A 72,089-nucleotide genomic window follows, 5' to 3' on the forward strand; every position below is an offset into this window, starting at 1 on the left:
AACTTACAAAGCAAAGTTGTTTGTAGTATTCCATTGTTCTTCTAATGGCTTCAGGACCTGTAGTAATACCTCCTGTTTTGTTCCTGATATTAGTAATTTGGGTCTCTTCTCTTTTTAGCCTTTGTTAGTCTTCCTAAAGGTTTATCAATTTTATTGATTTTTTTTTTTAAAAAAACACAGCTTTAAAAAAAAAAACAAAAACAAAAAAAAACACAGCTTTTTTTTGGTGGGGGGGGCGGTGTGCAGCATGTGGGATCTTAGTTCCCTGACCAGTAATGGAACCATCCCCCCCTGCAGTGGAAACATGGAGTCTTAACCTCTGGACTGCCAGGGAAGTCCCCTGATTTTCTCTATTGTTTTCCTGTTTCAATTCCACTGATGTTTGCTCTTATCTTTTTTAAAAAATTTCTTTTTATTGAGGTAACATAGGTTTATAACATTATATAAGCTTCATGTGTAAAACTTTATACTTCTACTTTTGTATACTCTGCAGTCTGCTCACCATTAAAATTTTAGTTTCCATACATCACCATACAGTTGACATCTTTTACCCATTTTGCATCCCCTCTGGCATCCCTATCCCTTCCCCTCTGGTAGCTACTACTCTGTTCCCTGTATTTACTTGTTTTTGTTTGTTTTGTTTTGTTTTTTAACTTCCTTTGAGACTTCTTTTTTGAACTATGGATTAGAGGTCCGTTGTTAAATTTCTTAATATTTGAAAGTTTTTTTGTTGTCTTTTTGTTACTGATTTCCATATGGTCAAAGAACATACTCTGTATGATTTTAACTCTCTTAAGTTTGTTGAGGATTATCTTATGGCTCAGGATTTGGTTTATCTTGGTGAATGTTCCTGTGTGCTTGAAAAACAAATTGTGTATTCTTCTGTTAGAGGCGGGATATTTTATATATACATATGAATTAGTACTGTTATTGATTGTGGTGTTCAATTCTTTTTTACCTTTGCTGAGTTTTCCTCTAGTAGATCTATCCATTACTGAGGGGGATATTGTAGTCTCCAAGTATAATGTAGATTTGTCTATTTCTCCTTTCAGGTCTATCAGTTTTTGTTTCATATGTCTTGAGACTCTATTTTTTGGATCATACACATTATATCTTCCTGGTGCATTGATCCTTCTATCATTATGTAATATTCCTTTTTTTTTCTAATGATTTTTTTCCCGTGAGGACTAATGTAACTGATATGAATATAACCACTCCTGCTTTTTTCTTAAATTTATTTTGCATGCTGTATTTATTTCAATCCTTTATTTTTAACCTGCTTATATAATTATATTTGAAGTGAGTTTCTTGTAGGCAGTATATTGCTGTATCATGGGTTATTTTTTAATCCACTCTGCAAGTCTCTGGATTATTTTTAATTCACATATTTAGACCATATACATATAAGATAATTATTGATATGTTAACACTTAAGTCTGCTATTTTGTTATTCATTTTCTGTTTACTTCCCTTATTGTGGGTAATTTGAGCATATTTTTAATATTCCTTCTCAATTTATTTATAATGTTTTTTTGAGTATATCACTTTGTATGATCTTCTCAGTTGCTGTTCTAGATGTTGCAATATAGGTATGTCCCAGTCTACTGGAATTGATGTCTTACCACTTTAAGTGAAGTGTGATACTTTATTTTCATTTAGGTTCTTTATTCTCCTCACTTTTTAAATTTAATTAAGTATTTTTTCTACATACATTGAGCACCACATCAGATGTTGTTAAAATTTTTGCTTCAACCATCAAATATGATTTAAGAAAATTACAAAAAGTTGGATAGACAAGGACTTAATTTCCAAAATGTACAAAAACCTCATACATCTCAGTAACAAAAAATCCAAACAACCCAATTAAAAAATGGGCAGAAGACCTAAATAGACATTTATCCAAAGAAGACATACAGATGGCCAAAGGCACATGAAAAGTTGCTCAACATTGCTAATTATTAGAAAAATGCAAATCAAAATTACAGTGAGGAACCACCTCACTGGTCAGAATGGCCATCATTAAAAAGTCTACAAGTAACAAATGCTGGAGAGGGTGTGGATAAAAGGGAACCCTCCTACACTGTAAATTAGTGCAGCCAGGAACAGTATGGAGGTTCCTCAAAAAACTAAATATAAAGTTGCCATATCATCCAGCAATCCCACTCCTGGGTATATATCTATATACAGAGAAAATTATAATTTAAAAAGATACATGCACCCCTATGTTCATAGCAGCACTATTTATAATAGCCAAGACATGGAAACAACCTAAATGTCCATCAACAGAGGAATGGGTAAAGAAGATGTGAGATATATATATATATATATATATATATATATATATATATATATATATATAATGGAATATTACTCAGCCTTAAAAAAGAATGAAATAATGCCATTTGCAGCTACATGGATGGACCTAGAGATTACCATACTAAGTGAAGTGAGTCAGACAAAGACAAATGCCATATGATATCACTTATATGTGGAATCTAAAATATGAAACAAATGAACTTATCTACAAAACAGAGACAGAGTTACAAGCATAGAGAACAGACTTATGGTTGCCAGTGGGGAGGGGGAGGGGGAGAGGGTTGGATTGAGAGTTTGGGATTAGCAGATATAAACTAGTATATATAGGATGGATAAACAACAAGGTCCTACTGTATAGCACAGGGAACTATATTCAATATCCTGTAATAAACCATAATGGAAAAGAAAAAAAGTTGGATTTTGTACTTATTTTTACTTATTCTCATGTTCTCCTTTTCTTTTTGAAGTTCTAGATCTTTTGTTATCATTCCTTTTTTGTTTAGAGAACTTCCTTTAGCCATCCCTTAAGGATAGTTGTTTAAAAAAACAAATTATGTCAGTTTTCCTTAACTTATTTCTCTTTCATTTCTGAAGAATATTTTTGCCACATACAGAATTTAGAGTTGGCAGTTCTTTTCCTTCAATACTTCAAGAATGTTGTGCCACTTCCTCTTTCTGGACTCCATGGTTTCAGATAATAAATCAGTGTTGTCCCATAAGTACTACATTGTTTCTCACTGGCTAATTTCATAATTTTCTTTGTCCTTAGTGTTCCTAAGTTTAATTATGATGTGTATTGGCATGGATTTTTTGTGTTTATCACATTTGGGGTTTGCTAGCTACTTGTATCTGTTGTTTTGTATCGTTCACCAAATTTGGAAAACTTTCAGCCATTACTTTGAATATTTTTCAGTCCCACTCCATTGCTTCCTTCTGGGATTACAATTATACAAATGTTAGCTTTTTTGCTATATTACCCCAGGTACCTGAAACTCTATTCATTTTCAGTGTATTTTCTGTTCTTCAGATTGGGTGAATTTATTTTTCTGTCCTCAAGTTCAATGATTCTATGCTGTGTCATCTCCATTCTACTGTTGAATAACCAGTGAGGTTTTTTTTTTTCTGTTTTTATATTTTTCTGTTCTATAATTTCCATTTGGTTCTTTTTTTATAAGTTCTATTTATTTACTCAGATTTTCTATTTTTTCATTTATTTAGAAAATTTCTAATTGCTTGTTGAAACATTTTTATTACAGCTGTTTTAAAAATCCTTAGATAATTCCAACATCTGAATAATCTTGGTGTTGGCGTCTGTTCTTAGAGCTTTTCTTGTCTGGAATTGTTGGAGGTTAAGTTGGGGGATACTGCAGCACCTTGTCCAGGATATATGGGAGGCAATATGCAAGACCAGGAAACTCATCACCATGTCACTCCTCAACTCTGAACTCAAGGTTCTTAGGCAACCTGTCTTCTTTCTTCCTTTCAGAGGCTCCCATTCCTGTTTGTTGTCTTGTCTCTAGGGCTTTTTATGTGAAAGAGTGAGGACATGGGAAGAATGGGGCTTCTCCATTTGGTGCAACTATAAGTCCTCAAGTTACTTTTTTGTAAATATAAACACTTCTTTCTAGTAAAAGAAAGAATCAGTGGTGGAAATGACTTCTAAAGTACTCATTTCGAGAAGGCTGATTAAAAACACAGGTACGCATTCAAAGTATAGTATTCTAAATCCAGGAAATAAAGTAGCATAGTGGAGGAAAACATGTGTTTTAAGATCAAATAGGGTGAGTTTGAATGTTGTATATGTTACACTTTCTATACACACATTGTAAAAGAGTACTCAACTTGACAGTGGCTGTGAGGATGAAGTGTGTGCCGGGAACTTGCTGAGAGCTCATCAAGTGTCATTTCCCATATTTTACCAATAAAATCTCCATAATGAATGTAGTTGTATAATACATAAAACTTGTAAGGTTGAATAGATTTTATTGATGTATTTATTTTCTTCTCAAAAAAAAAATAACAACAAGGAACCTGAAGTACGGAAGGTTTATAACATATCTGTGGCCATTCAGCTAACTAGTGCAAGAATCTAGACCAGTGGTGATTGAGTTGTGGTTCACAGAGAGCCAGCAGTTGCATCACCTGTGAACTTGTTAAATATACAAGCTCACAGGTCCCTCCCTGACCGCTGAAACAGAACCTCTCAGGGTGGTGCCCAGAGATTTGTTTTAACAAGAAGATATGGTACATATATACAATGGAATACTACTCAGCCATAAAAAAGAATGAAATAATCCCATTTTCAGCAACATGGATGGGCTTAGAGATTATCATACTAAGTGCAATATGTCAGAAAGAGAAAAACAAATACTGTATGATATCACTTATATGTGGAATCTAAAATATGATACAAATGAACCTATCTATGAAACAGGAACAGACTCACAGACATAGAGAACAGACTTGTGGTTGCCAAAAGGGAGGTTGGTGGTGGAGGGATGGATTGGGAGTTTCGAGTTAGCAGATGCAAACTGTTATATATAGAATGGATAAACAACAAGGTCCTACTTTATAACACAGGAAACTATATTCAATGTCCTGTCATAAACCATAATGGAAAAGAATATAAAACAGAATGAATATATATTTGTATAACCAAATCACTTTTGCAGTACAGCAGAAATTAATATAACATTTTAAATCAACTATACAACAATTAAAATTTTTAAATAAAAATTTAAAAACTTTTCAAAATGTAATTTTGTTAGCTGAATACATTGCCACCACTGCAAATTCTGGTTTGTGTTAGTAAGGAAGAAGAGAGAACTGTTATAGAATAGACAACTATCAGACCCTATCTGAGGGAAAGTGTATAACTCAGTGAGTTTTTATTCATTAACCTTTAAACTGTCTTTAATTTTATTATGAAAACATGTGATTAATCTTGTTTTTAACTTACCTAAAATTGATTCTATGCATATATGACTAGTGATTATAAAGTTTTGCATGAAAGCTACCAGTTTGAGAAGCACCTTTTTATAACCCAACACTTTGAGGCCATTCATGTTGTAAAATTTTAAAAAGTGCTGATGACTATAGAGGATGCCCAGGTACTCTTGAGCAGCAGCAGTCTGACAAGTAAGGGGCCAGAAATTCATGAAGGCATGACTCCTTCCTATCTACCAAAGTTCGTGCTAGAGAGGACACCTCCACGAGTAGTCTTAGGCTCAGGAAATATGAATCTGATCCATATGAAATGTTCTACAGAGACTCAGTTTCTCTTCTAACTCATTACATCTTATAAATTGGAAAACCAAACCTAATAATTACAGATTGTCATCAATTGCAAGTCTTTAGTAGTCTTACCTGGTTTTTCTGAAGTTTTAGGTTGAAAATAAAACCAGAAAGAACTCCTTTCACTGCTCTGCCAGATGCTACAGTTTCAAGAATATGGAACAGGAACAACATTTTGGGATATTCCCCAACTCGTAGACTGTTTCTGTTAGTACTTATTTGTTATTAAGACCCAGGGAAGGGAGCTGGGCCATGTCACCCCAAGAAGAAAGATGACAGACAGAGCTGCTCACAGATGATGGCAGGACAAAGCACAAGATCAGCCACTCTCCTTGCCAAAAGTGCAAGGATCAGCAGCTCTGGTGAACACGCAGACTGAATTTGAAGGGGCAGTAGAGATTCATGTTTGAAAAGGACCTAAACTTTAAACTCACTGAATTGTTACCCGATAGAGACTATTTAAAACTTTAAAATTCTGTTTGAACTGGAAAAGAGTAAGATATCATCACTTAGAAAGTTTATTTTTTCTTCTGCTTTTCAGTGAGAAGGGAACAGTTAAAGAAGATAGATCAGTTACAAAGAAATATACATAGTTTCTTTGCATATCTGAGTAGTAATGTGAGTAAATTTGCAACCTCACTACACGTCATTCTCAAAAGTTGGATGGTGAAATAGGACAGCTTAAGTAATAGCAAATTTATGTTCCGTTATTCATTCAGATAAAATTTTTTTGGTCTTATCATATTCTTTCATTGCATTAAAGTCTTGAAATAATTTCCTTTTTGTGTTTGTTGAAACATTTGGATGGAGTTTTGAATATGATCAATACTATATTAACAATTGCTTTTTTAAATTAAGGAAGAAAGTTGTGTTGGAAAAGAGTCAAACTCTTAGGCAAGCAAGCACTAGAACATCAAACCTAGGTGGTCCTAGCTCTTCAAAGTGATTAAATGAAAGACTGGGACTTGTTATTACACTTTTACCATGTGATGCTAGTTGAGTGTATGTTCAAGCTCACTTTAAATGACAGAGCAAGTTAGTCTTCTAATAAAATTTGAATATCTTCAACTTTAGAAATCATGATATTTTGTAATATCATGTAATAATAGGTTGAGGCTTTTAAAATACTGAGTTGTACTGATGACATACTCTACTTGTCAAAGCTACTTGAAATAATGAAAATGGATTTTGCTAGAATAGTATAGACTCTTGATGAAACGCTTATATTTTTTTAATTTGTGCTCCACTTCTACTTGTCAGCAGATTTTTCAATATGGAATAACAGTGCTTGTGTTACTACCCATGTCAGTGAACAATGGATTGACAGGTTGGACATTTGTGACTATCTTTTGATCATATTCATATTTTTCACTATTGCTTTTAACTTTGAATTAAGGCAATGATATATGTTATTGTTGTCCAATTTAACCTTTGGATAAAGCAATACTTGAGTTTGCATTCAGGTGCAACAGTTTTATTCACATAGTGATACACTTCCTTGTTATACATAGCTGCTGTTGCCTCAGTACTGATCAAAATACCATTTTACCATTTATATAGAGCTCACAAAAAATTTAAAAAACAGCATAGATTTTCAGTGAAAAACAGAATAAAGATTCCTCAACCCTGGCCCTCCCATATATACACACTGTACTTATCAAGAGTGGGTCATAACCATCTGATTATAATCTGCACATTAATGGTTTCATCCACTTGTAATAAGGAAGTACAGATCTTCCTTGAATGATGATGGGGCTATGTCCTGATAAACCCATCATAGGTTAAAAATAAGTCGAAAATGCATTTAGTACATTAACTTACTGAACATCATAGCTTAGCCTAGCCTACCTTAAACCTGCTGAGAAAACTTCCATTAGCATAGAGATGGGATAAAGCCAATTTTATAATAACGTGTTGAATATCTCATTTAATTCACTGAATACTGTACTGAAAGTGAAAAACAGAATGATTATTTGGGTACAGATGGTTGTAAGTGTATCAGTTGTTTACCATTGTGATTTTGTGGCTGACTTGCATAAAGTCAAAGAATTTAAGTCTAACCATTGTAAGTCGAGGCCCCTTTATATGGGAAAATTTTGTGATTGGATTTCTTGGAATGGACACAGAATGAGGATGATTATGTCTCATATGAAAGCTCATCATGGAGCACTCTATATATATCAGTCAGTCTTTCTCTCCAGTTACTGCAGTGATAATTTAATGGGCTCATGAACAAAGAACCATGGTGACAGGATGGATATTATTTTTGTGCCCAATAAAATGGGCTTCCTCTCACCAATGATTAGCTAACAATGACATTAGGTGGGTACCCAGTTTACCAATATCAGGCCAATGTTAAATCTCCAATAAGATATTATTCCCTAGGTAGACTACCTGGCCAGTGGTGGCCAATTGATTGCATCGGGTCCTGTCTATTGTAGAGTGTGCAGAAATTATTCCTCATTATAGAATAGACCTTAACTATAAATACAGACTTGACTTTTCTACAAACAGAATTTTTGCCAGCACCATCATCTGTGGACGTGATGATAGCCCTATCCATTAATATGGTGTTCCACTCAACATAGTTTCTGATCAAGGAATTTACTTTCATAGCAAAATCAATCAATCAATCAATCAGTGAGTTACTATCTATAGGACTGACCACTTTACCATGTATTCAAAACACAGAAGCAACTGGCTTAATAAAATTGGGAAAAATTTATTGAAGAGCTCTTTATTTCAAAAAAAATTGATAAAGCTTTAGCTAGATTTTTTAAAAAAGAGAATATTCAAATAAGTAAAATCAGAAATGAAAGAGGAAATCTTGTAAGACACCACAGAGATAAAGGATCCTAAGAGACTATTATGAACCACAAATTGGATAACCTAGAAGAAATAAATTCCTAGAAACATACAAACAACAAGACTGAATCATGAAGAAAAAATCTTTTGTTTTATAAATGAAGCAGAGTTGACTTAAAATATTGTGTTCGTTTCAGGTGTACAGCATAGTGATTCAGTATTTTTGCAGATAATATTCCATTATAGGTTATTACAAGACAATGGGTATAATTCCCATTGTTGCTTATCCTTGTTGCTTATCTATTCTATATATGGTAGTTTGTTAATCCGATACACCTAATTTATCCCCCCTCCATTCCCTTTTCCCTTTTGTAACCACAAGTTTGTTTTCTGTATCTGTGAGTCTGTTCTGTTTTGTATACACATTCATTTGTATCATTTTTTAGATTCCATATAAGAATGTAAGAATGATGTCATGTAGTGTTTGTCTTTCTCTGACTTACTTCACTGAATATAATATATTTCACTGAATATAATATTATCTAGGTCTATTCACATTGATGCAAATGGCAATATTTTATTCTTTTTTATGACTGAGTAATATTCCCTTTTCTCCACATCCTCCCAACATTTGTTATTTATAGACTTTTTGATCATAGCTAGCATGGACAGACCAATAATAAATAAGGAGAATGAATCAGGAAAAAAAACCCACAAAAACTTTCCAAGGAAAAAAAATGTCCAGCACCAGATGGTTTCATTGATGAATTATACCACACATTTAAAGAAAAATAATGCAATCCTTCTCAAACTATTCCAAAAAAATTGAAGAGGAGTGAGCACTCCTGAACTTGTTTTACAAAACCAGCATTACCATGATACTAAAGCCATATAAGGGCACTACAAGAAAAGAAAACTACAGATTAATATCCCTGATGAATATAAATGTAAAAATTGTCACCAATATATTAGCAAATTGAATTAAACAGAATATTAAAAGGATGACATACCATGATTAAATTGGATTTATCACTGGGATGCAAGGATGGTACAACATAAAAAAATCAATAAACTTGATACACCACATTAAGAGAATGGAAGACAAAAATCGTGATAATCTCAATACATGCAGAAAAAGCATTTGAAAGAATTCAATATCCATTTATGATAAAAAAATCCTCAAAAAAGTTAGTATAGAAGTTATGTACTTCAATATAATAAAAGTCATAGATGAGAAGGCCACAGTTAATATCATACTCAACAGTAAAAGGATGAAAGCTTCTCCTGTAAGATCAGAAACAAGACAGGAAGGTCCACTCTCACCACTCCTATTCAACATAGTACCCAAAGCAATCCTGTGAACAAAGAACAAAGCTGGAAGTATCACAGTCCTGATTTTAAACTATTTTACAAAGCTATAGCAATCAAAACAGTATGGTACAGGCATAAAAATATAGACATAGACCAATGTAACAGAATCAAAAGCCCAGAAATAAACCCTCACATATAGGGTCAACTAATATTTGACAAGGGAGCCAAGAATACTCTGTAGGGAAAAGATGGTCTCTTCAATAAATGGTGTTCAGGAAACTGGATAATCACTTGCAAAAGAATAAAATTGGACCCCTATAACCATACACAAAATTCAACTCAAAATGGATTGAAGACTTCAACGTAAGACCTAAAGCTGTAAAACTACTAAAAGAAAACATAGAATAAAGGCTATTTGACACTGGTGTTGGCAACAATTTTTTGAATATGACAACAAAAGCACAAGCAACAAAAGCAAAATAAACAAATGGGACTCTGTCAAACTAAAAATCTTCTGACCAGCAAAAGAAACAATCAGCAAAATGAAAAGGCAATGTATAGAATGGGAGAAAATATTTGCATACCATCTGTCTGATGAGGAGTAATATTGAAAATATATAACAAAGAAGAAAATATATAACAAACTCAATTCAACAGCAAGAAAAAAATCCAGTTAAAAATGGGCAGAGGACTTGGATAAACATTCTTCCATAGAAGATATACAAATGGCTAACAGGTACATGAAAAGATGCTTAATATTACTAATCATCAGGAAACTGCAAATCAAAACCATAATGAGGTATCACCGACAAGTGATAACAAGAGTTGGTAAAGATGTGGAGAAAAGGGAATCCTTGTGTACTGCTGATGGGAATGTAAATTGGTACAACCATTATGGAAAATAGTATGAGTTTCCTCATACTTACATGTGAGGAACTTACATATATGTAAGTTTAAGGTGTACAACATGATGATTTGATATATGAATATAATGTGAAATGAATACCACGAAAATGTAGGTTAACACCTATATCCCCTCATATAATTACCATTGTTTTGCATGTGGTGATAACATTTAAGATCTACTTTCTTAACAACTTTAAAGTATATAATACAGTACTATTAATTATAATCACCATGCTGTACGTTAGATACCCAGAACTTTTTCACCTTATAGCTAGAAGTTTGTACCATTTGATCAACATCTCCCCATTTCCCCCACTCTCAGCTCCTGGTAACCATCATTCTACTCTCTATTTCTTTTTTTTTTTTTTTTGCGGTACGCGGGCCTCTCACTGCTGTGGCCTCTCCCGTTGCGGAGCACAGGCTCCGGACGCACAGGCTCAGTGGCCATGGCTCACGGGCCCAGCCACTCCGCAGCATGTGGGATCTTCCCGGACCGGGGCACGAACCCGCGTCCTCTGCATCGGCAGGCAGACTCAACCACTGCGCCACCAGGGAAGCCCCATATTTTTGAAATGTATATGTGAGAATGGGGAATTGGTAGCAGGATAACAGCTTTCAGATGTGGAACATGAGCTGGGACAGCTGGCTGGCAGTGAGTGGACTGATATTTAACAACTGCAAAAAGAATTATTTGGAAAGTGGTAAACTTAAAGATAATTTTAAGAAGCTTTTTATGTAATTCACTGTAGAAGACCTTTACCTCTCTGAATTAGTCGGAATTCAATCACTAAAATGGAAACACACAGTTTTTTTTTTAATCACAGATAATCTAATATAAGAAATTGGTTACTCAATTGGAGGTTAACTTATTGGTGGTTAAGTATTGGTTAGTATTGGAGTACTGGCACTACAAAATGGAAACACAAAGCAACACAGAGATAGTAACTACAGGAAGCAGCTGCTAACCCCAGGTTTTCCTGTTCTACAAAGAGAGGTAGTTGGGATTATCAGAACATAAAAGTCTAAAGGAGGGGCCCCAGAAAGCCAACCAGAGCTGAAACCAGACCTCTGAGGGATGGATGCAGCTTGGGCTCACATCTTAGAATCAATGAGGTTGATTCCGAGAATGGCAGAAAAAGCTGAAGGCTGGAACAAACTGTTTATAAAATCAGGGAGAAGAGCCATTGGTGGGGTGACACTGATAGGAATAGCAAGCAAATAGGAAGAAGCAAATTCTTTCTTCCCTCTCCTATTTTTTTAGCTTCCCCCTAGTGCCCAACTATTGGCCAAACTTAACAAGGAGCCAGATGGCAAAAGAGAAATGTAATTTGCAGAGTATCAGCTCTAGCATCACAAAGCCAACCAGAGAAAATGGGCTGGAGCTGAGAGAAAATTGCTTAATCACTAACCCTCTCCCATTAAAGGACCTGGGATAATGATAAACATTTTTTTTCAAAGCTTTCTGGATTCAGATTTGTAGTTCCAAGTTGTGTTAATGATCATCAGCTCTCAAGATGGCTTAGCTATTAAAGTTTTAAGCACAGGTTAACGCCTCTATACCCTGTAACATTTTCCAGGCCAAGACATTTTTTAAAATCCCTGAATACAGTATATTTAATATTACTATATGAATAAATGCCATTATTCCCTTCAGTGGTGTTATATAGTTGCTTACCTAGAATACCATGAAATCAGACGCAATGCAGGTTTCTCCTTCTAACAGTACCCTTCTTCCTTCTCACAATGTTTGTGCTTCCCTGTAAACCAACTAGATAAAATGCAAGAGGACATGAATATGGGGGTTATAGTTGGTCCTCCTTCCCATAAATTGTCCTAGATTTCACATCAAAATGCTTAAGAAAGCTACACTTTGACCCAGAGAACTTTTTCTGTATCAGGGTTTGCCAGGGTGCCATTCAAGACATAACACTGGTTGATAGGAATATTTTAGTTAATGCCAAAATGACGCTTCAACCTCACTCATCAGATGCTGATTGGAGCCTCACAAACTCCCTGGCATGTTTTAGGGACCCTGGCTTACCTCCCTGCAGCCATTCCTTGGCCCTTTATCATCCCTCAACTCTCATTTTAGCAATGCCGCCTTAACTTCCTTTCTTTAATTCTCTCAGCTTCTCAACTTGGGCCTCAACTGCTTCTTTGTACTCCCCATTCACCCCTATTTTCCCAAACAACTACCCTGCCTAAATTTTAGTCCCTAGGTTCCCATTTTCTCAGCCCACCCCCTATTCCCATATCAATCCACACAGCTTCAAATTCCTCTCAGTTCAGAGTTCCTTCTTCAGTATTTGTGATAATATCAATAGTATCTGCGAAACTACTGATACTGTGGCTTCAGCATCTCTCTATTGATTTCAGATTCACTGTCCTCCAATTTCCCCTCTTCTTTTTCTTTTTCTTTTTCTTTATTCAGTTTTGCCTTCTCAACATCTTCCAGATGTTGATTGGGTAGCTGAGGTCCAGCCGCTTCTTTCCTTCCCCTTGCTCTTACCATCCTCCTCTTTTCTTGTGTACTAGGTCTTGGAACCTGGACAGCCAGCCCCAGACCACTTCTCTGGGTTCTATTTTGACATCTCAAGCCTTAGTTCAGTTCTATCATCTGGAGCTGTGGTCCTTCCTGCTTTCAAACCTACATTTTGATTTTTAACTAAATTTATTTAAGAATAAAAGTGATCCTCCTTAAAGAATATTGTTAAATAAACTAGAAGTGATGGTGTATACAAGGGTTTATGTTTGGGAAATATTCTCCTGAAGGTCTTCACATGATTAAAAGGATGAGTGCATGGGCTTCTTGCTCCCCTAATGAGAAACAAGCTGTTTTCAGGGTTCTAAGTAAGGTTCCATTTGAGAAAGTAATCTGCCATGGAAAACATTATCTACAATGCAATTTGTCTGAACTTATTTCCTTGGGCAAAAGGGAGCCTGAAGTGCTAAGCCAGAGCTAGAGCCTAGAGGGTTATGTAGCAGACATTGTGAGGAGACAAAAGAGTTTAGTGACGAGTTATTGCAGAGACTGCACATACCTAGGCCATCATAGTGGAGGCAAGGATTCAAAATAGCAAAGAGAAACACATTCACAAGGCAAAAATGCTTGAACACCCAAGAATACAGATCATACCAGGAAGGCTAAGGACCATGAGAAGGGGTGTTACCTGGAGAGATGCTGTGCAGCACTGAAGGGTAATCATTACAGGTACTTCTTTAGGTTGCTGCAGTTCCAACCTTCCTGCAGTTGGAAGAATTGTTAGGAGTGTGGAGATCATACATTTGATGGTACCCAAAATAGCAATTTTAGTAATTGTCAAAAGAAACAAAGCATTTAGGAAAACCCCACTGACTATACATAGCCCTTGTCACTCATTAATGATTTACTGAATGAAAAAGCTCTTTACTGTGTTAAAGTTCCAAGGTGCTTAGCAGAAGTGGAGAAAAATGGTGAGGTAGATGGTATAATGGTAATTTACAGTATTGTGATTCATGAGATATTGGGCATGAAGTGATTCTTCAGTAACCTACTAAAAAATGACTGAAATGCCCAGTCATTGAATAATATTATAAAGGAAGTGCTATGGAATTCAACAGCTCTCAACTGAGCTCTTGTAAGATTTCACTTCCTTCTTCCTTTTCCTCTTTCACCTCATCCTCACCCAAAATGAGAACTCTGGAATATTTTGACTTCTTCCCTCACTCTAAGTTCACCCCCGCATCAAGATTTTATTTCAGAGAATTTAATGCTTTCACCTTTAGGTTATTATCAAAAAATTCCTTTTCAGTATGGAGCTACCAACCCATGTTAACAATTCCCAGACCTTTAGAGTAATTATATATTTATAACTAAGTTTATCGACCACCATCTTTCTTCTCATCTTTTTCTGTTATGAAGTTTTCATTCTGGTGTTTTATTGTTTATTTGTTTTGGTTAGTGAACTTTCATCCTTATTTTCTCCGGAAAGCATACCTAACAATATATTTGGATCTCTGAATTTTTACACGTATCTTTCTTTCACTATCACAGGTAATATTTTGGTTGGGTTCAGTAATTTCTCTTAGTACTAGGAGATGTTATTCCACTATCTTCTAGCTTCCAATGTTGCAGAAGAGAAGCCTGATGCTTTTCATTTACAGATTACTTGTTATTTGCAGGATTTTTCTCTATTTCTTGGATTTCGAAATTATTTCCAGGATATGTATGTGTTTTTATTTTTCATATAATATGCCTAAAACACTGTAAGTAATCCCTTTTTCCCTTGTCCTTTTACGATAATCTTCCTTTTGAAGTTCCAAATCATTAATTTGGCAATCAACAGCGATCATTCTTTCCTTAAATTTACCCAATTTACATTGGGAAATTAATAATTAATAAAAAATTACATTTTTTAGTTAGACTTGACTTTACCTAAGTGCTTTATTATTTGTTCTATTCTTATGGGCACCAATTTCTTTCTAGAAATTATTTCACTCTACGTGGACTCTAGGTATGCTGACTGACATTTTTGCTCTGGCTACTGGGCCTCCTCAGAAGGGTTGTTATTCTTTGTTGGGCTCGTGTCTGATTGCTAGAATATCCTTAGTGTCAGCCATTCCACAGTGCAGAAGTTGTCACATTGTCTCCCCTTGTTTCCTGGGGATTTAAAGCCAGATGACCCCTAAGCAACTAGAGCAAGCCTCCCAATACTTACCTTCACTGGTACCTTGTTCTCTTTTTAAGCTTTTGGAGGCCAAGGAGACCAGGCATGCAGCCAGTGTCTGGTTTCCTCAGGGGTCACAAATTGTCACCAGCTATATTCTTTCCAGAATATGCTGCTTTATAATACTTGGCCATTGTATTAATTACCTATTGCTGCATTACAATGTCACCACAAACTTAGCATCTTAAAACAACACACATTTATTATCTCACAGTTTCTGTTGGGCAGGAATCCAGGCATGGTCCAGGTGGGTTCGTTGCAAGATTATAATCAAGGTTTCCACTAGTGCTGAGTTTTCATGTGGGATCAACTGGGAAAGGGTCTGCTTTTAAGCCCACTTGTTTGTTGGCAGTACGCAGTTCCTCGTAGGCTGCCAGACCACGGGCCTCAGTTCCTTGCTGGCTTTTGTCTTCAAGTCTCCCTCATCTTCTTGCTGTGTGGCCCTCTCTATATGGCAACTCACAACATGGCAGAGCAGGTTGCTTCACCAAAACTAGTGAGTAAGGGAGCCTCCTCTCAAGACAAGGATCACAATCTTATATAATGTGTTCAGGTATACATAATCAGGTACGTCCTGCCATCTTTGCTATATTCTATATGGCTAGAAGCAAGTTACAGGTCTTGCCCACACTCAGGGGAAGGGAATCACACAAGAGCATGAACACCATGTGATCATGGGAGCCACCCTAGAGTTTGTCCTCCACAGACATCATATCCTGAGAAGGGGAAAAGCCACTCATTTTCCTCTGTTTGGACTACCTCGGGTTATAAGACATTTTGGGCCCTGTGTCTCATAGTGCCTACCACCATTTAAGGTAGGAGAGTTATAAAAACACAGGCATGGCTGCAAAGAGCAAGAGAGCAGCATTCAGGCAGCCATCTTCCCAGAGTTCTAGTCCTGTCATCTTTCTCCATGAAACAACTATCCTCCATCCCTGCTGCTTCCACTTTATTTTTTTATTAGGAAAAAAAGAAAAAAAAAGCCATCTTTTATTGTACTAATAACACTCTAAAACTTTAAAATCAGGACACGTTTTGAAAACCTGAATAAGTTTTTTTCATTTCTAATACTCTTTTTTTTAAATTGAAGTAAAACTGATTTACAATGTTGTGTTAGTTTCGGATGTATAAGAAAGTGATTCAGCTATATATACACGTGTACATATATACATATCTATATATACGTGTACTTATATATATTCTTTTTCAGATTCTTTTCCCTTATAGTTTATTACAAAATATTGAGTATAGTTCCCTGTGCTATATAGTAGGTCCTTGTAGATTATCTATTTTATGTATAGTAGTGTGTATATGTTAATCTCAAACTCCTAGTTTATCCCTCTCCCCACCTTTCCCCTTTGGTAACCATAGGTTTGTTTTCTATGTCTGTCGATCTATTTCTGTTTTGTATATAAGTTCATTTGTATCCTGTTTTTAGATTCCGCATATAAGCGATATCATATGGTATTTGTCTTTCTCCGTCTGGCTTCCTTCACTTAGTGTGATACTCTCTAGGTCCATACGTGTTGCTGCAAATGCTGCCTCCACGTTAGATCAGTCCACAATCAGATTTGGACTGGGTTACTAAAGCAACCTCCAAACTGACCTCCCTGCCTCTGGGCTCAAATTATTCCAGTAAATTCCCAACATTGCTCGAGCGATTTTTCTTAAATCTTTAATTTTTAAAAATTAATTTTGTCTCTTTCTCATTTAAATTCCTTAGATGGCTCCTCAGTACTTTTAAACCAATGTCCAAATTCCTTAACACTGCTCACAAAGCCATGCATGATTTTATCTTTTCAAAGTAGTCTTTCTATGCTTTCCCAATCTATAGGGTCCAGTCACAGTAAGTGTCCTTCCTTCATTTCCCTGACTTTATCAATATATCACATCATCACCTTCAGACCATTATATATGCTACTCTCTCTGCCTTAGATACTTTCCTTTTGCCGAGAAACTTTCATTGATCTTTCATGTCACATTAAGCACTAATGCTTTGAGGAAATCTTCCTGACCTAGCAAGTCCAATGTGGATTCATTCTTATGTACGTCTTTGGCCTCCCATACTTCCCTTATTGTCATATGGTTAACTCTGCATGTGATAGTATTTTCTATGAAGAATTAACATTTTTATTAATATTTTTATTGATATAGTAGCCTCTCCTACTAGACTATAAGTTCTATGAGAGAAGGATTCAGTTTTATTTCTCTATCAACTATTAGCTTGTATGCAAGCAACAAATACACTCAGGCTAACTTAACCAAAAAAAAAAAAAAAAAATTATCAAAAGGGCATGGATTAGCCCACAACATCAAAAGAAAAACTGAGGAACCATTTTTAAAAAAAGGTAGGTAACATGGTAGTTACAGTGAGCTAGAAAGCAGGATGAACAAATGAGTGAGACCATACTATAAAGAAAAATCACTGCTATTTTCTATCCTTGTAAAACTCTGCTTAAGATTCAAATTTTCATGATAGAGTCCTATTAAGCTGGTTTGGGCGCATCTAAGGCTTATGGTGGGGAATGTGTAGTTTCCCAAACAAAATAGGAATGCTGCTATCAGTAAAAAGAATGGGTGCAGAATAAACAAAAACAAGAGGTCTACTAAAAGTATTCACCCACAGCAATAAATATTTGTAGAATGAATGAACATCTGAAGTAGACTAAACTTAGTGGAGTTTGCTACTATACCAGTTATAATAGAATACTTGGAATTGTTCAAGTTGCATTATTGAGGTATGACTGAAATGTAAAAAGTTGTACATATTTATTGTATACAACTCAATGAGTTTTGAATAAGTATACACCTGTGAAACCATCACCACCATCAAGACCATGGATATATCCATCACCTCCCAGAATTTCTTCTTACCTCCTTTTTTATTAGTAGTGGTAGTAGTACTACTAGTAGTAGCAGAAGTAGTGCGTGTATGTGTGTTTAGAACACTTAACGTAAGATTTGCCCTCTTAGAAAATTTTAAGTATATAATACTGAATTGGTAACTATAGACACTATGCTAAGTAGAAGATCTCCAGAACTTATTTATCTTGTATAACTGAAACTTTGTACCTTTTGACCATCACCTCCCCATTTCCCCCCATCCCTAGTGCATGGCAATCACCATTCTACTCTCTGCTTCTATGAGTTTGACTATTTTAGATTCACATATTAATGAGATCATACAGTATTTATCTTTCTGTATCTGGCTTACTTCACTCAGTATAATGTCTTCCAGGTCCATTCATGTTGTCACAAATGGCAACATTTCCTTCTTTTTTAAGGCTTAATAATATTCCATACCACATTTTCTAATTCATCCATCCATTAATGGACAGTTAGGTTGTTTCCATATGTTGGTTATTGTGAATAATGCTGCAATGAACATGGGACTGAAGCTACCTTTTTGAGATCTTGATTTCAGTTTGTTTGGGTAAATACCCAGAAGTGGGATTGCTAGTTCTATTTTGAATTTTTTGGAGAACGTTGATGTTTTCCATGATGGTTTTGTCAATTTACATTCCTACCAGCAATGTACCAGTGTTCCCTTTACTCCATATTCTCACCAACATTTGTTATCTTCTTTTTTTAAAAAATAATAGCCATCCTAGTAGGTGTGAGGTAATATCTCATTGTGGTTTTAATTTGCATTTCCCTGATGATTACTGATGTTGAGCACCTTTTCAAGTACCCATTGGCCATTTTTGTCTTCTTTGAGAAATGCCTATTCAGGTACTTTGCTCATTTTTTAAATTAGGTTATTTGTTTCTTGCTATTGAGTTGAAGGAGTTCCTTATAAATTTTGGATATTAACTCCTTATCAGATAGGTGGTGTGCAAATATTTTTTTCCCATTCTATAGGCTGCCTTTTCATTTTGTTGATTGTTTCTTTGGCTGTGTAGGAACATTTTACTATGATGGAGTCCCATTTGTTTATTTTTTTATTTTGTTGCCTGTGCTTTTGATGGCAGATCCAAAAAACAATTGCCAAGACCAGTGCCAAGGGTGTTTTCCTCTATGTTTTCTTCTAGAAGTTTTATAGTTCCAGATTTTACATTTAACTTTTTAATCGATTTTTAGTTGAATTTTCTGTATGGTGTGGTATAGGGATCCAAATTTATTCTTTTGCATGTGGATATCCAATTTTCCCAACACCGTGGAGACTATCCATCCTTTCCCCATTTTGTATTCTTGGTGCCCTCGTTGAAAATTAGTTGACAGTATATGCATGAGTTTATTTCTTTGCTCTTGATTCTGTTCCATTGATCTGTGTATCTGTTTTTAATGCCAGTACCATACTCTTTTGATTACTGCTGCTTTGTAATATGTTTTGCAGTCAGGAAATGTGATGCCTCCTGGTTTTTTGTTCTTGCTCAGGGTTGGCTAATAGATCTGGAAATTGAAAACAGGCTATCTTTATATAATTTATAAATTCTTAAATATGAGTCAAATTATTGTCCAAAAGGTCCATGTTTGTGAGAGGCAATATATTATAATGGTTAAGGAGTTGAACTGGAGCTAGGCTTTGAGGTTTCAAATCTTGACTTTAGCACTTCATGCCTATGTGACCTTGGGAAGTTAATGTCTTTAACTTTCAAAAGGAGATAATGATGGTACCTTCCTTCTAAGGCTGTTGTAAAGATTAAATGAGTTATTACATATGAGTGGCCTAGAACAGTCCTTGGCATATAGTAAGGACTATATGAGTCTTATCTTCATACATCTTCATACTTACTTTTACCCGTTCATACATCAGTATACCTCTTATCTAAGGTAAAGAACCCCAGAGTTATTCAAATATACACACCTGAACAGTAACTGACTTGACTATTTGACTTAAGATTCTTTACCCAAAGACAACAAATCCAGGTAAGCAGCTCTGCTGAAAGAATTCTGCCTCAATGAAATTTATTTCTGTTTATGCTACATATTGCAATATCAAAAATTATAAACAGATTATATAGAAATAGTCAATTCCAATAAATAACCTCGGTACAGGAAAAACTGTACTTTTAAATGAACTACTGTAATAGTAGGCTTATCACTTAAAAGAAAAATATTGACACCCACTACAGACAATTTTAAAAAGGCTTTTACTTCTTTGTCTAAATGCTCAGCAGACAATAATTACCTTTATGTGATAAGCTAAGGTTAAGATGCAGTAAAAACTACTACAAAAAATAATCATTATGGAATTCTCATTCTCTTGGCAATAATATGCAAAAGCTAAACAGCATTCTACTGAGAACTTTGCAAGCATAAGAAATTGTTGTTGACTATTTCTTGATTACTTGATTTTAAGTTAATCTTAAAATTAACTTAAAACACCATGAACCCTCTAACCAGCCTTTCCAACATCCTCCCAATTCTTCATGATGGGACTCCAGGGAACTACAGGTGCTCTTCCCAATCCTGTGTCTGACTCAGCTTGGAGAAACATTTCTCCAGATGAGGATGAATCTCTTCCAGTCCAAACTGACAATGGAGACATACTTTCAGTGCTCAACCCCACTCTATTGAGCAGCGCCTGTGTCAGAGTAGTAAACCAGTTCAAATAGTGGAGTTCTTAGTGAACCTCAAGAGGTTCCTGTCTCTGAACATATTCCCTTTTGTTTAAGCCATTTGAGAGATACACACTCTTTTCTACTTAGTTCCTCCACCTCTACCTATTTATAGACCAAGACTTCTTAGAGAAGTATAATGTTAGAATTTCTTTCTCCCAAAAGGGGTTAATAATTCTAGTATTTGGCAGTAGTTGTCAAAGTAACCAACCAGGTGAATTAAATAGTATCTTTGACACCTTTTATTTGTCCCATCTCTGATGGTACTAGAGAAAATTCTGGAAACACCAATCATTTGTCCCAATTTGAATCAGCTACCACCTTCCTGATGGGCAAAATCTTCAACTGGTATCAGCAAAATTCACGGTGGACCACCCATCAAGATCCACATAATTTCCTCAAAATCTCTTCCCAGGATGAATGAATACCCTGGAGGTAAAGCAGCCCTTCAAGGCATAAAGCCCATAGGAGAAGATTACAAGGCTCAGGTTTCATTATCTTTTGTACCAGACCCTGTAGCATTCCCGTTTTATCAGTAAGAAAACCTAAGGGCTCAGTGGGGAGGTTTGTCCAGGACCTCCAAGCAATAAACAACATTGTTATCCCTCGACACTCTGTTGTTCTTAACTCTCATGTGGCACTAATATCCATTCCCACTGAAAGGAAATTCTTTACTGTATATTGATTTATGCAGTGCATTCTTTAGTATTCCAGTTGATGAAGGTAGCCAATACATTTTTGCCTTCACTTGGGAAGAAAAACAATTCACCTGGACAGTAATGCCTCAGAGAATCCTTCTTATTTCTCACAAATCCTGGAGGTTGATTTGAATGGTATAAAGTTCCCTAGGGGTTCTGCTTTGTTGTAATATGTGGATGATTTGCTTCTCTGTTCTCCTTCTCAAGCCTCCTTCCTGAAGTTTTTAGCCTTAAGGGAATATAAGGTCACCAAAGAAAAATTGCAGTTTGCCCAGACCCAGGTGTGATATTTATGGCATCTGACATGAGAATAAGGACTACACCTAGATCAGATAGACTTCATGGTGTCCTAAGTTTCCCAAAATCCAAAACTAAGCACCAATTGTGAGGTTTTCTCGGACAAGTTGGTTATTGCCAGAATCGGATCCAAATTTCTCTCTCAGGGCCAAACCTCTGTATGTTTTACTAAACAAAAACAAACGTGACCCAATTTTATGGGAAGAACGGGACAACGTAGCTTTCAAAGTCTTAAAGGAGAGTTTGATGACCCCTCCTTCCCTTGGGCATCCCAATTATCAGATTCCCGTTTTCCTTTTTGTATATGAAAAGGAAGAGAATGCCCTTGGGGTACACACCCCAAAACATAGGGACCAACAACAGCCCATAAGGTAATAGAGCCAGCAACTGGACCCTGTGGCACAGGGATACCTCTTGTCTTAGAGCCATTGTGTCCACTGTCCTTTGGTTAAGACCACCAAGAAAATCATTGTGGGAATCCCCTTTAGCTATTTTTGTACCTCATGTAGTAGAAACTTTCTTGAATTCTCATCACACGCACCATTCCTCAGCCAGCCGCCTCACTTCCTATGAAGTCCTTTTGTTAAATGCTTCTCACATAACTCTTTTATGTTATAATTATATTAACCCAGATACTCTTTTCCCTTCCATCAGCGGTGAAGTCCTTCAGGACGGCTTATGCTGATGGATCACCTCTTCACTCCTTGGGATGATCTACAGGAAGATCCTCTAGGTAACGTTGACTTCTCACGGTTCACTGGTCGTTCTTATTTAAATGGTGATGATGGCAAATGTTTTGCTGGGTGTGCTATTGCAACTCCTTTAGATTTTGGTGGAGAATCATCTTTACCTATGGTTACTTCAGCTCAACAGGAAGAATTATGTTCTCTTCCACTGATTTGTACTTTAGCCAAGGACAAAACATCCAGTATTTACACTGATAGTAGATATGCTTTCAGAGGAGTAGCTCATGATTTTGGAAAGTTGTGGAAGCAACATGCCTTCCTTACTTCCAGAGGAATAAAAAAATGTAAATGGGGCTTCCTGGTGGCGCAGTGGTTGAGAATCTGCCTGCCAATGCAGGGGACACAGGTTCGAGCCCTGGTCTGGGAAGATCCCACATGCTGCGGAGCAACTGGGCCCGTGAGCCACAACTACTGAGCCTGTGCGTCTGGAGCCTGTGCTCCGCAACAAGAGAGGCCGCAACAGTGAGAGGCCCGTGCACCGTGGTGAAGAGTAGCCCCCACTCGCCGCAACCAGAGAAAGCCCTCACACAGCAATGAAGACCCAACACAACCAAAAATAAATAAATAAATAAATAAATAAAGCCCTGAATCTAATCCCCTCTTTACTAGCCTCTGCTCCAACAGCCTTTCTAGGACAAAAAAAAAAAAAAGTAAATGTCCCCGTGTTTAGGAGTTATTGGATGCAATACTTTTACCTGCCACTTTAGCTATTATTAAAATTCTGAGGCTTTTTAAACTTGACTCTCTGAAAGCTAAGGGAAATCACCTTGCTGATATTTCCACAAGAAATGCTGCCTTTACAGGGACCAAGAGCAGCCAAATCTCTGTCATGGTCCCAAGGGATATTTTCCCACATGATACTTAGAAAAACTGGCTAGAGAAGCCCAACAGTTGGCCTCCGAAAAGGAAAAACAAGACAACAACAGTTGTTTGTTTGATAAAAAGAGAAAGCTCTGGTTTGGCCCAAATAACAACCCAGTCCTAACAGAGACTCTAAAATGCCCACTCCTCACCACTGTGCATGCATTAAACCATTGGTCTACTGACAATAGGATAGCATTCATGAATCAGTATTGGTGGGGAAATATTAACAAGGCCACAAAAATCGTCTACGTCACTTGTTCCACTTGTCTGAAGTACACCCCAAGGAAGCCTGTTCATACTGCTCTCCAACATTTTAAACTGCCTAATGGACCATCTGAGATCTGGCAAGTGGATTTCATACAATTTCCTCCATCTCATGGATATAAATATAGTTTAGTCATAGTCTGTATATTTTTACACTGTACTGAAGCCTTTACCTGCAAACAGACTACTATCTCTTCTGTGGCTAAAGTTCATTTGGAAAAAATTATACCTACCTGAGAACTGTTATCAAACTCATGGCTATCAAGGAACCCATTGTACTGTCTAGGTACTTAAACAAGTTAGTAGTGTTTGGCTGGTTTTACAAAATTTTCACTGTGCTTACCGCTCTTAATCCTCTCGTTTAGTCGAATGCTCTATTAAGACTCAAGTGTCATTATTATTTTTCTTTTTTAAGATTTTTTTAACATCTTAATTGGAGTATGATTGCTTTACAATGGTGTGTTAGTTTCTGCTGTATCACAAAGTGAATCAGCTATACATAAACATATATCCCCATATCTCCTCCCTCTTGCCTCTCCCTCCCACCCTCCCTATCCCACCCCTCCAGGCGGTCACAAAGCACCAAGCTGATCTCCCTGTGCTATGTGGCTGCTTCCCACTAGCTATCTATTTTACATTTGGTAGTGTATATATGTCCATGCCACTCTCTCACTTCATCCCAGCTTCCCCTTCCCCTTCTCCATGTCCTCGAGTGCATTCTCTATGTTTGCATCCTAATTCCTGTACTGCCCCTAGGTTCTTCAGTACCATTTTTTTTTTTTTAGATTCCATATATATGTGTTAGCATATGGTATTTGTTTTTCTCTTTCTGACTTACTTCACTCTGTAGGACAGTCTCTAGGTCCATCCACCTCACTACAAGTAACTCAATTTCGTTTCTTTTTATGGCTGAGTAATATTCCATTGTATATATGTGCCACATCTTCTTTATCAAGTGTCATTATCAATGTTCAGTTGACAAAATTTGTAGAGGCCTTCCAACCGAATACCTTGGCCAAGATACTGGCATTGGTCCTTCTAAATCTTAGATCTATGCCTTTTGGAACTCATAAATTCTCACCATTTGAGATAGTCACAGGATGCCCAATGTACTTGGCTCCTCCTTCTTTTGACCCACACTGATACAATGAGAGATACTCTGATATTGCAAAGGCCTTAATGCTTTTATTAAAAATAACCATGTTTTGGTGGAGCAATCTGTATACAGTGTTCTCTTGAGAGACAAAGACCATAAGCATCACACATTGCAACCTGAGATTTCATTTGTGGGAAAAGACACCTCCAGAAGAATGCTCTTCAACCTCACTGGAAAGACCCCTGTCAGGTACTGTTAACCAAAGTTTACTGCCAAATTCCAAGGAAAAGACACTTGGATTCGTGTGACACTCCTAGAAAAGGTACTGTACCCTGACTGGAATTGCACATCATTTGGTGACCTGAAAGTAAAGATTTCCCAGAATTGAAGCAGATGATGTCTGATGAGACAGCTCTCCCAAGACTTTTGGACCAGACCTATTGGCAGTTTGTGTCAAAAATTTGATGGTGACAGGATGCTTCAGATGACCTCTGATGCCTATGATATTGATAACACATGGACATTACATAAAAGTGCCTGAGAGTTTCCCCTTCTTGTTAGTTGTATGTAACCTCAATAGATTAGCCAACATTTTTTCCTCCAGCGTGAGACACTACACTCAGGAAAGGTCCTTCCTAGCATTGAGAGCCAGAAAGCCACTGAAACTAGAAAACTTGACTCTTGATCAGCAGTGCTTTCAGAGAAAGATCTTGATCAAAAGGGGGAAATATAAAATATTGATAAACAGAAACCTCAATTAAATAGAGCTGGGAGATGGGAAGGGGGAGCTGGCACACCCAGCAATAATAGCAGGAAGAAGAAAGACTCCTCTTCTTTCCTATCAAGGACTCAGCCAATGAAAAGCCATGGAATCTTTGTTTACTATAGCCCTCCCAACTGCCTTTTCCCCTATATAAAAACATTTTCCTTCCCTTGCCATGAGGGGAGTTGCACATGGCTCACCATGGTTGCAGAGCCCAGACTGAAATTCTCTTCTGACCCTAAACAAACTCAGCTTTGCTGGAGAAATATCTGGCAGTCTATTTGTTTTAGATCAACAATACCTAGGATATCCTCCCATATTTAAGATCAGTTAAACATTAAGCTATATTTTCCTCCAGGTTATTAAAATTACTGTTTATCTATTACATTGAATTCTTTGTAATTCTGTTACATCCCATTTCCATTGACTTGCGAAGCTACCTTTATCATTTTAAGTTCCCATATATATTTATCCCATTTCTTTTAGTATTTCATCTAATTTTTCATAGCTTCTTTTTTTTTATTGTAAAGTAACAAGGTGTTTGTGGACATTTTGAAAAAATTACAGAAAAGCGTAAAAAAGGAAAGTAAAATTTCTTATACGTATTAAAATTTTGGAGAAGTTTCTTCCAGTCATATGTATATTTTTACAAAAGATGCTATCATTTTCATGAAGGAATAGCCCAAAAGATAAACTGAAGTAAGCAAAGATGGTTGCTGAGCTGGCTTGTAAGAGGGCTAAGTGCTCCGTAGGACAAAGCTCAGATGTAAATTTAGGTGCACGAATCTAGAGCTAGAAGCTGGTGACGTATATAAGAGCAGAGAAGGAAACTTGTAAATCTGTGGGTATGAGAGGACAGGAAAACCAAACCAAAAACTCCCATGGCAGTGTGCTCTAAAAGTGCTAGGAAAACATCTAGTAAAATGTTTTAAAACTGTTTGCTGAGCTATGTCTCCTATAAGATCTTCAGTAGAATTTACATTACTCACTAGGGTTTTTGTTTAACAGGATTCTTTAGGGAGTGGTCTTCAAATTATTGGTTCATGTACTCTAAAATAAATTTTGAAAGAACTTGAGAACATTTGTAGTTTCACATCAGACATTTTTCATCATGTGTAAATAGTCTCAAAACATACTTCTGACTAATATCAAGTATTGACATTTTAAAATAGAAATACTACCTCATTCGCTTACAGCAGCTAATAGAATCTAAGTATAAAAGCGGTTTGATACAATCATCCACTAAAAAAAAATCATGAAGATATTCTGAAGGCAATGGTAGGAAAAGGATCCAAAATATATCTCAGCACATTTTCAGACAGACCTACATTATGAGAGAATACACATTCAGGGCAGTGAAGGTTTGGATGTGAGTTCACTTAAGAATATCTATGTCCTGTTGGAGCAAGAGGCAAAGAAGAGAGCTAACACCTGAAATATAGGTATAAAGTCTGCATTTCTTCCTTCTTTCTGTTCTTTCCTTGTTTTTCCTGCAAAAATGAGGACACACTGTATATACAGTTTTGAATCTTAGAATTTCCACACGGCATCTTTTTAGGTTAAGTAATCTTCAAAGATATTTTAATTGTCTTGCATTATTCTGTCATGATTGTACACTGTTATTTATTTATCAGTTTTGAAATATTAATCTAGGAGTCATGCAGGAATTTGGGCAGAGTTTATATTCAGATTTGGAAGTATATAATTTCCAGGTCTTGTACGGCTCTGAACTAATCTACCGCTTCAAGCTGTTAAGGTTGTGGTTTCTCACCATCTGACCTGGGGTAACTGTGGAGCTTCCCCAGACCAGAAAGCCACAAAGTTGGAGTTCTTGCCCATTGTAATGGTACTCTTTCTAGAATAAATATTTCTCAAGTTTCTGCCCACTGTTGGATGTTTTCTGGTGCCTTCAAATGATTGTTTTTTAGTATTTTTTGCTCATGTTTTTAAATGTTTATTTATCTGTGGAGGAATCTTCTTGACTTTTTCCTGACACTATTACAAGAAATCCTGCCCAAGTCAGTATTATTAGATTACTAAAAATCTTTGCTAATTTGATAAAGCAAAACTTACTACTTTTTAAATATTATAGTTCAGATTTTTAGTGTCATTGAGCATTTTATGTGTATTTATTGGTTACTTATATTTTACCATTTGTAAGTTACCTGCTTATTTCCTTTGCCTATTTTAAAGTTATGGAGTCTTATTTTTTTTCTTATTGATTAAAAAGAGTTCTTACTATTCAAATATTATCACTCTGCCAAAATTTTTAAAAATATACTTCCCTGTTAGTAATTTACCTTTACGTTTTGTTTATGATATGATTAACACATAAATTGGTTTTTAAAGGAGTAACATCTCCGCAAATTTGAATCTTCTTATCTAGAGGCCCAGCTTATCTTTCCATTATATGAATTGGTATATATCTATCCTGGTAATAGAGTGAATTTTAATATTGGTCTCATTTATTACATCTTTAAATATTTTCCTTTATTGATATTGCTAGGTATTTTCATTATATCATTTTTTATTGCAACTTCTGATTATTGTCATTTTACAGAAAATCTATACCCACCTCACCAATTTTTAATCATTTTACTAAAGTTATATTATTACCTCACTTAATTCTCAAAACAATACTATTTGTAAGTATTATTATTATCCCCATTTTTAGATGAAGTATTTCAGCTATATGTGGGTTTTAAAATGTATGGATTATAATATAATGAATAACCATGTACTTACCATCTACTTAAGAAATAGAACATTAAAACTGTGAATCTGCTTCCTGATACCATTTGCCTCACTGCCCACGGTTAACTACTCATTTAAATTTAGTATATAGTATTCTCATGCAAGTTTATGTAGATTTATGACATGGGCCATAAAGATATACAATATTGCTTTTACATCTTTAAATACATATATAAATAGTCCATGCCATGTATATCCATCAGTCTTTTAAATTTAATATTGTGTTTGCACATTTTTCCATGGTGAAACTTGTATCTCTATTTTATTCATTTGAGCTTCTTTATAATATTCCTTTGTATAAATATATTGCATTTTACTTATAGCCTCATGTTTATGAGCTTTTTGGTTACTATAAATCTATACTATTGCAAATATTTACGTACATTTTTGTGTCTCTGTGCATAAGTGCTTGGATTTTTCTACAACTTTACGAAAATTACTATCCAATAGTGACTAATTTACACTCCCACTAACAGTGTGTTATAGTTTCCATTTCTCTACATGTTTGCCAATCCTTGGTACTCTCAGAATTTAACTTTTGCCAACCTGATGAGTGTGAATGGATATCACACCTTTAAAATTTGTATCTTCCTGATTCTAGTGATATTGTACTTCTTTCCCAATGTATATTATATATTTTTTCATCTTTTAAAAAATCTATTAATTGTCATTGTACAGACATATATTGAGTATTAACTGTGCTGCAAACATTTCTCACATCAGTGTTGAAAAAAATCCTTGTCCCAGGATAAAAAATATAATAACAAAGTGAATTAACAAGTTAGATGAGTTCTGTTCCAGTGTGGCTGATTAAGTTTCTAACCAACAGGCCTTCCCAAAGAAAACAACTATAAACTCTGGACAATAATTGAATTAAATTACCTAAAGGCTCTGAAGAGAGAAGAAAAGCATGTAGATTCTGAAGAAGACTCAAAACATAAAATATGGACTGACACAGGATGAGTTTCCTGTTTTTATATCCTTTATCTTGAGGGCAAACAGACAGGCTGCCAGTGACTCCACATGAGGTAGGAAAAACACTGATAGAAAATTTAGGTCATTCTAGCTTGATGAACTACGAGACAGAGTTTGGGGCATCCACAGTTGCTATAAAGTAGAGGGGAGAATACTGGAAGGGAAAGAGCTAGAGAGAGAATGCTCAAATTTGTGGACAACTCTGCCCAAATCTCTGATCTCGGAATCATATAAGGGTAGGGCAGATTGCAAGCAGCCCAGGAAAAGGGAGAAAATTACTGAATCAAGACTTGCTGAATTAGCAAGAGTTGCTGATTCTGTGTTCGCATTTAACTAAGGATATTGCCTACTAAAACAGAAATATAAACAGAGGAATGTTCAGAGGAATATGACAAAATATAGAGCCTCCACAAAATATCATTCACAAATTACACGCTATAGTTTAAAGTCACTCAATATATGAAGAACGTATTTTCTCAAAAGAAAATACAGCCAGTGGTGTTCAGCTCAGAAATTTTCCAGATGTTTGAATTAGTAGGCAATAACTTTAAAGCAACTACTGTAACTATGTTTAATAAGGTAAAGAAAAATAAGTTTGTAGAGAAAAACTAAGAAATTTTAATAGAGAAAAAATTTTAATCTATAGAAAAAGTCTAATAGGAATCCGAGACAAAATACCTAACATCTGAAAAAAATATGAACTTGATGGTTGTAACTGCATAACGAAGAGAACAGAAGAACGAGTCTTTGAACTTGAAAATATCAACAGAAGTCATGTAGTCTAATAAACAGAAAGAAAAAAGATTGAAAAAAACTGAACAGAGCATCTGTGAAACAATGTCAGAAGTTCAAATATACATACAATTGGAGTCGAAAAGTGTAGGGAAAAGAAGAATAGAGCAGAGGAAATATTTGAATAAATAATGACTAAAAACTTCCCCAGTTTTGTGAAAGCCAGACATTTATAGTCTAGGAAGCTCAGTTAACCCAAAGCAGTATCAAAATAAATTAAAAAATTCTGAAAGCCAACAACAGAGAGAAAATCTTGAAAGCAACAAGAAAACTATGACACATTACATAGAGGGAACAACAATTTGAATGATGTCTGACTTCTCATTAGAAAATATGAAGATTGAAAGGCAATGTATTTAAATTTTTAAACACACAAAAAATGATCAATCTAGAATTTTATATCCAATGGAGAAAATTTTTCCCAGAATGAAAAAGAAATAAAAACATTTTCAAATAAAAGAAAACTACAAAAGTTTGTCACTAGCACATCTGCATTACAAGAAATGGTAAAGGAAGTTGTTCAGTAAGAACAACTTATTTTCCATTTAGTTTCTTTAAAGTTGATAAGACTGATTAAAGCAAAAGTTATAGCATTTTCTTGTGGGGATTATAATGTATGTTGATGTAATATATGTGATAATTATAACATAAAGGATTTAGGTGGTTTATAGACCTATATGATTTCAGTATGTATTCCTATATATATTTTTTGTGAAGTAACACAATATAAGTTCTAAGTAGACTGTGAAGAGATAAGAATGTATATTTTAATCCCTAGAGTAAACACTTGAAATATGCAAAGAGGCATAATTAAAATCTAATAGATCAATGAAAATAAAATTCTTAAAGATATTTCAATAATCCAGAGAAGTCAGAAATCAGTAAGAAGAGGACAAAAAACAGAGGAGACAAAGGGAAAATAAATAATAATAAAATGGTAGACCCAAATCCAACCTCATCAATAATTGCATTAAATTTTAATGGCATAAACTTTCCACTAAAAAGCAGAACTTTTCATCATGAAGGAAAAGTATGCTCCAGTTATATCTCACCTATGAAAGACATACTTTAAATATAAAGACACAGAGATTGAAAACAAATAGATGGAAAAAGGTATACCATACAAATAGGAAACACAAAATGTCTGGAGTGGATAAATTATTAACAAATAAATTATGTACTATGTTATAAGATAATAAGTACTATGAAAATTTGTAAAAGTAGAGCAAAGCATAGGGAACAGGAGTATGCAGAGGTTATAATTTCAAATGCGTTGATCAAGGCAGACCTCATTGAAAATGTGACATTTAAACAACAGGACAAGCTCTGCATGATCAAGAAGCAAGAAGCAATCAAGCTCAGTCTCATAACCTAGTTAGAGCGCTAACACTACTGCTGCTGTTGATGGTGATGAGACAACTGACCTCCAGGTAGTTCCTCAGTTATGACATAATTAATTCTGTTCATTGTATCATTCACTCTGATCCTTGTATCATTCCCATGCCATTCCCTGACTGTTCCAAAAAGCAAAGAGAAGAAACTGGGTCCATTATCTCAAGTCGTGGGTGAGAGGGACCTGGAATTATTCCACTATCAAAGAGTATAATCAATGATGAAGAGGTAATTCATCAAAAAGAAAGTCAATCTAGATGGGGTAAATGGAATGTATGCTGTTATGTTAAAAAAAAAAAAGGTCAAAAGTTACTAGAGATTTTCTTTAAGTTTGAATTCAATTTGAGTAAAAATTTTTGAACATTTACTATATGACATGCACCTTGCTAGGGCTATGGATAACACTATGAATAAGAAAAGAACTTTCCTCAAGCACAATCATTCAAACAAGTAACTTTGATGTTTTGTGATAGATGTTATTATGAAAGTTTGTTTAAAGTGAATGAAGACAAAAATGGAATACCTGGGAAGGTAAAAGAAAACTAGAAATTAGATAAGTCATGAAGGATGAACAGGTATATGTTAGGCAGACAAAGAAGTAAAAGTGGATTGAAGGCAAATATTTGGAGGTGTGAAACGATATAGCATGTTCAGTGTATATTAAGAATCCCAAAATAGCTGTAACACGGTTTATAGTGCAAGAAAAGACTACACAGTTAAGATAAAGATACGTTAAAGAAGAATGTTAAAATATGAAGGAATTTGGTATTGTGGAGACATATAATGCTTTTAAGTAGGGAAGTACCATGATCAAATCTGTGTTTAAATTGTATCTCTGGAAACCGTCTAAAAGATGAGTGGGTAAAAGTACAGATACTGAAGAAAGAGAAAGCAGTACAGAGGCTTTTGTCATGGTCTAAACAAGAGGTGAGCCGCAAACTAATGGCTGAGGCTAGAATGTGTATTTGAGAATGTTTCTTAACTAGAGGTAACATGAAAATTATGAAAAAGGGAGGTACAAAAACACTATTTATGAATCAGAATGTATGAATCTGAATTTCCCATTTTGAGCAATACGAGGGGCAGTGTTGCTTTTGAGTGAATTAAGAAAGGCAAAAAAGGGGCTTCCCTGGTGGCGCAGTGGTTAGGAGTCCACCTGCCAATGCAGGGGACCGGGTTCGAGCCCTGGTGGTGGAAGATCCCACGTGCCACGGAGCAGCTGGGCCCGTGTGCCACAACTACTGAGGATGCACTCTGGAGCCCGCAAGTCACTAGTAAAGCCTGTGTGCGTGGGGCCCGTGCTCCGCAACAAGAGAGGCCACCGCAGTGAGGGGCCCCCCTGCACCACGGCGAGGGGTGGCCCCTGCTCGCTGCAACTGGAGAAAGCACGCGCCCAGTAACGGAGACACAACTCAGCCAAAAGTAAACAAAAGAAAATAAATTTATTTTTAAAAAAAAGGCAAAAAGAACAGATTTAGGTTGAGCAGGAGATAGGAATGATGAGCTTCCATTTTAGATATGCTGCATTTGAGACGAACGGAGGATAAAGAGAGAGAGAGACACATAATAGGTGATTGTTCTTGCATTCCAGAGAGAGTCCAGACAAGGGGATACAATTTTGGAGTCCTTTCCGAATGAGTACTATTTGAAAGCATGTAAGTAGATGAGAACATCTTGTAGGAGCATAAGAAATGAGAAGGAAAGTCGACTAAGGACAAAATACTGGGGACACCAACACCTAATGGACATGAAGAAACAACAGCAAAATAAAGAAAATTGAATCAGTAAGAGGATAACCAGGAAAAATGCAATCTACATGAAAAAATATTTTTAAATAAAGAAGGATGAAAAGAATAGAGACTCCAATGTAGGAGCAAGTACAAATGAGGATTTAACAGGGGAATATTAAATGGACAGAAACAGGCAAAACTATACTATTCAAAATACATCGTCAGAACTACCACTTAGCCATTTGGAAAAAAAACAAAACAAAACTGGAATTCTATCTCATGTTTATAAAAAAAATTAAGTCTAGGTGGATCAAAGATGTAAATTTATAAAAATTGAAGAAATACAATTGGTTAAATGTAAAATAGGTGTATGTTTTTATAATCTTGGAGTAGATAAGACCTTTCATACAAAAACACAAAGAAAAACCAAAACCACAAGAGTAGTTAAAAAAGAAAAAGGCAAATGAGAAAAATGGTAATGCATATGAAAAAGGCCTCCCTCTCATCATAGACAAAGAGTTTCATAAATCAGTTTTGAAAAATAAAGGCAAAGATTCCAAAAGAAAAATGACCAGATGATGTCTCTGGTCTAGAACCACTGGAGGGCAAGGACAGTAGTGAGAGTGAACTGTTTGTCAAATGCTAGACTTGTCACCAGCTCTAACTTAGGCATTATTTTTAGCTTTTCTTTACCTTTCATGTGTTACAGAAAATGCCATGGGAGAGTAAGCCAAGAGAGTAAGGAACAACAAACCAGGGGCCATGAAAGAGGAGTAAGAGTTAATGGTTTTCTTTAGCAGTATTGTCTTTTTAATTATGTATCCAAATCTCCATTCCAGAATCTGGGAAGAAGGAAGGACAGTCATTGAGGCTGATCCCTATTTCTGGAAATGTAGAGAACTCATGGAAACTGGAACGATTGATGCTCAAAGACACATCAAATGGATCTAGGTATGCAACATAAAACTCTTCTGTCGAGACTTCACTGGTGGTCCAGTGGTTAAGACTTTGCCTTCCAATGCAGCGGGTGCAGGTTCAATCCCTGGTCAGGGAATTAAGGTCCCACATGCCTAGCAGCCAAAAAACCCAAAATATAAAACAGAAGCAATTTTGTAACAAATTCAATAAAGACTTTAAAAAAACATGGTCCACACCAAAAAAAATTTTTAAAAAACAAACAAAAACAACTCTTCTGTTTACACCATAAAATATCTTTTAAAATCTACTAGTGCTTTTTATAGAAATTATAGCATTCTTTCTGTCTATTCCTTGAAGAAAGGTTAGTATTGGTGAGCAGAGAAACTGCACACTAGAACAGTTATTTTCCAGGGTAATTTGGGAGATGCTCTTGTTGGATTTTCAAATTAGGGTGAAAAGCCTAGATATATTTTGGATTAAACTGTCATAGTCTCCCTCCATGACTGTAAACTGTTGAATAGAAATTGGCCTGGCATGGGCTGCAATGTCCCTAAGAGATCTGTTTCAGGTAGGATAGACTTTGCTATGCTAGAGCAACAAACAGACTTCGAAATCTCTGTTTATTTTTTCATTCAGGTAACAGTCCAACGCAAGTCAGGCAGCTCTCCTGAGCAGCTCCCCTCCAAGTGGTGACTCAGGAACCATGGATGCGCCTGTATTTAGGTACAGCTGAAAAAAATGTACAAGGTTAATCCTGAAGGGGAATACAGGAATAGAGAAATGTTTGTATTGTTCAGTATTGTTTTAAGGTCTGGGTCTCAAACTGTTTAACATTATTTCTGCTTACACTCACTCCATTGACCACTAAGTCACATGGCCCCCAACATAATTTCAAGGGAAAATAACCTGTGCAATTGCCTCATGTGCCCAGGAAAACAGTGTGTTGAATATATAACACAGTCAGCCACAGTCCAGATTCTGGTCAACAAAATCTGTCTTGTTCTTCCTCTGATAAATCGAGCAAACTCACATCTGCCTCCTACCCAAGGGAAATAGTCCAATTCTCCTTCATTCACTGCATCCATCTCAGGATCCAGGACCTCTGTCCTCTCCACCAGGCCTATTTTTGGCTTCTCGTGGTCAGGTGACTTATGCACCAAAAAGACAAGTTATATACTCCCTCACCTCAACTCCAAACACAGGATATCTTCAATAAGTATTCTGAATTGGGAAGGGGAAGAGTAGAAGATACAGTCAATGTTCTTTAGTAGTTATGAAATACCACTGCACAGATATTGTGGAAGTCTCACACCCAAGGTGGAGAAAGGGTAGCGAGGAAGAGGTTGCTGGACTAGGCCTGGATTCTACTCCCTGGGAAGAATTATCTTATCATTTCTTCTCTGTGGCCTCTGGGTGTGATCCCTTGGAGCCCCTTCCTTGTCATTATTCTCCTAGGCGCATCTGAAAAGAGTTTGGAGAGCATGCCATCCTTGGAGGAGGCATTCCACAGCTGCTTTCTGTATGTGGGAGTACAAAACTTGATGCTGGTATTTGAATTTAAAAATACTTTTCTCAAGAGTGCACTTTTGGTTTCCTTGACAATACAGTTCCCTCAAAAATTTTGTAGATTTCTGATCTATTTGCTTCAGCCAGTTTAGGTTTGTCAGTAATCATACCCAAAGTTATTTCCTAAAAATTATATTCAAATCTATTTTACATGGCTACTTCCTCTACCCTCATGCCTTTTTCCCACTCAGCTTAATGGTGGTTGTCATTGGATTCTTTGAACAATTGGGGTCAAGCCAAATCCTACTCTGATCTTTGCCCTGAAACACGTTATTCAACTGGAAATTTTTTTTTTTACTATGTCTTGTCACTCAAAGTCTTTTTAGTTCAATCTCTATAAGCAGTTAGGTTTTCCAACCCCCAAAGACCTTGAATTTATGAACTCTTTCATTTCTGCTTGCAAGCTGACTTATTCTTCCCTGAGCTCATTTCTTCTTTGTAATATTGATACTTTGTGAACTGCAGCTAATAATAGATAACATACACTAGGGCTATGAAGCATTTCAACATCTAAATAGAAATCATTACTGGTATATAATCTTCCTTCTAAGTTAGAGTAGGCAATGGTTTTTAGCAAAGATTTGCCATATTCCCAGACATAAGTATCAGTTTCCCCATCCCCTGCCATCTACCCTAAGGGTTTATATTTTCATATTTTGTTGGAGCAGCACCCCACTTCAAGGTGACAACTTCTATATTAGTGTAAGTAATATAAGCTCCTTTAATTCCATCCCCAAACCCTCAGTGACTTAATAAAACCCTTAATAATTAATGCTTAATAAAGTAATAAAATTACTCTTTCAACATGAAAACAATCTTTTTTTCACTTCCCATTCATCTCATGTGGTCAGAAATGATCAAAACAGAGCTTGAGCTATGGTAAGTTCTCAAAAAACGAGCTATTACTATTATTGTTATTATAATACTAGTAGCCATAGAGTTACAAAAACCTAACAGAGGCAATTTTGTCAACAATAAACACAGCTGCAGGCAATATTTTGAATACAGTATTAGATGAGAGATATAGTTTTTAGTTTTCTACAGCTGCCACAATGAAGTACCATAAACTGGGTGGCTTAAACAATGAAAATTTGTCTCACAGTTCTGACGGCTAGACATCCAAGGTCAAAGTGTCAGCAGGGTTGGTTCCTTCTGACGGCTGTGAGGAAGAATCTGTTCCATGTCTCTCCGCTAGTTTCTGGTGTTTTGCTGGAAATCCTTGGCGTTATTTGATTTATAGAAGCATCACCGCAGTCTCTGCCTTCATCCTCACATGGTGCCCTCCCCGTGTGTGTATCCATCTCCAAATTTCCCCTTTTTAAAGGGATACCAGTCATATTGGATTAGTGCCAATCCTAATGACCTCATTTTAACTTGATTACCTCTGTAAAGATTCTATCTCCAAATAAGGTCACATTCTGAAGTATTGGAGGTTAGAATTTCAACATACAAGTTTGAAGGACGCACAATTCAACTCATAACACATAATTACCCATTAATAAGTAATATTTCCACTGAAGTATTTCTTACTTAAGTTACATATTTACATAGTGGCTAATAATTCTCACCCGTCTCTTCATGAATGAGATCTAGATTTTTGTATTAGAAACCCAATGTGCATTCTTTACTCTTTACTGGGCATAATTATGCTTAGGTTAATGTATAGCCAACTGTTGTATGGCAGTGATCTCAAGAAATCTTTCTGTTGCTTCCTATTTCCCAGAGTTCAAGATACCCTCTGTCTTCTGCATATCATAATAGATGATTAACTATGACAGAACAAGGAAAATCAGGTGGGCAGAATACATCTTTTAAAAGGTTGACTTAAAGAAGGCTTCTTTCCATGTTATAGCTGTGTAAAAACTATGGCATCATCTAAAGTCTTCTACTGCAAAATTGTTTCACATTGTTATAAAATAAACCTTAGTAGGCTTAAATAAATATGAAAAGGATAAGACCGAGAAAAAAATCACTGAGGCATTCATTTAATTAAAATCAATATCTTCATCATTTTCTGTGTTTATTGATATTTTATATTGTTAGTTACTTGAATAAGGTGAACCTTCCGTATCATTTACAATGTGGTGAACCATAAACTGGTAGCTATACTGAAGAAAAATTAATGTATGTTTTAGGTCACAGAGACTGCCAAATAAAGTTATTGCAATCAGATTGTTTTATTGAAACTATACAAGTACTCATATACAGAAATAATAGTTGTCAGTAAAAGGTTGAAAGATGTGGGTTTGTTTGTTTGGGTTTTTTTGCTCTAATCTACACACTTGCTTTTGTTTACTCTTGCTAAAGTGTCATCATGAAGGAAAGCAGGGCTGGCCTGGGGCCAAACATGTGAGTAATCAAAATTTAACACAGGCTCCCTTTTGCTCAGCTCTTTGTTCTTCTCATCTTAAGACCATCTCTCTTCCCCAGAACACAGTTATTAAATATTTGTCATCTTGTTTCTAGCTGCAACTTATCTTTCTGTCTCCAGCCTTTACTAGACAGGGCAGCACATTACAAATGCTGAGGAAGTATATTTGATTTAATACATAAATGAGTGAATGAATCAATGAATGAATTGTAGGCCCAAATCGTAGTTTGTAGCCCAACCAGTACTACATTTTTAATGTTGAAAATCCAAAATTAATTTCCCTTTCCTTATTTTTTACTCCTTTTAGTGTTTCCAAGTTTATCTAGTTATAAAAATGTAAAATTATGATTGCAGTAATTAACATTAGAATATAAATGATATACCCTCACAAAGTTATTTGCTTTAAATTTAAATGAAACTCTATTTTTGTAGCATTTCAGCCATTGTGGTAAGAAAAAACTAGACTGTGACCAGGTCTATATTTCAGCTAGTTTTCCAAGTAGCAAAGCTAGTCCTGAGAAAGATGGTTAAGTATGTACCAGATACACAATATAAATTTATTTACTGATTGATGAGAGCAGATGAGAATTCAAACACTGGGATGATATCTCAAATATGAATGTTTGGGTTTTGTTATATTTCATTGGAAAAAAGACTTTTACCTCATCATTACAAAATTTTAGGAAACTATTCAAATTTCCTTGATAGTCTTGTCTAAGTAGTCCATGTAGATGAGGTTAAGTTTCGATCAAAGAAGATGATCAGTGAGAACTGTTTCTCCATTTCAGACATCAATAGCAGACAATTTCCTGCCAGCCTGGGAAAATAGGGTAATAGGATGTTGTGTGACAATGTGACAGAGCAGATTTTTTTACAGGAAAACGGGGCTTAAAAGTTACGTCAAAAACTCTTTTAGAATGTACATAGTTGGCAAATAAAATTCAGGCTGCGCCTAAGATGGGGGAAAAAAAAGAATATACATAGTTGAAACACAAACTATTATTCATAATATCTATTTTAGTCTTTTGAAGTTCAAATTTTATATTACCAAGGGAATATGTAAATGAAATTTTACAGTCATATGTACAAAATCCCCTAGTCTGAAGTCATGTACTAAGTTTCTTAGTGATCCTAAGTATTTCAAAACTTCTTCCTGCCAAATATTCTGCATCTATTTTATGAAAAGCCTGAGGTACTATATTCTCTATATCAAATTAAACTAGGTCTCTATTTCCCACAACTGCCAAAAACATGATAAAATTCATATTCTCTTTATTCAGACAACTGGATGGGGACTTCTCAATGAAACTAGTTCCGAAGATATGATTGTTTGAGTACTTCCTGTACGGGGTTCCTCAACATATTAGAGATGAAAGGGTAATAAGGAAAATACATTTATTTATTTATTTTATAAATTTATTTATTTTGGGGCTGCGTTGGGTGTTCGTTGCTGGGCACGGGCTTTCTCTAGTTGCGGCGAGCGGGGGCTGCTCTTCGTTGTGGTGCGTGGGCTTCGCATTGCGGTGGCTTCTCTTGTTGCAGAGCACAGGCTCTAGGTGTGCAGGCTTCAGCAGTGGTGGCTCGCGGGCTCAGTAGTTGTGGTGCACGGGTTTAGTTGCTCTGTGGTATGTGGGATCTTCCCAGACCAGGGATCGAGCCTGTGTCCCCTGCATTGGCAGTCTGATTCTTAACCACTGCACCACCAGGGAAGTCCCGAAAATACATTTAAAATTTGACAAATTGTGAACATTATCAAGAACATTTTGAAGGTCTCTTTAGGTGTGTAAGCACTATATAAATCAAATATTTAGACAAGGTTCCTACAATTTAGACATTCTCAGTCTAAGATATAGTTCTTAAAACAGACATTAAATTATAGATGCCTAGAATTTGAAACCTGAAAAAATTTTAATGATTACCAATGTGAACACTGAGGCTAAGTGATCAATAAAATTCTCCAAGTTGATGAGTCTAAACTAGAATCTTGGTTTTCTGATTATCAGTCCAGTCTGCTGTCTATTTTTTTAAGAATCCAGATTTCTTAACTGTCCACATTATTAAGGGAACTTGAATGATATAAGGAATACTCCATCAGCTTTCTAGCTAAGCAGTGCAAGAACAGAATTCCAGCTTCTCCAGTTACTGTGTGAGCTTATGAAGTACAGTTTTCCAATCTAAACCTCAGTTACTTGCTGGCAAAACTTTTATCTGTGTAGATGTACGTACGTAGGACCAGAAGAGTGACCAATCAACAGAATAACCACAGCTAGCCCTTACTGCCACTGCAGTCTACTCATCTCTATAGGAAATGGGAGCAGCACAGGCCTGGTCTCTTGTTGGTTCCATTCAGGTACAGTCTTATAGGAAGTCAGGGTACACACCGGTGGTTTATGTGCATAAACTGGGTAGCATTAGTAACAACTGCTTTGTTATTAGGATTTTAAAGTGTTTTACAAGGCTGAAAGCCATTACTATAATGCAGCTCCTCAACATACATATTAAGCCAAGGAGAAGAAAGAAACTGAGAACACGTGGGGGTGAGAAATGCACATTTTGCTATCTTACATTTTTCCTGGTTGGTTTTCTTCCAAAGCCATAGCAACCCCCACAGAGAGGATTTTGTTTGTTTGTTTTGCCTATTGAGTGTAATATTAGAGTTACTGAATTATCTTCTGTAGCAGCCAAAATTCAAAAAGGGGAAAAAAAACTGTTTAGAAAAACACAAGTGGAAGTATTTTAGCTAAATACACCTTTAATTTTAAAAGGTCTTAATTGTGTGTTGTCTTGTTGTTACTGATGTTGGTGTTTGAGTGAAAATGTTCATTGCAGGTCAGTAAGTTTGAGAGTTCTTTAACATTTATACATGTCTTTAAATCAGATTCAGAGTTTATAGAATTGCAGTCTATCCTTACATTGGGCCTACAGGTATATATTCTTTGAGTGATACAATATTTATTTATTTTAATTGTATTTAAGCATCATTAACAAGGTCATACGTTTTCCATGTCTCCACAGTTCTCACTGATCCCTGTATCTTATATCTGGATACTTCATTTTTTACATTGCCCATGGCTCCTAAAAGCATTAAAATTCACAGTCCCCAGGTTAGGTATTACTGTTGTTATTTCCCTTTCCTCTAGAGAAGAAAATACAAGGATAGAAAAGGAGTACCTTAAAGGTAAGGAGGATGGGAAGAAGTTATTGAAATTATTTGTAGATAACTAAGCAATATCTAAAATGTGAAAAGAGGATGGAAATGGTTGAAGTATAAAGCAGAATAAGAAAATAACTTCCCTAAAATCAAGATTTCAAAAGGGAAGAAGAGCATACCTCCCTGCCTGGAAGGTCTTGTGGGTAGCAGTTAGGACTGCCTTTAGCCGTATGTAACAGAAACTCCAGTACAGTGCTTAACAAAACAGGTGTTTTCTTCCTCATACAGTAAGAATTCCAGGATACTTCAGGGTTGGTATACTGCTAAGGGAAGTCATCTGCATTGGCTCCTTCTCCTTTTTATCTGCATTCCAAAGTGTGTGGATTTTGTTCTTATGATTGCAAGACGGCTCTTGTATATTCAAGCATCATGTCCCATTCCAGATATGAACTAGGGGGTGGGGCAAAAAGAAAAGATACATTCTGACTGTTGAGCAAAAACATTTTAGGTTCTTTCAAAGCCTCCTCCAGTAGTTTTCTGCTTGCATTTTATTGGTCTGAACTGCATTACACAGCCAAATATAGCTGGAAGGTCATTTCAGAAAATTAGTACTTCTAACTGAACATCTTGAACAAGATTAGGGTACTGTTGCAAAAAAGGAAGAGGAGAAAAGATTTGGAGTAATTTGGTTGTAGCTAACAATTAAACAGCACTTTCTACATGCCAAACACTTTACATAAAATAACTCATTTAATACAACTATCCTCTGCAGTAGATACCCTTATATTTCCATATTAAATATAAGTGAACTAAAGCACAAAGCCATTTAATAACATGCAAACATTACCTAGCTAGGAAGTGGCATAGCTCTGTACTCTGTCTCTAGACCCCATGACAATACTATATGTATGACACCTAAAGAGGCACAAGGTTTAGAATGGTCAGGAACAAAGAGAGTGGAAGTAATGCTATTGGCTAACCTGAAAGTCTGACTATTAAACTACACCACAGGGGGACTATCCTATTCCCCATCCATATTTCCGACACCTCAGTTCATGTGACTCAAGAATGAAAGATGAAAGACTTTTCTACAACCTAGTATCAGTTAAGACACCTTCAGCTTTGAGTAACAAGAAAACAATAGAAACTGCCTTAAACTATAAGAAATCTTATTGGCTTTTATAACAGGGAATCTAGAAGCAAAGCAGATGTCCAAGCCTAGTAGGATCAGGCTTCAGCTTTATTTGAATGCTGTTCTCCTCTGTGGCTTAGCTTTGTTTTAGACATAGCGTTCCTTATTGTCAAAAATGAATGACAGAAGCAAGTGATGCAATATTCTTCCTTGTCTATTTCCAAAAGGAGAGAGAGAAACAGGCTCCCAATAATTCTCTCTTAAGAGCAATAAAGGACTCTCCCCAAAGCCTCCAGCAACCCTCCCTTTTTCTAGAATTGTGCCCCTTGCCCATTCCTAAAACAATCACTAACAAGGGGGATGAGATCATATTATAAGATTAGAATTAATTAAAGATCATTCCTAGAGTAGAAAGGAAGCAAGTTTAATTGAATCAGAAGGGCTGTATGGAAGAGGAGCAGTTATCTCAATGAAACCAGGCTTCTGTTAGGGATGTTGGAGGAAAGATTACTGCTGGGTTGAAACGCATAATGTTCAATAGTATATAAGTGTAAAATTCTAGAACAGCAAGTTAATGGGAAAATAATAAAAGCATCAACAAATAAGGAATAGATAACATACGAAGTTTTCTGACTAGTATCAGATTTCCAATCAATAATATGGAATTCTAGAAGACAATAGAGTGATGCTCTCTCAAATTTATCAGGGGAAAAACATGATTTTTAAACCTAGAATTGTATTCCCAGCTAAACTATCAACTGAGGATGAGAGCAAAAGAAATACATTTTCACATACATAAAGATTCAGGAGTTTTATTTCATATGTATACATTATGAGGAGATTATTTAAGGATATACCTCAGAAAAATGAGAGTGAAAAGAAGAGAAAAAGTATGGTATACAAATAACAGGTATCCCTGAAAGTGGGATGCAGATGCAATTGGAAAGACAAGAATTGGTGCAAAGTCTGTGTAAGAATCAATGATACCTCTAAATTTCCTTCCACACCACACTGCCAGGTGTCAACTTCACCATACCTGGCTGAAAGCTGAGACCTACTCATTAGAGGGTAAACAAGAGAGATTTTGTATTCAGTGATATTAACTGAAGGTGAGAACACTGTATTCAAGGTAGAGATAAAATGAAAGTCTACACACTGAACAATGAGATATTAAAGCTCTTGCCTGACTAAGGATTGAAGAATTTTTCTCTGCGGGTGTTCTGTGTTGAACTTAAGGGGAAAACACTTAGAGATATAGACAGGAACCTTCATCATCAAGGTCCCTGCCCTATCACACAAAGCCTACCACTTGACATGCACTACTCAAACTCCACTCTATCCATAGACACAAACTTCCAGTAAGGTTTTTAGTGTGTCAGTAATATTAGAAACAGAAAACCAAGGATAATCAAGGATGTATGGGATAATTCTAATGTGAAAGAGAAAAAATAAAGAAGCACTGAGGAAATGGAAAATTTTCAGGGAACTAAAGAAATCTTCAAAAAAGAAAACCTATAATTACTGGCAGCAGAGAGATAAGAGAAGAAACAAGAACAGGATACTGAAAAAGAACTCTTTAGAAAACAAAAAAAGAAGCTTAAAAAATTAAAGTATGATCACATAAATAAAAATTGCAGTGAAGATTCGGAAGACAAAGCTAAAGAAAGTTTCCATAAAGTAAGAAAAGTGGCCAGAGAAAGAAGAAAGGAAAACAGTGGTATCAATTCAAGGAGGCCCAAGATAACAATAATTCCAGAGAAAGAGATAATACAAGGAAATTTATCAGAACTGATGGCAAACCACAAGTTTCTAGACTAAAATGGCTCAATAAGATGAGGCAACATATTTTCACATTATTAAATTTCAGAAGACTGAGGGTAAATAGAAGATCCTGAAAGTGTCCAGGGTGTGACTGGGGGAAGGAAGCAGGCTACATTCAGTGGATAAGGAATCAGAATGGTGACTTCTCAGAACAACACTGGAAATGGAAGTCAATGAAGTACTGTGTTCAAAAATTGAGGGAGGTGAGTAACATTATCAAGATGGCTGAATAAGATATCCCTTGTGGAATCCCTCCATCAACAACAATTTGGTATCCATCACAGAAAAAAGTGCTTCTGTGGGAGCTGTGGGATCCAGCAGCACATGCCAAAGTCTCGTCCACCTGTGCATTAAGTAGTAAGAAAACAGATCTTGGTTCTGGTTGTGGATCCTGAAGTGGCCCATGAACTGGCTCTAGGACTGGCCCATGGAACAGAAGCTCTGGAGAACACTGGCTTAGACAATCACCCATGGATGAGAGAGCCTTTGTGGAAGTCCAGGAGTCCGATAGAGAAGTTACAGCACACTGTTGGAACAAAATAGCTGAGACTGGACAAATTGAAGAGGGTGAGAGAAACAGCTTGAGTTTACCTGCATCACCCCTCCCCCTAGGTGGCCCAGTTCAGTGCCAAGAAAGCCCTTCTCAGCCTGTGATTTCCCCCATGAAGGAAAACGAGAACGTGAGTGAGTGCCCAGCTTCCGCAGCTGTGTGGGATGCTACCAAAGGCCCATTGCTCTCTCACTCCATCTGGAGTACTGAGTCATAAGCTGTAGGACTGGGAAATGGTAGGCGGCTGGGAGAACAGCAGCCAGGGCTCAAAATGCATCAGAGGAACATGGATCCCACTAAACTGCATCATGGACTCCATCAGGAGGCCCACACCATAGCTGTTGGGGTGCCTCACCCATGAATCCCCCTAACTGGCACATGGGCACCCATAGCACACTGTGCACCACACCCACACACCACCACCCTGTGACCAGCTCCCTGTAAAGCTCCTGAAGGTAGCAAGAGCAAGATTTGGCAGACAGCTAGTGAGCATGTACAGAAAGCTGAACAGAATCTGTGGGTAAGAAAGTGACCACAAACTTGAACATTTAACATTGCCTTTGGGTAAACAAAAAGGAAGCTGTCAGTAATTGGCTGGCTGTGCAGCAGGATGGAGAGAAAGCATACAAGCTTAGTAATTCTGCCACAAGAGGGAGCAAGAAGTGTAGAGAAAGCATATCTAAAGAAAACCTCAGAATCCCTAGTAGGCCTGAAAGAAGGTAATTCTTTTCCAAAGTTAGTCAGTAAAGATTGGAGAAGGTGACTACTACTTAAAATGTGAAGTAAACAGTGCAAGACTTCAAGGAGTGTGAAAAATCAAGGAAACATGACACCACAAATGTATTATAATAATCTTCCAGTAATGGACCCCAAAGGCATGGAGATCTGCCAATTATCCAATAAAGAATTCAAAATAACTGTTTTAAGGAAGCTCAGTGAGCTACAAGAAAATAGAGAAACACAACTCAATAAAATCAGGAAAACAATTTGTGAACAAAATGAGAAGTTTAACAAAGAGATAGAAATCATTAAAAAGAATCAATATAAAACTATTGAGGAAAAAGAATGCAATGAATGAAATGAAAAATACAATAGAGAGTATCAACAACAAAATGGATCAAGCAAAAGAAAGAATATAAGAAACAGAAGACAGACACTTTGAAATTATCCATTCAGAGAACAAAGAAAAAATAATGAAAAAGAGCAAAGAAAGTTTATGTGATCTATGGTATACCATCAAATGAACGAATTGGCAAATTATTGGAGTTCCAGAAGGAGAGGAGAGGGAGAAGGGGGCAGAAAACTTATTTTAAAAAATAATGGCTGAAAAATGTCTAAACTCTGGGGAGAGATTTGGCCATGCATGTTTTTGAAGGTCATAAGTCCCCAAACAAATTCAACTCAAAATATCTTCTCCAAGACACATTATATTAAAGCAGTAAAAAAATCAAAGATAAATAGAGAATCTTAAATGCAGGAAAAGAAACTTATCTTACTAAGGAAACCTCATAAGTCTATCAGAGGATTTATCAGCAGAAACCTTACAGTCCAGGAGACAGTGGGATCATATATTCAAAGCACTGAGAGAAAATACACTTCCAACCAAGAATACTTTATCTGGCAGAGTTGTCCTTCAGAAACGAAGGAGAGATAAAGACATTCATAGACAAACAAAAGCTAAGGAAGTTCATCATCGCTAGACTTGCCTTACAAAAAATGATGAAAGGAGTTCTCCAAGCTAAAATAAAACAACTCTACTTATTAACGTGAAAACATATGAAAATATACAACACTGGTAAAGGTAAGTATATGGGAAGATTAAAAAATGAATTCTGTAATATGATGGTGTGTTAACAACTTAGTATAAAGATTAAGGGGGAGGAATATTAAAAATAACTATAGCTACTGTAAGCTGTTAACAAATATACAACATAAAAATAGGTAAATTTTGATATCAAAAAATTAAAAAGGGGGAGTAAAAAGGCAGAGTTATTGTATGCAATCAAACTTAAGTTGCTATTAGCTAAAACATTGTTATATCTATAAGATGTTTTATGTAAACTTCATGGTAACCACAAAACAAACACCTACAGTAGACAGACAAAAGATAATGAGAAGGAAATAAAAGCATACCACTATGGATAATCATCAATTCAGAAACACAGACAGAAGGAAAGGAAGAGAGGAAGACGGAAATTATATAAAAGCCAGAAAATAATTACTAAGATGGCATTGTTAACTCTTTACTTATCAATAATTACTCTAAATGTAAGTGGATTAAATTCTTTAATCAAAAAGCATAGAGTAGTTGAATGGATTTTAAAAAATACTATATGTTCCCTACAAGAGACTCACTTCAGCTTTAAGGACACACATAGGCTCAAAGTGAAGGGATGAGGAAAGATATTCCATGCAAGTGGAACCTAAAGAGAGCAAGGGTAGCTATACTTATATAAGAAAAAATAGACTTTAAGTCAAAAACTGTAATAAGAGACAAAGAAGCTCATTATATATGATAAAGGGGTCAACACATCAAGAGGCTATAACAATCATAAATATATATGCACCCAACATAAGTGGATCTAAACATACAAAGCAAATACAGATCTGAAGGTAGAAATAGACAACAAAAAATAATAGTAGAATATGAAGGGACATCAATATCCCACACTCAACAATGGATAGATCATCCAGACAGACAATCAATAAGGAAATGTTGCACTTGAATTATATTTTAGATGAAATGGACCTAACAGACTTATACAGAATATTGTATCCAACATTAGCAGAACAAACATTCTTCTTAAGTGCACACAAACTCTCCAGAATAGATCATATGTTAAGTCACAAAACAAGTCTCAGCAAATTTAAGAAGATTGAAATTATACCAAGTATCTCTTCTGACCACAATGTAATGAAACTAGAAATCAATAACAATAGAAGAACTGGAAAATTCACAACTATGTGGAAATTAACACTTTTCTAAACAACTCATGGGTAAAGAAAGAAATCTAAAGGAAAATTAAAAAAAAAATTTTGAAACAAACAAAAGTGGAAAATCAACATGCCAAAACTTATGGGATGCAGCAAAAGCAGTACTAAGAGGAGTGTTCATAGTGGTAAGTTCCTATGTTACACAAAAGAAAGATCTCAAATAAAAAACTTAACTTTACAACTTAAAGAATTAGACAAGGAAGCATAAACTAAGCCCAAAATTAGCAGAAGAACAGAAATAATAAGGACTAGCTAAGAAAATATGAGAGAAGACTCAAAATCAGAAATGAAAGAGGACATATTACAAAAGATATCACAGAAATGCAAAAGTTCATAAGAGACTACTGTGAACAATTATATGCCATTAAACTGGATAATCTAAAAATAAAATGGATAAATCCCTAGACACCTACAACCTACCAAGAATGAATCATAAAGAAATTGAAAATAGGAACAGACCAATTGCTAGTAAGGAGCTGAAGTAATCAAAAGCCTCCAAACAGGCTTCCCTGGTGGCGCAGTGGTTGAGAGTCTGCCTGCTGATGCAGGGGCCATGGGTTCGTGCCCTGGTCCGGGAAGATCCCACATGCCGCGGAGCTGCTGGGCCCGTGAGCCATGGCTGCTGAGCCTGCGCATCCAGAGCCTGTGCTCCACAACGGGAGAGGCCACAACAGTGAGAGGCCCGTGTACCGCAAAAAAAAAAAAAAAAAAAAAAAAGCCTCCAAACAAAGAAAAGCACAGGACAAAAAGTTTTCTCTGGTGAATTTTATCAAACATTTAAAGAACTATTGCTGGGACTTCCCTGGTGGCGCAGTGGTTAAGAATACACCTGCCAATGCAGGGGACATGGGTTCAAGCCCTGGTCTGGGAAGATCCCACATGCCATGGAGCAACTGAGCCTGTGCACCACAACTACTAAGCCTGAGCTCTAGAGCCCATGAGCCACAACTACAGAGCCCACATGCCACAACTACTGAAGCCCATGCGCCTAGAGTCCGTGCACTGCAACAAGAGAAGCCACTGTGATGAGAAGCCTGTGCACCACAACGAAGAGTAGTCCCTGCTCGCTGCAACTAGAGAAAGCCTGAGTGCAGCAACGGAGACCCAACACAGCCAAAAATTAATTAATTTTAAAAAATAAATGAAGAACTATTGCCAGTCCTTCCTGAACTCTTCCAAAAAACTGAAGAGGAGGCTATATTTCCAAACTCATTTTAGAAGGCCAGCTCTGACACAAAGCCATATAAGGACACTATAAGAAAAGAAAGCTACAGGCCAATATTCCAAATGAATATAGGTGTAAAAATTTCCAACAATGTATTAGCAAACCAAATTCAACCACACACTAAAAGAATCATACACTGTGATCAAGTGCAATTTATTCCTAGGATTCAAGGATGGTTCAACATATACAAGGCAATAAGTGTGATTCACAGCATGAGTAGAATGCAAGACAAAAATTAGATGAACATCTCAATAGATGCAGAAATATCATTTGACAAAATTCAATATCCTTTCATGATAAAGACTGAATAATGTGAATATAGAAGGAACATACCTCAACATAATAAAAGCTATATATGACAAGCCCACAGATAACATCATATTTAATGGTGAGAGGTTGAAAGCTTTTCCTCTGAGGTCAGGAACAAGACAAAGGTGCCCACTGTCACCACTCCTATTCAGCATGGTATTAAAAGTTCTAGCCAAAATAATTAGGGAAATAAACAAAATAAAAGACATCCAAATCAGTAAGGAAGAGAAGTAAAATTGCCTGTTTGCAGATGATATGATATTATTTTTAGAAAAATACCAAAGGCTCCGCCAAAAAACTGTTAGACCTAATAAATAAATTCAGTAAAATTTCAGTACGTAAAATTAATATACAAAAATTGGTTGTGTTCCTAAACACTAACAATGAACTATCTGAAAAAGAACATAAGAAAACATGGCCATTTACAATAGTCTCCAAAAAAAAAAATACTTAGGAATGAATTTAACCAAAGAAGTGAAATATCTGCACACTGAAGTGTATAAGACATTGATGAAAGAAATTGAAGATAAAAATAAATGGAAAGCTATCTCCGATTATGAATTGAAGGAATTAATATTTTTAAAATATCCATACTATTCAAAGCCATCTATAGATTTAGTGCAATCCCCCAAAATTCCAACAGCATTTTTTCACTGAAAAAGAAAAAAATAATTCTAAAATTCATATGGAACCACAAAAGATCCCAGAGTGCCAAAGCATTTCTGAGAAAGAAGAACAAAGCTGGAAGCATCACAATTCCTGATTTCAAACTATATTACAAAGGAACAAAGTAATCAAAACAACGTGGTACTGGCATAAAAATAGACACATAGACCAATTGAACAGAATCTAGAGCCCAGAAATTAATTCTCACACTTAGCTTCAACTAATATGTGACAAGGAAGCCAAGAATACTCAATGGAGAAAGGATAATCTCTTCCATAAATGGTACTGGGCAGTGTACAATCACATGCAAAAGAATGAAATTGAACCCCTTTCCTACACCACTTACAAAAATTAACTTGAAATCCATTATAGATTTAATCATAAGATCTGAAACAGTGAAACTACTAGGAGAAAACGGGAAGAGCTCCTTGACATCCGTCTTGGCAATGATTGTTTGGATATGACACCAAATGCACAAGTAACAAAAGCAAAAGTAAATAAACTGGACTACGTCAAACTAAACAGCTTCTGCACAGCAAAAGAAACAATCAGTAAAATGAAAAGGTAACCTATGGAATGGGTTAAACTATTTCCATAACACCTATCAGATAAGGGGTTAATAATTAGAATATATAAGGAACACAACTCAATAGCAAAAAACCAAACATTCCAATAAAAAATGGGCAGAGGACCTGAAAAGACATTTTTTCAAAGAAGACATACAAATGGCCAACCAGTACTTGAAAAGATTTTAACATCTCTCATCATCAGGAAAATGCAAATCAAAACCACAATGAAATATCACTTCACACCTGTTAGAATGGCTGTATAAAAAAAGACATGAGATTAAAAAGTGTTGGTAAAGATGTGGAAAAAAGGGGATCCTTGTACACTATTGCTGGAAATGTAAATTGGTACATCTACTATGGAAACTGTAGGGTGGTTCCTCAAAAAATTAAAAATAGAACTACCATGTAGCCTAGCAATCCCACTTCTGTGTATATATCCAAAGGAAATGAAATCAAATCTTAAAGAAATATCCACATTCCCATGTTCATTTCCACACTATTCCCAGTAGCCAGGATATAAAAACAATATGTGTCTGTCTACAGATGAATGAATGAAGAATATTCATGTATGAATATTATTCAACACGAGAAAGAAGGAAATCCTCCCAGTTGAGACGACATGTATGAAACTTGAGGACATTATGTTAAGTGAAATAAGTCATACAGAAAAAATGCAAATACTGTATGATATCACTTATATGTGGAATTTTAAAAAGCTGAACTCATAGAGTAGAATGGTGTTTGCCATGGGTTGGGGAGTGGAGGAAATGAGGAGATGCTGATTCATGGGTACAAATTTCCAGTTATACAATAAATAAGTCCTGAGGATTTAATGTACAGCATGGTGACTATAGGTAACAATACTGTATAGTATACTTGAAAGTTGCTAAAAGTAAATCTTAAATGTTCACACTCACACACACACACACGGTAATTATATAAGGTGATGGAGGTGTTAACTATATTGTGGTAATCATTTAACAATATATGTGTATCAAATCATCATGTTATATTCCTAAAATTATATAATGTGATATGTAAATTATATTTCAATAAAACTGGAAAAATAAAATTAAAAATTCATGGAAAATAATTTGCACCCTAGAATTCTATACCCTCTCAAGCTATATGTCATGTATGAGGGTAGAATAAAGAAAATTTTAGTTTTGCCAAAACTAAAAAAAAATTACTTTGAACATAAATTGTCTCAGGAAGCTACATGAAGTTTTACTCAATAACAACAATGAAAAGAACAAGAAGGAAGGATGAAAGGAAGGAAAGAAGGAAGGAAGGAAGGAAGGGAGGGAGGGAGGAAGGGAGGGAGGGAGGGAAAGAGAAAAAAAGAAAGGGGGTAGTAAACCATGAAAGAGGAAGACACAGTATTCAGGAAATCTAGAATATAATACAGGACAAAATTAAGGGAATTCTCAGGAGATGATGAAAAGGAAGTTTTAGTCACAGAGAGAAATTGGTCTAGAACTGAGCAGGACAGAAGCTTCCAAGGACACCTGCATGGGGGGAAGAAAATGACCGCTAATTTATCTGTCTTTGAATGTACTGATGTAATAAGGTACTTGACTGTATTGCACCAGCAAATAATTTGGGGATAAAATGGTGGTAGGTCATGGAAAACTGAGAAGATGACAAAGAAAGTATTAACTTCAGGAAAATCAAAGAGATCAAAAGAAAATGTAATCATCATATCCTATACAGATTAACTGTTAACAAAATATAAACTTTTGGTTTAACAAAAATTTTGAATAAAGTGTGCATTAGGGATGTATAAGGTATTATATGTTCATATTTTTATAGTAGATAGTGATATGGTCAATAATATCTAAACTAATAAAATTTTTAAAGTAGTAAAGCATGTTATTTAGAAATATGAGTTGCACATCAGGAGAATTAGCTAAAAAAGATTTGACAGTGATTATACCTTTGGGAGCAGGAATTGTCATTGGGCTGTTGAGTAGGATGAGGGAGTGCTAATTTTTATTATAAGCCTTGAAAATCTATATGACCTTTAAATCTATGTACATCTATTTGTTTAATCAAAATAAAATAGTTTTTAAGGGAGTATATTAGTCATATAGTTTAATTTTTATTATAAGATACATTTTTAAAGTGATATAATTAGCCTTTGTCAGCTTCTTTTAGATGATTTCATTATCAGTATGCCCTAGCGTGGTTATTCATAATCCTACATCTTCAGTTCACCCTAAATCCACTCCTAATGCATTATTTTAATACACTTTGACAAGTAGATAAAAGCAAAGATAACTGATTTGATTAAGTCTATACATATAGCAAGTGTTCTCAAGAAGCTGTTTAATTTCTTCTTTTGCATTTAGGAATTTATGGCAAAAGTTATAGGTTGGAAAATAAAATCTACCACAGAAGTATAAACATTATTCATGCAAATTATAACAACATTCATAAAATTTATGTGCAAGGTAATCTGTTAGATGGTTATTCAAATGTGGCAAAGTAAAGTTGAAAATAAAATCAGACATCTGGTGACAGAATATATGTAATCAGGAGGCTATAGATGTGCATGTCAATCAGTCATCATGCCCTTGAGGATCTCTGAATTTGAAAATGCTACCTTTTTCTCCAAGATTTACCCCTGATTGAAGTGAATGCCCCAAGTCAGTAATTGATAACATCCTTATTTATCTATGTTAAAATTGTATATTTCCCATTTAACGTTCCTAAGAATATTCTTTGCCATTTCACAGTTGCTCTGGAAAAAAATATCATCAAAAGTGCTTATGATGGTTATTTTTTTGTGCCAACTTGACTGGGCCACTGATTGCCCAGAGATTTGGTAAAACATTCTGGGTGTGTCTGTGAGGGTATTTTCGGATGAGATTAACATTTGAATTGGCAGACTGAGTAAAGCAGACTGCCCTCCCCAATGTGGGTGGGTCTCATCCAATCCATTGATGGCCTGACTAGAACAAAAAGGCAGAGTGAGAATTCCCTTTCTGCATGATTGTTTGCTAGCCTGGACATCAGTCCTCTCCAGCCTTCATACTGGGACTCAGACTGGAACTTACACCATCAGCTCTCCTGGTTTTCAGGCCTTCAAATTCAGACTCTCCTGGGTCAACTGACGATCCAGGAACTTCTCAGTCTCTATTACTGTGAGTCAATTTCCTATAATCTCTCTCTCTCTCTGTATATATGCTATTAGTTCTGTTTCTCTGAAGAACCCAGACTAATACAGTACTTTTATATAACTTTTCTGTAGGAAAATAGAAAATTCAGTTAAATTGATATTTCTAAGTACAGTGGTCCCCCCTTATCTGTGGAGGATATATTCCAAGACCCCCAGTGAACACCTGAAACCACAGATATTACTGAACTCTATATATACTATGTTTTTTCCTATACATACATACCTATAATAAAATTTAATTTATAAATAAGGTACAGTAAGAGATTAACAACAATAACTAATAATAAAATAGCACAATTATAAAATACTGTAATAAAGCTATGTGAATGTGGTCTCTCTCCCTCAAAATAGCTAATGTACAAATATAATGCCTTTTCCATCATAACTACTTATCCTGCACTGTGGTCATAACATTAGCAGTTTGAGGTGTGACAGAAAAACTAGCATGAATTTCTTTTTCCTTCTTCACAATTCAGGGATAGAGGATTCCTTCTTACTGTAGATCTTAGCAATCTTAGCATACAGTTTTTTTTTCTTTATTGAGAACTTTCACCTTTTCACTTAACGGAAGCGCTTTAAGGCTTCTCTTTGGTACATCTGAATTCGAGCATCACTATTCTTGCACTTTGGAGCCAGTATTAACTAAAATAAGGGTGACTTGAACATAAGCACGGTGATACCACAACGTTCAATCTGATAACTAAGATGGTTACTAAGTGACTAACTGGTGGGATTCGCTGAACAAAGGGATGTTTCACATGGGGTGGGGGTGTGAGATTTATCATGCTACTCAGAATGGCATGCAATTTAAAACTTATGAATTTCCTTTTTTTCTGGAATTTTCCATTTAATATTTTGGACCCAAGGCTGGCCACTGGTAACTGAAACCACAGAGAGCAAAACTGCAGATAAAGGGGGCTACTGAATAGTTAAGCTAACTGAAGTCATGGATTGCTAATTTTGTCTTTTGGATTGAATGTAACAAGAATCAACTAATGCTAATTTAGGCCAAAAATAATTTTAAAAAGAAAGGTGGGGAGGAATTTATTTTAAGGAGACATAGTATCTCAGTGACATGAAGGGCAGAAGCCCCTGAAGGGGCTAGAACAGGACATGGGATGCCATTTCATATTCCCAGCTCTACTTATCTCAGGACATTTGTTTTATTTCTTTTTCTCTCCACTGGCAAACTGTCACTGTTACTCTGTTCACATGGTGGTAACCGTGCCATAATTCCAGAGGTTTTATTTTTCATTCATTCAAGAGACTAGCCCATGTAAAGATGAAACTCTTAATACTAACTCTAGATTCCTGAGGGAGGGATTTGATTGGCCATATTTGAGTCAGGTACTCCCCTTGGTCCGTGTATCTGCCATCAGGAGCATGGAGTCACGTTGTACAAACATGGCTGCCACTTCTTGCACCTCTGCCTATGTGGATAAGGATTGGAAAGAGTAGGAGTCCCCAGATAAAACAGGATAATTCTGACCTTACGGTTCCTTCCAGTAATTATGTTAGGACCTTCGATGTGTCCAGCCCTGGGGATGTAGTTCTGAAAAAGACAGACATATTTCTTGCCCTCACAAACTATCTAGTTAGGTGTAGTAGGTCAGGGAGGGGGCTGGTGAGGATTGAATTTATATCTATTTAAACTGCCAATATAATACAATGCAATGAGCGATATTATGCCGACAGAGAAGGTGTTATGGAACTGAGAAGAGATATCTCACTAAGACTTGGGAGGTCAGTGATGTCTTCCTGTGAAAAATGACATCTATACTAAGACTACAAAGGTGTATAGAGATTAGCCTGGTCAAATAGATGAAGATAATATAATGGAAATGACCAAGACTCTAATGTTTATGTAGACACATAGGTAATATTGATGGAACCAGAAAAAGTAGTATTGGAATGTTGATGGGTGTCTTCGTTTGGATTTCCCAAAAATCAGATCCTGAGAGAAGATAAGACAGAATTAGTCCTCTAAAACAGATTCTTCCACCAAGGCTGGCCAACAGCAATATTAGGTTAGCATTCTTCCAGTGTAGCAACACCAGCCGAATAGAAGCACCCTTTCGTCAGTGGTTTTAGGATAAAGTTCCAGGGCTGACTCTCATAGAAACAATTTGAACCACTGCGCCAATCACTAGAGACAAACACGTGGAATATTCTGATTGGTCAGGGACTAGGGGATTGGGGAAGGCCACACTTGCATTACATGACCAAAGAGAAGATGTGGAGGAGAAGTTCTTCAAAAGACATCGCAGCATTAATACCAGAAGAAGAGGGATGGACGCTAGGTAGGCAAAATCAACAGATGTCTTCTAAAATGTGGGGTGTTACTCCTTCAATATTTATTTTGTACTTGGAGGTATGTTATGCATTATACAGACTTAGCAACAAATACTTTTTTTGTAATAGAGTTCATCCTATTATTTTCCTCTATCAGAATAGTAATTTGGACATAAAGGATGATTGCAAAGAATAAAAACTTAAATCATCCACATTTTGGTTTTCAGTACATTATAAAATTCTACAGAAAGAGAATACTCATTCTTAATGCATATTGGATTAGAGATTTTTTTTCACAGATATTTTTGAAAATCCGATGAATTGATTAATTCAATAGACCTGCCCTTTAGTAAATTGTTTGTACATGCATACTTCTGTCAAGGGGATTGACCATCTACGTGAAGACCAAGTTAAACCTCGGATCTAGATTGACTGAATGTTTTCAAAGCTCTTGGCTCCTTTGCAAGAAAGCAGACAGTCCTTTTCATAGTTGTAACCTAGGAAATGCCATTTCGATGAATTTGTTGATTTTTATTTTTAAACTGCTGAAATTATAAAGATACACAAACACTAAACACTGTATTCATACTGCATTCTTCTTCAATTCAGTGCCACAATCTTAAATTAAGGCAGATAAACTGTATTCAACTTCTGGTAAGGATACAAGGGCAAAAAATTAAGTCTTTCTGAAGCCTCTGAATATTGTTTATTCTCATAATAAAGAAGGCAGCTTGCTGCCTAATAAGATGTGGCCTGGGAGGTTGCTTTATCAATTTGTTGATCCCTTAGAGGAAAAAAAGCACATTTTAAAAGCAAATTCAAGAGTGAGACAGACCTGAATGCAATCCATTTACACTGAGAGCATGTTTCGGTACTGTGCCAAATGAAGAATTTTTGTACAGAAATTTATTCCTTCTACTTGCCTTCCCTAAAAAATATGATGTTCAAGAATTAAGTATATCTGTGTCTTTAAGGAAGCACTGTAGGGTTTCCCTACCTTTTCCATAAACAATATTATAAATAACCACAAATTTGTGAAACTGCTAAAATGCTAAACTTACAAGTTTGCCAGATAAAATACAGGATGCCCAGTTAAATTTGAATTTCAGATAAACAACAATTATTTCTTAGGATAAGTTTGTCCCAAACATTGCATGGAACATACTTATCCTAAAAAATTTATTGTTGCTTATTTGAAATTAAAATTTAACTGGGCATCCTGTATTTTAATTTGCTAAATCTGGAAACTCTATAAACTTACAAATAATATTCTTTTATTTATTTGTAAATAAACATTTGGTTTGCATATTAAAGTTGTTTTGGTACTGGTGACTCATTTTACTGTCAGATGTATGGTTTCTAGCTAAAATGACTATTTGAGAATATATAATTATATTCTCATTGAAGGTGTAATAGAATACTCGAAGCTTTGTTTTTTTCTATAAACAGTTTCCACTCCATCCCTTTCTGCTCCTGAAGAATTTTATGAAGAAAGCTAGACTGAAGTAGATGTTTCTTTATTTCAGATTGGTTTCAAATCAATTCTTTTAGCATTTGAGGAAATGTTATTAAAAGTTGCATATTTTCTGCTTTTAAAGTAACTTACCTATGTGATTTAAAATGATTTGTCTTTGAAAAAAAGAAACTTTTCAAAATGAACCATTATGTAGAGATGAAATCAGTGAGTCTAGAAAATGAATAATTCATTTTCAAGTAAATGAGAAATTATTTTGTGCTGTTACTTATACATTTTCACATTTATAGTTAAATAGTAATTTGCGATACACAGGGTATTAGTTGTGAATTGTGGTTTTCAATATCACAGACACATTTGTTGCTGTGGTTTTGCAATATCATTCCCTGATGGTTTTCTCAATTGTGGTTTTCATAATCATTGTTTGATAGTCATGTAGCTGTGGTTTGGAGCTGCTATATCCATTTGGACAGAGATAATTGCTTATAGGTTTTGCTGTCTTTTTATTTTATAACCTTAGTGAATTAAATGAGAAAAAGAAAAATTAAACTTTAAATACCATTAATATTCTCATTAAAAATGATGAGAAAACACAAAATGTAATAATATTCCTTAGTTTAATTCATTTATATTGACCAGAATAATATATCTATTTATAAATTTAGATGAGCTATATTTATTTCTAATACTGTAATCTGGTTATCATATCAATCTTGCCTTGAATTCTCTGACTTTTGCTCCTTTCAGCTTTTAAAGTGAATATTTAGTTGAGATTTATTTGTTTCTCTTTTGCTTTGCATATTTAACCATTTCAAATGCCAAAAGAAACATTAACTGTTATGATATTTTAATTCCAATGGGCATTCTTTTTGGGTAACATAAAAAAGACAGCCAGTTTTATAAAAAGATCTTTAAAAACCATAATATATAATAATTCAATTCTAAGTATACCACTTTAATTGTAACGAATTGGAAATTAAGGAGGCAATAATCTGTAGTTCTGTCTGCTGATTCATTCCATAACACAAACACAAATAACCCTGCTTTTCATGGTACTTACAGCTTTAATTTGTTGGTTCTTCAGGGGAGGGACTTTGTCACTTAGTGCATTTTCCACTGCAAAGAACCATGTATTCTTACAAGCTCTGTGGCAATAGTACTAATGGTAACGTAATAAAATTCACAGTTGGTCTTCAGCTCTGTATTAACATTCTCTCAGCCATACCTTTCGCAGGGCAACTCTTTACACCTTCCAGAAGATGTTCTGATGGGGTTATCAATGACACTGATTACAGTGCTTCCTGCACACTGAACAGCCTGCATTATGCTCAATCAGCCCAGGCTCTCTGCTGACCTCCAGACCCTTTTAGCGTGTGGAGTTTGGCGGGGCTCACACCCACGTTAGTCAACGAAACAAAGGGGGGGCTCGATTTCAGATCAGAATGGATGACCTCACAACCTGGGGGGGAACGTCGGGTGCATACATGTTAACGGCAGTGGAGTTTATTAGTAAATACTGATTACATAAAGCAGCCAGTTCCACTGTCTCTTGGATAGACGCCTCCTTCAAGTCCACCTGGGAGAATATATTTAAAACTCAGTGTATATGAAGCTATGAGAAACTAAGCTAGCCTCATGCAGCTTAACTTGGCCAAAATAATAACTATGCAAATCACTTAAAAATTTGTTCTTTTGTCTTGCAGTTTCCGACATACTACGCACACAATAATTGAATAATAATGAAACTAAACTTTAAAAGCTAAAGAACCATGAAATAGTTATTGGGTCTTACATGCTTGGGAAATTATGGCAAGATCAAATCTTTTATTAGTCGCTGGTTGCTTCCCTGTGGCAGAAGAACTAAAAGAATGAAAGATTATGGGGAGGGGGTGGGACTTTAGAACTTCCACAGACTTCCTCAAAAAGTTAGTATTCTGATTAGAGATGGTTCCTTTCCCACAAGGGTAATCACCTAGCGAATGGTCCTCCTTTCTGATGGGAGAAAAATATCTGCCTCGCTCCAAATTCGGAATTTTTACAATCTAAAATGAAAACTCGAGGTGAGAAAGAGCACTTTTAGGACGCTGTTCAGCATCCCATCCGTGCTGGCCAAGTGGGGGGATGGTCCGCGTCCGCAGCGGTCTCCTTGGAACCTTGAGAGCAATGAAATGGTCTCCTGAGAGCCTGGGCAGAGGAGAGGACTTAACTGGCCCGAAGACATACAGCTGGCATTTGTGATCAGCTGGATCTCGCAGAGGATTTTGCCAGTGGCCTAACCTTCCTGCCAAATAGCTGGAAGGGCGGGGTGGAGGCTAGGGGAGGGGGCGGCATAACTGGAAGCACAAAGTTTATGGAGTGACTGAGATTTCTTTGTGCCCCGCTGGATAGGCGAGGCGTGAGAGAGGAGAGTTGGGGTCCATCAGAGGGGCTGTTGAAAAGAAGTTGCCGGGAAGGGGAGGAGGGGTGCTCTGGCAAAGGCCCAGAGCTGACGCGGTGACAACTGCAGAAGGTGGCCCCCCTCCAAGCCCGCCCCACGCCTCCCTCTGTCCCTCCAACCCCCCGCCGCGCTCCCCTGAACCCCACGCGACCAGGCCAGGGCCCTAGTTTGCATCCGGACTGGCTTTGGATGCAGCCAATCCTCCTTTCGCTGATGGAATAGTCCCCCCTCCCCACAGCCCCGGCGCGCCCCTCCCTCCCTCGCCTCGCCACCTCCCGCGGCTGAGCGAGAGCTGCGCGGCCCGGAGCGGCGGCGGCGGCGGCGGCGGCGCTCGAGTATCTGCCCCGCGAGCCGCGGAGAGGGGAGAGCGAGAGCGCTCCTCCTCCCGCGCCTTCCGCCCCCTCTCCTCCCCTCTCCCCTCAGCTCGCTCTCCCTTCCCTCCCTCCTTCTCTTCCTTCTTTTCGTGCCCCCCTTTCCCTTTTCTCTCTCCCTGTCCATTCGTTTGAAAATTCCCATTCCCCCCCATCGCTCTCCCACTCCCCCCACCCTCCCCACTGTCACACTCTCTTTGCCCCCCTCTCTCTCCTTATTTGCCTGCTCATCTCCAAACGTGGATCCGCGGCTCCCGAAGGAGCCCAGCGCCCGGATCCCGCGCGTCCGGAGCACCTGGAGTCCGGCCGGCGGCGGCCCGAGCCTGGCCAGCGGCGGCGGCGGCGGCGGCGGCGGCGGCGGCGGCGGCGGCGGCGGGAGCCGAGGAAGCGGCAGCCCCGACCGCGGGCACCGCGGGAGCCCCAGTGGCAGCGGCCGCCGCCGAAATGTCCCGGCGAAAGCAGAGCAAACCCAGGCAGATCAAACGTAAGTTTGCACGGGGGGCCGAGAGTTGGTGGGATTATTTCTGAGGAGGGGGGCGCGCGGGGCGGGAAAAGGGAGGGAGACTCGGGGAAATCCTTTCCCGCTGCCCGGGATTTGTCAAACTTTGCCTGAGCAGCTGGAGGGACAACTAGTCGGGCACAGACACACGGACAGCCCGAGCGCCAGGCAAGACAGCGGCTGCGACGAGCAGCTCACTCCTGTTCGGCTCATCCTTCGCGCTCCGGGGTCCTTTTTAACCCGACCCCCGCGCGCAGTTAGCGCTGCTGTCTCGTGGAGCCTGCCTGGGCAGCCCCACTCATTTAGGAGATTTGTTACTAGCGCGGCTGTTGTCATTGTTGTTGCGTTTGACGGGCTGCTACTCTTGGGGACCACTTTTTAGCAACCGGGGGTGAGAACTTAGTTCTCCGAACAGCTGGTCGAGACCTCGGGGCGAGGGGGACAACGTCCCCAGGCGGTGGAAAATCAGTGTCTGGGTCGCGATCCCAAAGCCGAAGCGAAACAAAAAGTAGGTGTAAAAGTTCGCGCCTCTGCAGCAGGCAGCCGTGCGCCTCCGCCCTGCGGGTCTGGCCGGGGGCTCCGGGCCCGTCCGGTTCGCGTCGCCGGGGAGGTCTGCGGAGCGGGCGTGCGGTTTACCTCGGGCCCTGCAGGCGCCGGGAGTCCTCGCTGGGAGGGGCCGCCGGTCGCTTCCCAGCGCGGAAGGCGGGAGTTCAAGGCAGCCTGGGCGCCGCAGAGAGCGTGACCTGAAACCCCCGAGCCCCTGGGGGCCTGGGTGGTACTGAAAGGACACAGCGGGGCGAGAGGCACCTGCCCGAAACGCACACACCCGCAGAGCTCAACTCGGCCAACTTTTCACGTCTTGGGGAAAATCCTTCCCATGGTGTTTTGTCGCCCTGCGACACGTCTTCAACGCTTTGGCCGAAAAGGAGAAACAGCCTTATTTATTTTTTTATTTTTTGCCAGCCATGTGGTGTGTCCATTCCTTCGTGTTGTTTAAAGTCTGGCAACTAGTGTAAAACTGATTATTGTGTAATTTTAGGAAAAAGCTTTAATGACACTCCTTCCCCCTTGATTATTAACCCTACTCACCTCCTCGTGTTGAAAATTTCATTTAATGTAGTTTTAAAATAAATCATATAAACCAACGTAGCCAGTATGAAGTGGGGTCCAGGATATAAGCAGTTTGCTACATAAGTATTTTGAGCCTTGCCTCTGAGACCTGACTCAATAGCTTTTATTTCGTGGATTTCGTCTCTTATGCTTAAGTTCCTATTTTCTGCAACTTGGGTTAAAGCAAGGACTGGACTTAACTTTTGGCTCAAAGCAGTTTTAATTGAGTAGAGATACCGTTCTTGAAGACTTTCACTTTTTCAGAGTGATTATTGTATGGTTTCAACTAATAGCCTTTTACCTTTTAGAACTAAATTGATCACGTCCCTGTGTGTAAATGTTGCATTTTATAGTACAAAACTGTGCTTATTATAAGATATGATTGTAAACATTATTAAAGGCAAAATGCTTTTTAGTTCACGGCTGTCGTCTAGATTGTTAATAAATAATTAACATTAATTGATTGTATGGTGCAAAGACCATCTGATTCTACTTGGAAATACTTTGTTATCTTCCCAATTAGCTACATTAAAATTTTTTTTTCTATCCTTCTATGTCCACCTCATATAATTGAAGATTAAAGCGTTGGAACTAATAGCTGATGCTACACTTGTGTTATAGGTCATAAAACATTTTAGTATTATTTGAATGCTGTGATTTATTAACTATCAAAAATACTTAAAAGTTCTCTCATTTGAAAGTGAACAAGTATTATATTTGTTGACAGTGATCGTTGCCTGCTGATATATGCATTCATATGTGGTATTAATATACATGCAGTTTAGACTTTTAGTGGATTCAAGTTGGGGTCACAGTGATAATCTATGCAAATGTGGACACACTTCTCCCCTTGCACTGTTAAGGAAAATGAAAAATTAGAGCTCTTTGAATTGTTATATATAGAGCAGTGCTATCTAATAGCTGTTTTTTTTGGGGGGGGGCGTGGATACTAGTTTGACCAGCTGTAAAGTCACTTTGTTTGTAACCTATTGGCATTTGCCTCCTTTTGCCTGTCCAGGAGGAGGAGGCAGTTTTGCAGGTGGAGAAGTTTGTCTCGGTACTCAAAGTCATTACCATGATAGGTCTCTCCCTCCAATTTTAGTAGTGTATAAGAAGTGTAGCATTTTTTTAAACGATTACAAACAACAGTGTTGCTTTTGATATTCTGGATCAAATAGAAGTTTGGAAAATATCAGAAAGAGATGCATTTTGAAACAGTAGCGTTTCATGCAACTAATGAAACTGCATTTTAAACTTGGAAACGTTCAGAATTTGAAAATAAAGCTTTGGCATCGCTGATAAAACATACCCAATTTAGAGCAACTATGACAAGCAAAAGTCAGCTTATACCAGAAACTCTGAAGACAGTCAATTTAGAGGACAAAAAGGTTGTTGGGCACAGTTTTTTTTTTTTTTCTTTTACTGCGTACAGTTCCCTGCTATCTAAAATTGTGATTTATACAGTATTTTAATATTTTGCTTATTCTATCCCCTTGGGTGCTCTCTGGGCAGCGATAAAAAGGCAACGCTGAAAGAGCACCATTAATTTGCTATGATGACTGGCCAGATAAGAGGAGATAATGGGAAAGATAAGCAGAGAAGATATACCATCAGAAACCCGATTATTACCATTAAAATTCCAGCCCAGCAATCTGCAGAAGCCTGATAATTCCTTCTCCGTTTCCACCACTTTGGATGATAAGGCAAAAAATAGTCACTCAGTGCTCCTTGATTAGACTGCCTGGATTTCCTGATAATACAGTGATAAATTATGTATTTTGCCCCCATGTTTTGTCCCAAAATTCAGATTTTTTTTTTCCTATTCCAAGACTATATTTTCTGCCCTCCCCTCAGAAGCTTTCTCTCCTGAGCTATTATTGTAATCCTGGTTTGATAAAAAGCCCTGATAGGACGGGAGGTGTTTGGTGTGGGAGCCATATCATGCTATCTGCCCATCTCCTCGCACAGCTGCTCGCTGTTGTTGTTTTTAGCCTTATCACCTCCTGCCAATATGCCAATAAATTGCCCAGATTGTTCTCCATTCTGGGGCTGCACTGCAAAATTTATGACAGAAATGATGATTTTTTTTTCTTTTACCAATGTATCTCTTTATGATTAGTAACTGTGTTGTGTGTGCAGTTTACTGTCATTTCCTTCTTAAAGCTGTTGTCTCTAGTAATGTGTTTACTGCCCTATATGTCCCCAACTTCATTCACACTTAAGTGTATTGGCTATGGGTTCAGGAAAAAATTTTTTTTTCTTTTTTTTGTGCAAATGCCAGCTAGTAGTTAATGTAGACATCGAAAGGGAGGAAAGAAACTCAAGTACTTTATTTTCATCTAACATTAAGAAAAGGCACTCTTCTTGATACCATTCAAGCACAGTTTTCCTAAAACTTTTAGATTGCTTGATGTTTTCAAACATGTAGAACAGAAATGTTCGGTCTAGATCATGTGCCAAATAATTTGTGGTGAAGGAAAAAGAAAGGGTGAATTAAGAGGCAGAATTTTTTTTTAAGTGAAGTAGATATTGGGAATGAATATATACACCTTGAAAGTAAAATGTCCCCTGTTAAGAATAATCTCGTTAGCAGTTCTGTACTGGGGCTTTTGCAGAAGGTGGAATCCTTTCATAGTGAATAAATTACCTTTTTGTTATTTGAGATGATCTAATAAATTCAGGCTGTATGAGTCCCTGACTTGCACAGTAGCATTTTAATGTTTTATGCTATTTTTTAAAAAAGTACATAATATTAAATGTTTTACTTATAAAACGATTATTTTACATGAGAACATTGCATATTAAATTTATTTAATATTTGCAAATGTGAAAATCTCTAAGTGGATCATCTTTAGAACCTTAAAATTACGTTACACAAAGAAGTGGTTGTGGTTATTTTTCATTGTTCTAGTGTAGGGTTTTTTTTTTTTTTTAGTGTTTCTGGTATTAATGTTCAATCCATAATTTGGGGGTTAATTAACTACTGTATTATCATTAATATTATTATTTTTTAAAAGGGGTTTGGGTATGCTATGCACATTTGAAATACATTGATCACTCTTATACTCAGGATGTTTTCTTTTCACCTGCCAAATATTAAGACAGATCTTTGCTTTGAAGCATATTACTCATTTCTTTGGATTTTAAAAATAATTAACTATAACATTTAAAAAATAAGCCATTCTCTTTGGCTTATGGTATGTCTCATGTTAGGGATTTTATTTTCTATGTTTTTGACTGAGTAACATTTCAGAAAGCCTGTTTTTACACTGGCCATGAAATAAAGGAAAATACATTATGTATGATAGTTGTTTTATCAATAAAATAGAAAGATCGGTACCCAATGTAAGGTAAAAAATTAATTTCTTTATTTACAAATTTGAAATATATCAATACATAGAATTTTTCTGAAAAATCTAAGAATAAATATTTAGTAGATTTTTTAAAAATAGGAAAATTTAAAAATGGCTAATATATGAATCCTAGTTTTTAAGAGTTATTATCATGAAGTCAGGTTTTTTTTTTTTTAAGTTCAGTGGAGTCAACAATGCAAATATAAATGAGGTAGCATTTTCATCCCTAGTTGCTATAAAAGAGTTTAGGGTTAAAACTTGGTGATATGTCTTGGAATTAAAAGAGCAGCTCTTATGTTTTCCACTTCTGGTAACTTTCTAAAGTGGTTCATTTGTAAAATTATGCAGTAAGAAAAATTATGAGGTTTAATATTATATATCTCAATATTTTTTAAATGGACAAAGAAGTTTGAACTCTTCTATAAATTATAGGTAGAAACATTAAGAATAATATAATTGTATTGGTTCATATACAAGGAGTGTAAGCATCTCTTTGAATTGCACGTAAGATATCAGTGTTCACTTTAGACGTTGCAAGGTACCAATAAGTCTTTGTAAATTAAAATTTTATTTCCTGAGCTATTTAAATATAGACATAGAAAATATGTGACTTGTCCTATATTGTTTAAGTTGGTACTGTTAAGTTTTGCAAGACAGTAGTGCAGTTAAACAATTTGCTTCTGATTTTTACATTCTGCTAATTTAAAATCTATTATATACTTAAGGGTTAATGCAGAGATTTACACATCAGTTTGTTTCTGGTTAATTGTGGGGATAAGTTAAAATATTCAATGATTATGTCAGTTGTCTAGCTCATATGTATGTATGTTTTGCCTGTTTGGTAGTGTAAATTAAGTTAACTTTGTGTGTTACAGTTAAGGTAACTCATTTCTCCCGTTCATGAGCTCTTGAAGGCCTCCCTCATCCATGTTATTTCTGCTGTTTGAGGACTATTTAAGGACTAAATTAACTCTTCCTCCACATAATAAAAACAAAGAAATGAAACTAGTTAGCCCATTTTGCTGATAGTTCTTATCTCTGGAAAAAGTTTTGAGAGAACGAGATTGAAGCTAATGTGTTTGCTAAAATGACATATCTGGAATTAGATGTATGGATTTCTAATACTGATATTTTTGCTCTTCCCCATAAACAAGGCAAATCAAGAATGGACTTACTGGCATTTTAATCACATCCCCTTTTCAATATGTAACTTTTGCTAAAAAGGTATTAAATGAATAAAGTAATCTTATATATTCTACATTCTGTGATTAATTTTTATGTTCAAAGAAAATGCCTTCTCAAATGAACTTTCCTTCAAAAGAATGCATATTCAGGTTTTCATAAGGTGACACTTTAGAGCAGGTTTTTGATGTTTGGCTAAATTGTGTGGAAAATCTAAAATTAGGTTTATCTGGGAATAAAAAATTTTTCAAGAATACTTTTTTGAATGCAATCTTTGTTCACTAGAAAATGTGAGTGAATACATTAACTTTGGAGCTCTCATTCTCCAAATCATATTCCCTTGGAGTTTTTGTTACTTTCCCAATTCCGAAGGATTAGTAGGACATTTCAGAAGAGCACTGCAGGTATTTTTGAAACCCTGTCTGATTCAGCGCCTGCCACTGTGTAAAATTATCAGTTCATTCCCTCACCAAATGAACAGCAGCGAAAGTCTGTTACTTCAGTCCCAGAGAATGTGTTTCCACCATAGATAAAGGGGTAAGTATGTATCATTCAATAGGTTACATTTTTAAAAGCTGAAATGCAATTAAATTAATAAGCTCAGACATCGCAATATTTGGCATTCTAGAAAGAACTATCTCTTTAAAGATATTAGCATAAAGATAGCACATTTGTTTATTATGCTTCCAAATCAGCTCCTAGTATCTCTGCCACAGGTAACAATTGACTTTTCAGGCTTCAAGTTAATAGCCTTGTCTCTTGCTTGTAGGGATCAATATTAGTATTAATTAATCACCATTATCAGCACTAGGATCTGGTTCTATTTGTTGTTACATCAGCAAAATATCAATATAGAAAGTGGACTCTCTGATCGTCATGGCAACTTCATCTCTTGGGTCAAAGAAAGTTTATCTTATCTGTGCATAGAGAGTGGCAAACTGTTGAGGGATCTAGTTTGAACTCTAAGAACATTGATTTAGTTTTTGCGAATAGAGGCTGAATTCCAATCACAAGGGATAGGTAAGATTTAAATATTAATGCCGAGAGGCTTGTCTGAGAGGGTGTCATACCATTACTGTCAGACTGTCTTTTTGAGAGGACAAAAAGAGAAGAATTGTCTAGTCAGGATTATTTAAAGCCTTAGTAATTTGTGCTTTTGACAAATACTCCTAAAAATGAATATATGATAATTACTGGGTAGAACTGGTTTTGGTCAAGATTTCCGGTGTTAAAATAAGAAGCTCTTATTTTTTCTCTTTCATCCCTTCTTTCCTGGTCCATTATAATAATGTATCCACTATTTTTAAAGTACTTTTGAGGCCCAGTTTTGCCTCACGATGGGTGCAGGATAACCAGTCCCATGTCTGAGGCCAGAGAGTTTTGCTATGAAAGGTCCATGGAAGAAGTGGCGTGGACACTTTTATTTTAGTGTTAACAAATATTCATTGCTAATAAAGGAAATCCTAATGTAGTAAGTAAATAAAGGAAATCCTAATGTAGTAAGCTGAAAGGATAGATGTCTTCAAAGGATGTTTGCAAAGATAATAAAAGGTCCTAAGTTGCAAAAGCCAGGAAACAAAAGACATGCTATTTTGTTGATATTTCTAAGAGACAGTGATCACTTAAAATAAACATTTTTTTTTCTAAATCAGATCCTTGGAAATTCATCTTATTCTTTTAAAAAATTATGCTAAAGAGTAAAAACTGGATTTAGAAATGGTGCCTGAAATGCTGTACTTTACTGTTAAGCTTGTGGGCACTAAATAAACTTAAATAAGTTTGTATATGGGGAAACTGTATATGTATCTCATGATTTTGGAGATTTTAAAAATGAATGTTGAGTGCCTGATGGCTATAACCAATGCCATATAATTGCTTATTCATTCCAGGCATTGTCCATGTAATAGCTGAAAGTCAACTCTTTATATAGTCTGCAAGGCAGTGCCATTTAATATTTAATATTCTGGTAATATCCCCATGAGTGTAAAAAAATAAAGGGAATATGTTTATAAGAGGCACTAGTGTAATATTTAGTATTAAATAGACCTTCATTTCATCTGGGCATCTGCCACTGACTGTTGCCCCTTTGAATTGTTAGAAGTTGTTGAATGGTATTAGTCTGATGTTTCTTATACATGATTTGACTTTTGATAATGTTAGATGTATCTTAACCAACTACCACAAATATATATAAAATAGCTTATATATAGGCTACCACAAACATATAATTTTAATAGCCCACATAAAAGCTGTAACACCTAGCTTTTGTGCAGCCTATTTTAAAAGCTATTTTAAACCTTAAAATGCATCTAAAATTATCTCTAGACGGACATTTATTGAAGATATATTTAACATTATTTTTTAGTTGATTCCCTTCTTAGAGAAATCCTTTTGAAGATATGAATTACTCTAATCTACATTTGTAGGACTTTGGTGAACATCTCTTGTTGAGACAGTAGAAGAGAATTTTCAACAAGTTGACATCTATATAATATTGCATATGGAAGATTTCTTGTGTGAGTTATTTGACATAGGTTTTTCAGCCACAATCTCTAAAATTATTTTATTTATTTCAAAATTTGGAAATATCTTTAAACTTGAGTAGGGTGAAGAATTAATTACAAAACTGAGACAAATATTTGTCCTTTATTACCTATTAATGTGGAACTTTTAATTTTCTTATTAGTTGTTCGTTTGGGATATGAATAATAGTGTACTCTTCAAGAAAGACTTGCTTTGTTGTGGTATATTCTGAAATTGTTGTGAGCCTGCAATAAACTGGAAGTTAGAAGATTAAAAATAGTTAATTGACAGATATTCAAGTTCAGTTGAGGGCCAGATTCCTCTAAATGTGTGCCAAAAAAATAGCTGAAAATCTTATACTACCAAGTGGCTTTAAAGATAATAAAAAATAATAATGATAGTAAATAATAATTGAATACACTAAACATTGTCCATTTCCCTCTTGCTTACTACATTTAAATTCCCTAATTTAGAAGAAAGGTTTTAAAGATTATCAGGTAATTCAATTAAAAGTTCTGATTATTTAAAATTAAATGATACAAATTTGTGTTATCATTAATTTTAGTAAGAATTCTTGCTTACTGTGTCTACTGAGAAGTTCAAAGTCTTTAAAAAAAATTTTTTTTAAATAAAACGCTTTGAATTCAGTGGGAATCTTTTGAAATGCTGTACAAATTATTCTTGTACTTTCTCATTTGTTGTGTACAGATTATTTTCATGGTGTGCATTTTCATCCATGTCAAAATATTATCACTGTAATACATTGTGATGTTCATAGCCCATACTTTTATGATTAAGGTATGTATTTATGTGAATAAGTTTTGTGGATAAATTTTATGCTGCTTTCAAAATATAGTTCAGTGAAGATTTTAATGAGAGCTGGATGGGATATTGACAACATTGCCTTTAATGAAAATCCTATATTCATCATAAAAGTTGTTCTTTTGATTTTAAGGAAAATCTTAAAAATTAATTACTCCTTGAAGAAAAAAGAAGACTATGTTAAGCAAGTGGATACTTATGCTAACATAGAGTATTTATATCCACAAAATATGTCTATATTTCACTCTTCTCACTTTTGTGTAAAAATTATGTAAAAGATATTTTCTTTGAATTAAAAATTTTTAAACTCATAATATATGTCATAGTTGATTTCCTTACCCAACTAGTTTATGTGTACGAGTGCATTCTTTATATCATTAGAGCAGTGGGACAGCTAATGTAGATTTGCCAACAGCATGGACAGTCTAAACATTTTTTTCCTCCAAGACTCCAGTCAATAGGAATAGATAAAAAGGCTTTTAATTTTCTGACTTATTTTTATTTATTTGGGATAAAACTATCTGAATTTGTATTCTGCACATTTATCAATTAGGTCTTCTTTCTTTTCTTGAAGTGACATCCTGAAATTCTCATTTTGTTAGCCTTTCTGCCCACATTGTCATGAAAACAGTGACATTTCCCTGTGATGTTTGACTTGTACCTAAGTACTTTTACAGATTTTTGATTTATTGGGCCTCCCACAGCCAAGAACAGAGTCAGTGGGCAGGAGAGACTGACCAGCATGGGGCCTGTGCAGAACTGAAATATTCAAGAGTTCATTTGCAAATATATTAGGTAGCTGCTAAAAATACCACCCCACTTCTTAACGATGTGCATCTTGGACAAACCGGCACATATTTTGTCATCAAGTTGCTTAAGCTTCTGAAGTCAGGGCTACAACTGGGTCAGATGATAAGATGAGCACAACAGAGAAACGAAGAGAGCGTCTGATAAAACCTGATTGATTGATGTCTGGCTTCCCCACCATCACAGGCAGTTGACAGTTAGTTTGGGATCAGATGATTTGGCTTTTGCGATAGAAGATGGGGCTGGGTAGGCAAGCCTGAAGGACAAAAAGGTCAGTTTCTGTGTAGTGTCAAGTGATGTCGAGCTCCCACAAGGTGGGACATTGTTAATATTTCATTCTTTCTTTTTAGGTCTAGGCCCTAATATTTGATAGTCACTTAAAGGCATGAAGATTCAGTCTACAAACAGAAATCTGTGACTACCTTCCTGTTCTTTTAATCTAATGTTTTTACATGCTTTATGTTACAAGGGCAAGGGCATATTTTTTTTAATAATTACGTGATATTTTATGTGATACTTTGCAATATATAATGACTTCTGCGTATTTCATTTTATTATGATCTTGTAAGGCAAAAATAATCATGACACATAAATTCGCTAAATTTAATATTAGAAAATACTTTTTATGGAGAAATATAGATTTACTGAGGGGAAGTTACAATGTAAATTAATCTAGAGTTATCAGCTCCAGGTGTTTGGGTATCATAGATTATGCGAAGCTTAGGTGAAAAATATTCTATTACACGGTTTAGACATGTCAGAGTTTGGGAAAACCTTTCTAGGCACAATGGGAGAACTTTATATTTTGTACAGATCTGTGGTTAGTGAATGATTGTGGCTGTAGTTTGCTGAACTTTACTCTTGCTGGTGATAGGATTATTATAATGTTTCTTTGTATTTTAATCATGGAAAATCCCAAATTCTTGACATATTAAAATCACCTAAAATATATGTTAGCCAGTTTATATGCTACTACAGAACAACACTGTAGATCGCTTTTGAGTTTGAACATAATTAATAGTAGATATTGATTATATCTACTATTAGGTAAATTAGATAAATTATGTCTACTATTAGAAGAAACAAGGAAGGGAAGAAAGAAAAAGGAAAGAAAGAAAACCAAAATGGCTAGTTTCAGAATAAAATGTTTTCCAGTGTTAGCCATGAAAATTAGTAAAACCGTTATAGTATTGGAATTTGGACAGCTTGGATTTGAATTTAGATTTAGGGCAGTTTGATTCTCTCTAGAAATCCTTTAGGATGTATCGCTTTTCTCTGAGTTTTAAGGGTCAGATCTCCAAAGGACAGTTGGGTCTCAGCTAATACTGTAGGCTTAATACCAACAGGATGAATTCTGCAAGGTGCTGTATTACTGATAGTATAAGTGGAATACTGTATGAAAGCACATGCGCCAAAACCTGAAGTGGTACTCAGAATGAGTGATCAGGGAATGGGGGCTAATGGCCATTTCAGTCGTGATTAGTAATACTTCCAAG

General features: G+C 36.3%; 1 protein-coding gene, 2 long non-coding RNA genes and 1 other non-coding gene across 4 annotated transcripts in view; all 4 read left to right on the forward strand.

Annotated features, from left to right (window-relative positions):
* The first annotated feature begins 13,750 nt into the window (after positions 1-13,750).
* LOC125961726 (uncharacterized) lies at positions 13,751-34,224 on the forward strand. Its single transcript, XR_007472656.1, has 4 exons — positions 13,751-13,830; positions 22,549-22,627; positions 29,211-29,409; positions 34,110-34,224. It is a non-coding gene; the product is annotated as an uncharacterized LOC125961726 (long non-coding RNA).
* A 598-nt stretch (positions 34,225-34,822) lies between these two features.
* On the forward strand, positions 34,823-38,103 carry LOC125961732 (uncharacterized). Its single transcript, XR_007472666.1, has 3 exons — positions 34,823-34,911; positions 37,478-37,547; positions 38,062-38,103. It is a non-coding gene; the product is annotated as an uncharacterized LOC125961732 (long non-coding RNA).
* A 15,205-nt stretch (positions 38,104-53,308) lies between these two features.
* On the forward strand, positions 53,309-53,372 carry LOC117197819 (small nucleolar RNA SNORD66). Its single transcript, XR_004478701.1, has one exon. It is a non-coding gene; the product is annotated as a small nucleolar RNA SNORD66 (small nucleolar RNA).
* Positions 53,373-60,126: 6,754 nt separating this feature from the next.
* Positions 60,127-72,089, forward strand: part of ZFPM2 (zinc finger protein, FOG family member 2) — a 464,257-nt gene continuing 452,294 nt past the window's right edge. The window contains exon 1 of the mRNA XM_004282929.3: positions 60,127-60,781. Coding sequence (XP_004282977.1) covers positions 60,742-60,781 — 40 coding nt within the window. The 5' untranslated portion in view covers positions 60,127-60,741. The remainder of the gene's footprint in view (positions 60,782-72,089) is intronic.

The sequence above is a fragment of the Orcinus orca genome, chromosome 17 (genome assembly GCF_937001465.1).
Source record: "Orcinus orca chromosome 17, mOrcOrc1.1, whole genome shotgun sequence".
Taxonomy (NCBI): Eukaryota; Metazoa; Chordata; class Mammalia; order Artiodactyla; family Delphinidae; genus Orcinus; species Orcinus orca.